The sequence below is a fragment of the Panicum virgatum genome, chromosome 9N (genome assembly GCF_016808335.1).
Source record: "Panicum virgatum strain AP13 chromosome 9N, P.virgatum_v5, whole genome shotgun sequence".
Lineage (NCBI taxonomy): Eukaryota > Viridiplantae > Streptophyta > Magnoliopsida > Poales > Poaceae > Panicum > Panicum virgatum.
This window is the reverse complement of record NC_053153.1, coordinates 3,403,816-3,470,669: the sequence shown is the minus strand read 5'-3', so window position 1 is coordinate 3,470,669 and position 66,854 is coordinate 3,403,816. Positions and strand designations below refer to the sequence as shown.

Sequence of the window (66,854 nt, the reverse complement as noted above, 5' to 3'; positions counted from 1 at the left end):
GTTTGAGATGGATCCAAGGACTGTGGTTGTTTGCATGAATCTCAAACAGTGGAAGGAGAGAAAGAAAAAAAATCTTCCGGAAGATATATAGAATCCACGGAGTTGGCGTCGTTGGAGATGTTGTAACTCGATGGTTATGAAATTCGGCCTTGGCCCAGCACAGGCAAAATAACATCAACTTCGGGCTGAGTGGAATTGGGCCTTTTCACAATCCGCGCCTCTTTCGGAGATGGACCTTTGATTCCCCGGAAAATAAGGGCCCGTTTAGTTCCCAAAAAAATTTTAGAATTTTTTTAAAACTTTTACAAGACTAATTAGGAGCATTAAATATAGACTAATTATAAAACTAATTACACGGATAGGTGGAAAATCATGAGATGAATCTATTAAGCCTAATAAATTTGTCATTAGAGGTTGTTTACTGTAGCACGACATTGTCTGATCATTGTATAATTAGATTCATTAGATTTGTCTCGTGATTTTGCCTAGGAATTATGGAATGAGTTTTGTCAGTTATCCATATTTAATACTCCTAATTAGTGATCAAATGTTCGAAGTTCCTGTAGCGCGTGAAAAATTTTGTGAACTAAAAATGGGAGACAAGACGATGAACACCGATCACTAGAAGTCTGAGACGCACGAGATAAACAGGAGAAAGTGCGGTACGGCGGTGTTCCTGTACAAGATGCGCGCAATGGAGCACTAGCCACTGGTCTCTCGCGTATCAGCCAGGCCAGCATACATATGAATCGGCTACACGGCTACAACAGTGTGAAAAAGAAAAACTCCTTTTACAACTTACACCGGAGCCCGAAGCTGCGAAGCAGTTTGCTGAGGCATCTCTGCGCCCGCGACGCACGGCTCCTCGCGGCCCCGCCGCGCCCACGCGTCTCCGAACCGCCGCCGGCGCCGGAGAAGATCGCTCGGAGGCGACCGAAGTGCGGGCTCCTCCCCTCGTACGCCACCGCCTCGGGGTTCTCCTGAAACCCCCCAAATTAAAAGAACCAAGATAAGAGGAACGTATCGTTTCCATTCAGAGTTCTAGAAAATCGTCTGTGTATCGCGAAGATCAGGTGGTGCATGAGCAGCAGCACCGACCAGCACGTAGCGCTTCCACTCGGCCTCCGTGGCGACGACGACCCGGCGGCGCGCGTCGTAGATGAACCCGTGGTGGTCCTTGATCCGGCTCACGGCCTCGAACTCGCGCCGGAACTCGGCCAGCCGCCGCTGCAGCTCCTCGACGGGGAACGCGGACCTCGTGGCCGCGTTCAGCTCGGCGCGGATGGCCCGCCAGTCGCCCGCGGTGAGGTCGTCCACGGTATGGCCGCCGCCGCCGCGCGTGTGCCGCAGCAGCAGGTCCAGGAACTTGGCGTCGTGCTGGGCCGTCCACACGTCCACGTGCAGCCGCGAGAGGATCTTCCGGAGCGAGCGCCGCGACACCGGCTTCCTCTTGATGATGGCCTCCTCGGCGGCGGCGCGGCCGTGGTCGTCGTCGAAAAGCATCAGCTGCTGCTGCTGCTCGTTGATCAGTTGCCTCACGGTCACAGCAGGCTGCTCTGGCTGCAGTTGCACGTCACGCGTCGTCTCCTGCCTTCGATGCCGGCGATCGATCGATCGATCAGTCAAACGTGCATGACAATCCAAATTGCAAGGTGGTTTGCCGGCTGTGTCTCGGAGCAATGGGCAATGACAACGAGTACGTACTGCGAGGCGCCGGCTTCTTCGCCGGCGCGGAGGCGGAGGCTGAGGAAGACGACGGAGCCGTGGCGCACGCCGTAGTGCGCGAGGGGCAGCGCGTCGTCGTCGAGGTGGCGGCCGGCGAAGAAGAGCCGCTGCGCGTCGGCCGCGACGCCCTCCCGGGCCATGACCATGCCCTTGAGCCGCGCCACCGTGGCGGCGCCGTCGACGTCCAGCGCCACCCGCTCCCCGCGCAGCGTCCGCACCATGACCCTCATCGTCGCCGCGGCGGCAGCTGGCGGTGCATTCAGCCCGCGGCGGCAGCCTGCAGCACGATCGCCGAACGGCGCGGCAGGTCTCATGGCGCAAGCTGGCAGCGCGCGCGCGCGCGCGTTCAACACGGATGCGAGGACCTACGCTGGCGGATCGGAGGTAATCAAGGCGGCGGCGTCGGGGAAGAAGAAGAAGTTTGGGCAGAAAAAAAAAATAATAGCGACAGGTCACTGATGGAGGGGACGCGCACGAAGGGCTCGGCTGGCACAAGGGCCAGGGCCAGGGCCAGGGCCAGGGCCAGGCATCGCGCGCATGATGGTGGCGGGGGAATAAAGCTGTTGGGGATGATGGCTTCAGGCGCCGACGTGAAGAAACGAATTTTTTTCTTTCCGCCGTCCTCAGCGTGCTGCGCCGACCTTGGGTTTTATCAATTCCGCCGGAGAAGGCGGGTGGAGAAGAGTCGTTGGATGGCTCATCTGCCAGCTCCGCGGGAAGATCTCGGCCGTCGATTGACTGGCTGTCTCATGAACAAACATGCCCGTGATAAGTTGGTCACGTTCCATCCACCACCAAGCGCGTCGCGTTCTCCGGCGCGACGGCTCTCGGTTCACCCCGACCATCGTCCAAGGGCGTCGTCTGAAACATACCACTATAGGGAGACCTTTTTTTTTTGAGTGGATAGGGAGACCTTCTTGGGTTCCCCTTTTCTGGCGGTGTATGGGCCTCCCAATTGTGGGCCATGCAAACCGGTCTGTCTTCGACTCCGGCCCACTCAAACGAGGCAGGTCCCCGATGCGGCCGAATTCGAGCGCCTGGGTCTGGTTTGCTGCCTGGCCTGGCAGGCATGGGGGTGGTCATGGAGATCCGATTTGAAGTCCGTGATCCACCGATCGATTTCGTGCACGGTTAATAAACACTAGCGTGAATCCTGGAAAATAGTATGTATGCCACTTGCAACTGCTGGTGTACTACGATGCTATCGTCCTTGAGATCGGATTGCTTGCCTGAAGATCTCACTGTATGCAGACTTGAAGGGAACAGTAGGAACCTAGTAGCAGAGAACACACAAGTTTCAGGCAAGATTACTTTCACCAGATACAAACCAAAAATACCGGAACCTTTAGATGATGTATATACATTGGAAATGTTCCATTTTATTACAGGAATTGGCTTATCGAATGGACCGACATGAATATACAGGATGTAGAGCTCCAGGATAGGTTCCTCAGCTCAACTGAACGAAGCATGAAATGTCTGAATAAAAAGGACATGAAGGCGTGACAGTTAAACCGACGGCACTGCATCTGGAATAGGACCTGGATCAGACATGTCTACATCGAATGCTCTGCTTTCTGTGCGATCGAGTTTCTCCGTTCTAGTAGATCAAGCACATGGCGGACCGGGACGTGTGCTAAGGACCCACCATCTGGACATTGGGCACACGCACGCACCGTCGTCGTCTCGTCTCATAAAATGTCTCGTCGACATCTTCAGTTGCGTCCATCTGGAAAGAAGAAAGGCGGCATCTGGAAAGGGGAAAACGGGGGAATATTACTAGAAGACAGACATGCGCAGGACCCGGAAAGCGAAGCTGCTATGCGAGTCCTGATATCTTTTTTCCGGAGTCTAAGATGTTCACAAACTCTGAAGGTCCAAACGGAACTTACATCCCTTCAGGCTCAACTGAAACTTACGCCTATCTGTTATTAGTTAGGTTTTCAGAGCCTACTGTACACCTCTGGGAAAAAGACCGAATCGAACTTTCTGCGTTTCCTTGCTTGCCGTCGTCCAGAGCAACAGGGAGGGAAGGATCTATTATCTTATTATTTGGTCAACAAACGGAGCCTCCACGTTCGCTCTCAAGGCCTTAGAAATTTCCATGTTAATTGGAGAAAAATAAAAAAAATAAAAATTACCCATCATTGCTATTATGATAAAAAAATTAGCCTAAAATATCCTTGTGCCTAATTAAAAATCACCCACCAATGTCATTATGAAAATTAAATATAAAATACCAATTAGCTATGTACAAGTTACAAATATATACTATTAGTAAAAAACTAAAACTAACAACAATCAATCAAAATAAAACGAAAATAAAAAAATATATGCATAATATTATTAAAGCTCAACAAATCAAATTGTTATTACAGATAGATCATATTTGAATTGTTTAAACTAACAATAAAACATAATTTACGATAATGAATATGATGATGTATGGTAAAAAATTAGTTTTGCAACAACATAGCTAATTTTTGAATTTTCAATACTAACCGCGCAAATGTGCGGGTTGTACGTCTAGTTCGGATACGATACGAGATACTGGCTCTAGATAGATAGATGACCAAATTTTTTATGTGCTATTGAAAAATATAGCTCATCCTCTACGTGTCATCGAAAATTAGCATATCTTTTCCATACCATCGTTTATAATTTCATCACATATATACCATAACGACGTCAATTTTTCAGGTTTACACGTTTTTACCCCCTCCTGGAGCAGCACCATACCGATAAAATAAAACGCGACCCCCACCCAAGATGTGAACTCCTGGCGCTTCCTTATTCTACGATCATGAGCTACCTGCCAACGCCTGATCGATCACCAACCACCACCTTGTCTTGTCTTGAGGCATGGCCACTGCTCGTGTGATCTGGTCCGTTTGGTTTGTGCTGTGCTAGTAAATAGTGATAGTTTGACTATTAATTATAGTGTCAAACAAAATCAGTTTATAAAACCAACTTCAGAACTCCAGCGCTAGTGACCCTGAAGAATCTAATGAGGCTTTTGACCGCACGATTTGAGAATGGTTACTGTAGCATCACTGTAGCAAATCATTAATTAATTACCGTCATTAGATTTATCGCGAAAAATTACACTCATCTCTGAAAAAATTTTACAAATAGATTTTATTTGATTTTTGATGCGAGGACAAGAAGAGGCGTGATAGAATGCTAGCGTGGGAACCAAAGCAGGCCCTCCTCGGCGGATGAGGGTGGGGGTCACGTCTTTTGACTGTACTCCCGTAACTACATGGTGCCTTCACTAGCACAAAATGCTGGTGCGCAATTTATGCAGAAAAAAGCGGGAACAGTGGATAATAAAACCTTGTCAAACCGCTGGCTGAACTGAACCTTCTGCTCATCTGTTTTCAGAGCCTACACCTCTAAAGAAGACCGAACAGAACCTTCTGCATTTCCTTTCTTGCTGACACATGCTACTACCATCCAGCGAAAATGCAAGCAACAAGGTTTCGCCCTTTTCTGGCGCCTGCTGATCTGCTTTTCCTCAGATGCAGGCTCCCCGTGGACTGGGACGCACGTATCCGATGCGCACGCTAGTACGCTACTCGGCTACTGTCTCCTCTACAAAGAGGGGCTCACACCAACTCGCCATCAGAAAAGGAACCCGAATCTGCAGCACCAGCACCCAGCACACAGTACGAAATGCACTCCCAGGAAGAACTCCCTCCCGGGTCACAAAGAAATGTGGCAAATCATTATTTCCCGAAACGAAAACGTGACCGGTATTCTCTGGTACGGAACGACAGCACTTTTTCGTGCTCTGAATTCAGAAATGCACAGCACGGCGCAGGATCTGAAAACCTGAAGCTCTGATGAAGATGAAGAAGGTGAGGCGAGCTCTGAATTCTGGACGGAACCTTCTGTTTCAATTGGGCGAACGTGACCGGTATTCTCTGGTACGGAACGACAGCACTTTTCCGTGTTCTGAATTCAGAAATGCACAGCACGGCGCAGGATCTGAAAACCTGAAGCTCTGATGAAGATGAAGAAGGTGAGGCGAGCTCTGAATTCTGGACGGAACCTTCTGTTTCAATTGGGCGTTGATCCTTGTCGGTATCTCTAGACTGGGGTACCACCTCTTGTTGTGTCAAGATCCGCATAGTTATCCGTAACTACGTCCTAAGACACTGAGCAGCCGGACCCCTGGGGACTGGCTCCGTCTCACCAGACCGACAGTCCCGGACCTGCCTCCCGCTCGGGATGGGTCCGGGGTCACCACATGTCCCGGAGAAGGAAGTGCTCAGCCAAACAGCCGGGGGCCCCGGACCTCCCACGAGACCCCGGACCCCATATACTATCCGGACCCCTCAGCGGGAAGGAACAGACACCCCGCCTAAGGGGATCAAGAGCCGTCATGTGTCCGCACGCGTGCGACCACCTAGCTTCCTCGGTAAGACTCGCCCACCTACCTCATTCAGTGTGGGAGATGTTAAGTGCGCTCTGCCACAGCAGAGCTCGAGGAGACTTTTGCCAGGCTGTACTGCTGGTCGCGCGTTACCAAGGCGCGATGTACAGCCGCTGGCACCGCCCACGCCACGCGCGTCAGTCTGCTACGCCAGCTAGACACGACAGCTCGGCAACGGAGTATCATAACGCCTACGCGGGACAAGTGAAGACTCCCTTCGGATAGAGAGTCTACAGTGCAATGAAACGTATCCACGAAGAGATTCTCAACCACTGTAGCACCATTAATGTCTTCTTGATAGTAAAATATACATCTTTGTTGGGCCCGCCTGTCGGGGTCCAACGCCTATGTGCGCGTCCTCCTTACACTATAAAAGGGGGACGCCCGTTAGAGAAGGACTCAGGTCCAGATAGAGCACTAAGAGGCAGAGCATAGACTAATCCATAGACACAAGAGAGTGGACATAGGGTATTACGCTCCGGCGGTCCGAACCACTCTAAATCCTCGTGTGTTCTTGTGTTGTTACTTCATGAGTAGATCTGAGGAATAGTTTGCATTTCCCCGGGTAACCACCCTCTAGGGTTATGCGGGTGCATTACGCCACCCGGCTGTGGTCCTCCTTCTAAAACCACGACAATGCTGTCTCTCTGTCAGGTGAAGTCTGAACTGGACTGGGCTGAGCAGAAGCTTCAGCTTCCCACGGGTGTTGAACGTTGATCTCGCCAAGCAATCTCGCTTGTCAACGAACGACTGGCGATTAGAATAATCGACGACTCCATCGCCGCGCGGACCAATCGCGAGACCACGGAAGCTCGAGGAAGTATTGATTTTTTCACCTTTTAGCCCGTTTAGTTTCCAAAATTTTTTGGATGCTACAGTAACTAACAATGTTTGACTATTAATTAGGAATATTAAATGTAAATAACTGATAAAATCCATTCCACAGTCCCGGTGAAATTGCGAGACGAATTTTTTAAGTCTAATTAGACCCTGATCGGACAACGTCGTGCTACAGTAACCAACTTCTAATGATGGATTAATTAGTCTTAATAGATTCGTCTCGTGATTTCCCGTCCATCAATGTAATTAGTTTTATAATTAGTCTATATTTAATACTTCTAATTAGTGGTCAAACATTGTCCAAAAATTTTCACTCAAAAAAATTTGGGAACTAAACTGCCTATTTCTTTCCCCTTCCTCTTCCTGTGTCGTAAATGGAGGCTGGGCTGGCTTAAGCAAACGTCGCTGTCTTGCTTACCTTCCGTTCCATCCTTCCAGGCCCGCTTGGCGACGTCTAATTCCACTCCCCCAAAGTCTCCCTGCCGAGCTTTCAAACTTCAGAGTCGTCTTCACACCCTTTCCAGCCTTTTTTTTCCCTTTCCTTTCTGCAGGATTCCAAGAGATCTCCTGCAAATCAAGTGAGGAAGCTTGAAAATAGTTGGAACTAATTCATTCAGAGTTCTGAAAATGACTATTGATGAAGGGGCATTATAGTCAGGTCCTAATATAAGGCCCTGTTTAGTTCCCACCCCGTAAACGCAAAAACGCAAAATTTTGTGAAAGAATTTTACTAATTTGAAGTACTAAATGAAGTCTATTTACAAAACTTTTTGTATGGGTGGGCTGTAAATCGCGAGGCGAATCTAATAAACCTACTTAATACATGATTTGCAACAGTAATGCTACAGTACCATCCGCTAATTATTAATTAATCGTAAATTAATTAGCATTATTAGATTCGTCTCGCGATTTTTACAACCCATCTGTACAAAAAATTTTGTAAATAGACTTCATTTAGTACTTCAAATTGATAAGATTCTTTTGCAAAATTTTTTTGCAAAAATAACTAAACACGTCCTAAACCGACAACTCTATGGACATGAGAAAATATGTTCTTGGACAGTACCTGACCAGGTTTATTCCCCTTGCTTTGCTGACTAGCATTTCCAGAAGCCAACACGCGCCGCCAACTGCTCCATTCCTCGCGGGTTATCCATGCTAATTCCGCTGAAACCTCCACCATCTCCACGAAATCCCGAAAAAGGTCGGATCTTTTGGGGGCGCGTTTAGTTAAAAAAAATTTCACCTCGAAATTTGTGCTTTTTTCCTTTGAATACGTGTATGGAGTACTAAATGTAATTAAACAATAAAACTAATTACACAGTTTGGATGTACACGGCGAGATAAATATTTTGAGCCTAATTAGTGCATGATTAACCATAAGTGATACAGTAAGCCACTTGTGCTAATGATGCGGTCAAAGGCTTCAAAAGATTCGTCTCGCGGTTTCCAGGTGAGTTCTGAAATTAGTTTTTTTAATTGGTATTCGAAAAATACTCCCGACATCTAGTCAAACTGTTGATTTGACAAAAAAAATTTAGTTTGAGAACTAAACACGCCCTAAACCCAGCAGTCTTGTCCCAAAAACCACGAGAAAGATTGGCCAGCCTCCTCCTGCGAGTCTGCGCTGGCTTCTAGTGCTGCCCGCTTCTAGAACGCGTCCAGAATTCGTGGACTCCCCCCCGCCCCCCGACCCAGCTCACACGCCAAGTCCCGGTACAAAGCCCACGGAGTTTCCCCCGATTCCAATTCGAGTTCTTCGCTTTCAGTTAGTCGCCGCCGCCGTTGAATTGAACCCACCTCGCCGGGTTCAGGTTCGCCCCCAATTTTTTTCTTTCTGCTAGGAGGCCGCGGCGACCATGGGCAACTGCTGCGGCACGCCGGCGACGCAGGAAGGCAGCAACCGCCGGAAGAAGCCGAAGGCGAACCCGTACAACGTCGCGTACAACCGCGGGGCGGCGCCGCTGCCGGCGCGCCCGGGGCTGGTGGTGCTGCGGGACCCGACGGGGCGGGACCTCGGCGCGCAGTACGAGCTCGGCGGCGAGCTGGGCCGGGGCGAGTTCGGGATCACGTACCTGTGCACGGAGCTGGCCACGGGGGATCGGTACGCGTGCAAGTCCATCTCCAAGCGGAAGCTGCAGACGCCCGTGGACGTGGAGGACGTGCGCCGGGAGGTGGACATCATGCGCCACATGCCGGCGCACCCAAACATCGTCAGCCTCCGCGGCGCCTACGAGGACGAGGACGCCGTGCACCTTGTCATGGAGCTCTGCGAGGGAGGGGAGCTCTTCGACAGGATCGTCGCCCAGGGGCACTACACCGAGCGCGCCGCCGCCGCCGTCACGCGCACCATCGTGGAGGTCGTCCAGGTGAGCGACGACTCCTTCTCTTTTGATGAGAAGCCTCTTTGGTTTTTGCTCAAGTTGTTCTAGTTGCTTGCGCTGTCTACTGTTTCGATGGAATTGGTGGTGATTGGGCATGAGCTAGAACTGATGAATTCCGCAATTTGGCGAACATGAAGCATGTTAGCTTTCAGCTAGCTTAGGATAAGCTTCCATGCGAAATTCAATGGTTGTTGAACCTTTTGGGATAGTTCATGATGTTAATAAATGTTTAATCATATTGATGAATAACAAATCGGCTTTGAGGAGATATATTAGTCAAATCTCAAATGCATTGTACTGCGAATGTGGGCCGTGGCAGTACCCTGATTCCTAATTGTAATACTCACGATGGGTCTAGGACACACATTAGCAATGCTCCATCGTTTATTCTAACTTTATTTCTTCTATTATTCCATATGTCTCATGTCATGAATCCTTGTTTTTTCTGTGGTGAAGATGTGCCACAGGCACGGCGTCATGCACCGAGACCTTAAACCAGAGAACTTCTTATTTGGAAACAAGAAGGAGAGTGCCCCTCTGAAAGCAATTGATTTTGGGCTGTCCGTGTTCTTCAGGCCTGGTAAGTTTCGCTGATAAATGAGCACTCACTTACTATTTGAACAAATGGCATTTGTTGTGCCTACATAAAATAAGAAAGTGAAGTGTCTTCAAGTATTTTTCCTTTGCAATTTGCTCCATTTCCCAGCAAATTTGAGCTAATTTCGCTGATCATTTTATGGAAATATGCTACACATTTCTTATACAAGAAAGCTCAATAGTCGCTTATGTCTTCTATTGGCTTCTCTGCTTCCATATGCAGGTGAACGATTTACTGAAATCGTAGGCAGTCCTTACTACATGGCTCCAGAGGTTTTAAAGCGAAACTATGGCCCTGAAGTTGATGTCTGGAGTGCTGGAGTGATACTTTACATACTTCTTTGTGGTGTACCACCATTCTGGGCAGGTATTTTCACCCTCTTATCTATAATGCATACATTTCTAATGGTAAGTTAGAACACCATTATAATCCCATAGTTGTGATGCTGTGCAGAAACTGAACAGGGAGTAGCACAAGCAATTATACGATCTGTGGTAGATTTCAAAAGAGAGCCATGGCCCAGAGTATCTGAGCCTGCTAAAGATCTTGTCAGGAGGATGCTAGACCCGAATCCACGCACTCGGTTTACTGCAGCACAAGTACTTGGTAAGCATCACCATCACCTGTTCCAATTGAATCTTAATTGGTGATGTGTCTGCATTATGTTTTGGCTGACATGAACCAAACATGCCCTAAAATTCTCATTCTGGGAGTTACACAGAAGGACTAGATGATTATCTTAGTTTGGTTGTCTGTTCAAAGGAGTTAATGTATGTCTATTAAATCGAAACATGATGCTAGAAATTGGCCATGAGTTTACTAACTGTATGTTTCAAATTATTCTGTCATTGCTTTTCTGGCAATGTCGATTGAATGGACAGAACATCCATGGTTACATGACTCTAAAAAGATGCCAGACATTTCTCTCGGTGATGCTGTCCGAGCAAGGCTGCAGCAATTTGCTGCAATGAACAAGTTAAAGAAGAAAGCACTAAGGGTAGGGTTTACTGCATGTTGGTAAAAAAAGTTACCAGCTTCCCTATTGGGCAGAAATTGGTATATATAATTTTTCTTGCATAGAAAGTGCATTCTAAAGTAACTTAATTTTATTCTTAAACATCTGCAGGTAATTGCTGAGCATCTGTCTGCGGAGGAAGCAGCTGACATAAAGCAAATGTTTGATAAAATGGATGTGAACAAGAATGGCAAGCTAACATTCGAGGAATTCAAGGCTGGGCTTCGTAAACTTGGAAACCAAATGCCTGATTCAGACCTTCGGATAATAATGGATGCTGTGAGTTGCTTATGAAAGATGCACTAACCTAGTGCAGAAATACCATGTTACAAACTGGTTAATGTTACTTTCAATGCTCTGCAGGCTGATGTTGATAACAATGGGACCCTGGACTATGCGGAATTTGTGACTGTGTCTGTTCATGTGAGGAAAATAGGAAATGACGAACACATTCAAAAGGCCTTCACATACTTCGACCGGGATAAGAGTGGGTACATTGAAATTGAAGAGCTTAGAGAGGCACTGGCCGACGAACTGGAGGCAAATGATGAAGACATTATCAATGGTATCATCCGAGATGTGGACACAGATAAGGTAAGCAAAATCTACCTTCTCCAGACCATGAAACTAATCCTTTCTCATCATCATGAATAAACAAGAAACTAATTTGTGGAGTATACTGGATGGTAAAATGCTTATGAGTGAAGGAGTATCATAAATGTGAACGAGACGAAAGCATCGTACTATGATAATAGCTTCGAATATTATAGCTTGTGGAGTAGAAGAGATGTGCCTTGCTTATGACTGCATGCATGGCGGTCAAAGTTCAGATGCTGCTACTTGCAAGCATGGATTCATTTATTTAACAGAAGGATTGTTTGACCGTTATCAACATGTGGGACCAAGATAGGATATGACAAGGCACATGATGTAATATGATTGGTAGTTTAGAGTAATTAATCTAAAGGAACTATGGTTTGACAAGTTCAAACCCCTCTATCTAGTTACAAGACCAATCTGCCCGGTCATCCTAACAAGCAGGCGTTATCTGTCGCTGTTTTCAGGACGGGAAAATAAGCTACGATGAGTTTGCGGCAATGATGAAGGCCGGCACTGACTGGAGGAAGGCGTCCCGGCAGTACTCGCGGCAGCGGTTCAGCAACCTCAGCCTGAAGCTCCAGAAGGACGGGTCCATCGGCGCCGAGACACGGTAGGGCACTGAGCAGAGGACAGCGAGAAATTAAACACCGCGCTGGTGTCTTGAGGCTGTGTTTGTGCGTAGCTAGTACATACTGGGTGTTTGTTCGTCCGTTCGTTGGTTTAATGTGATGTGACGGGTTTGGTCGTCAAGCTATTTCTCACTTTTTATGTTTCTCTGTTACACGGTAAAAGAAAAAAAAAATCTTCACTTGAGCTGTGATTCTTGGGTTTGTAAAGATGGTGTTGGGGTGTACGTTTTGTAGATGAAGCAGCATGTATTTAAAAAAATTGCTTGTGTGATGCAAGGCATGATTGCTTTGCGCCTTTGCCTGGAAAAGTGCGAATTCGAATGCTTGCTGATGTCCCCAATAGGCTTCACCTTTGCTGCGCCTCATGGCGAGTTTGCTCTGGCCCGACCTGTGGGACAAGAATAGCTGGCACGGCTCTGTCCGGCGGCAACAAAATAGTCTGTTTCGGCTGGTAGAAAAGCCGGCTGGTTCAATAGTGTTTTGTGAGAGAGAATAAACCGAAAGAAGCCGAAAACATATGATCACACCTCGCCGGCCGTGTATTGCTCTGCTCGGCCATCACGAACGATCTGTTGTTCCTGCTCGCGCGGTTCATTTTCACTGGCATGTCAGCTCGTGTTCAGGCAGTTCCAGATGAACCCGTTAAACAAGTAGTACAACGTCCTGGACCAGAAGCACAAATGTGTAACTTGTCATGCCGGAAGAAATTCCAGCAATCGGTGGGTAAGCCCCCGGCCAGGAGCGCGCTGCATTTTTTTTTTCAAAAAAAAAAGGAGCGCACTGCACACATCGTTCTTTGTATTTCAGTCAGGTTGCCTCCTGTACGTTGGCCCATTAGCTGTTTCGATCATGGGCCAAGTCGATGTCCCGCTAACATTTTGGGCTCCCTTTGTTCGGTGCTTGAACAGCCTGTTTGTCCTATTTTCTATGTCCTCACTCCTTCCTGTGCTTGGCAATTCGGCATACCGCATACTGTATCAGCTGCGTCGGCGGCCTCGCTCCTCTTCGTCTTCATCCGTAACTTGCTCTTTTCTGATGCGCAAGTTGGCATTGAATCTCTTGATTCTCTCCAATGAACATACACACGCAAATCTTACCCTTACGAGCGTTTTTAAAAATGAGCCGTCAAAGAACTCAGATGCTAACGAGCAGTGGCGGAACCAGGATTGAGTTGAACCCCGGGCCGAGTTTTAAATATAGTTGTGACAAAAACCAGCCGTCGACAAACTCATAGTTCAAAAGATACACGAGAACATAATGGAAGTTCAAAAGATACACGAGAACATAATGGAAATATAGAAAACATACAACAAGTGTCATCGCGAAGTAGTATATTTATTCTTCTTCAGCAATTTTTTGGACTTCTTTAGCAATTTTTTGGGCCGAACCCCGGGCCATGGCACGGGTGGCCCGAGGTGTACATCCGCCACTGCTAACGAGGCTCTTGTAAACACTAGGCTACAGACCCTATCGTATATTGGTAGTGCCTTGTGTTCAACCATTTGATCTTATGAATGTGTTTGTGGCTGTATGTGCTTGCATGGTGTTCAATGGTGTTTTATTATCAACAATAGCAAGTGGTGTTCGTCGAAAAAAACAATAGCAATTGATCCGCGAGACTGGCAAGCAATAAAAAGAACCGGAACTAACGATGCAGTTTACCTGGCCAGGCCCAGGAGGGTTTGGTTAACGGGTTGGTCTGGCCCAGTTGGCCCAACTAGGTCTCCGCTTTCCAACGGGCGGGCTCAGGGCTCTGCCGGTGTGGTGCTGAACGCATCCGCATCGATCAACGCTACGTGTGGGCGCCTTGATGGGAGGAGGGTCGGATCCGGCCGGGGTTAAGGAGAGTCCGAGCCGGCACCCTCCTGTTGCTGGGCCAGGAGTATATACAGTACAGCGACGACCAGGTCCTCTGGATCAACACAACCGCAGCCGCCGCAAGCCCGGAAAACATCGCAATCCAAATATAGGTTTAGAGAGAGAGAGTGTGTGTTAGGGTTCGTCGTAGGGAGGAGAGAGGGACCATGACGGCGGAGGCCAAGGGAAAGCCTGCGGGAGCCATGGAGAAACTGGAGATGAGAGCCAGCCTCGCTAGATTGGCAGCCCTGTGCAAGGCTGCGGATGACTGGGAGAGGGACATCATTCATCAGTACCAAACCAATGGTTTCGCCGAGTTGGCCGAGGATAGTGATGAGGAGGCATGATCTAGCTGGGGATCACTGGAGAAATGTTTTTATGTCATCGGGACCATTTGCAGTTTTCTATGTCATCTGAACCATTCATAGCAGCAGCTTAAGCTGTGTAGGGGCTATATGTAAGGGGATCGTTAAGATGTTATTATCACTATGCTATTTCTACTGCTATTGAATCTTGTCATTCTATTCTCTCTTCCTGTGTTGGCAATTTGATGGCATTTAGGATTACATAGGTTTCGGTAGAGATAACTGCACTTTGCAAGGCTCTAAAGCTAGGCTTACATCTTCTGGTGTTTGCACCACTTACCTTCTGGACTACACCCCTTCAACAGGCCGCATAGCTTTAATATGAAATTGATTGATGTGTGAGTTTGTGCATGCGTAGTTGTGCGTCTAGGTGGTTCCAATTTCCAATCCAGGGGTGCTGCTGGTGCTTGATGTGATTGTCCGGTCAAGGGAGACAACGAGGTATGAATCTAATGAAATTTGTCTTATGCTTTGTTGCACTTCTATGTACCAAATATGAAATGTGTGGGATAATTTTATATGGTAATGACTTCATTACGGATGGTCGTACGTTTGCGCTATTGTACGGCAGTCTAAATTGACCCTCCACCACCGCGGGACGGTGGCACATGCAAGCAATTTTAAAACTAAAAAAAGTTGTAGTTGTTAAACCATCCATCAAATACAAATTCCGATTGCACAATTGTATCTCTTTCGAGGACACCTTCAAACCAAGACTCCACTTGAATATATTTCGACAATACTTTTCAAAACACATAAATTGCTTTATGTACAATGAAAAATACAAAAATCAATTAGTTAAAATGCTCAATCGATCTGCTAAAGTTACCTATTATTGATCATGCGATCAACATTCACCTAGCTAACAAAGTTGTTTACCCTTATCTACTATTGACACTAAACATTCTATCTTCACAATATGAACACCAATATCCACTTAACTGAACTCGGGCATGCAAAAACAACATTATGTAAACGCATAAGCAATTTTTGCAAGCATCATAAGCAAATTAGAATACACGAAAAAGTATTCTCTCTCAAAAAAATTATATCATTAAAACATAGTGGTGTGAGATCTTGTTTTGAAGTTTTTATTGAAACAAACACACCTATGCAATCGGATTTTGATTTGCTCGGTGTTGAAACTATGATCTTTTCTATTTTGAAATTATGTGAATGCATGCGCTTTTCTTTCTCCCCTTGCCTCTCACATGCATGCGCTTTTTTTTCTCCTCTTGCCTCTCACATGCATGCACACACCACTCATAGGGGCGGCTGTACAATCGGTCCAATTTACGGCCGGCCGTAAATTAGCCGCGTCCATTTTATATATGGGCATATGGCACTGAGCATTCATGAACTTACCTTGACTGTTGCAATGAAGAGTTCATCAGCCACATTCATGAGATGAATGCTAAGATAAGGTATGGAATGTTTTGCTGTGATGGCTTTTATGTTATTGTTATGCGCGTGCGCACACACACAAACTAGGATTGAGTGCAGATCTAATGGGCCCCCCAACTTGGTACTTGCTTGGCGATGAAACTTGTTTGGGAAGCTTTGATTGGTGATATCATGTTTATTATGTCAAGGTATTATCTATAAAGAAAAATAAAATCCCTCTTCTGCTGCCAGTTTCAGCAGATCGTTTCTGCACAATTAGCAGAAGACAATCACTTTGGACTGCAGCCTGCAGTCTAGACAAGGTAACTAGGGAAAATCATTGCGGAACCTACCACTTCCAGTTTCTGAATAGTGTAAGTGGTTACTTTACACATGTGATTCTCTTTTCATTTCTATTTATTGCTTCTACATGAATTTTTTTAGGTTTGTTATATTTAAATTATGTCAAATGGTTTAAGCTGTTTCTCTATGTTATGATGTTAAGTAGCTGTGTGTTACATCACTGATAGTCTGGTAGCAAAAATATCTTTATTCAATAATAGTATAAGACAGGTTATTCAAGATACTCCAATACTCCAATTGGTTTTGTCTATGTAGTTATTAATCTAAATTCTTTCTGTCAAACTTCGTAGTATCAACATACCAGATGCCAAAAAATAACACGATGCTTATTTTTCTGTGACCATTTTGATTCGTAGTTGGCATGTTTCTGAAGTGTCTTTTCATAATTTGTCCAGATATCCTTTATCCTCTCCAATAGTTCTCTGTATTGAAGTTACACAATATTGAGTGGTAGTCATTTTCAATATTTTGGACATTTTGCAATTACCTATAGTATAGTAAGACGATATCCTCTCCAAATAGTCCACTGTATTGAAGTTACAAAATTTTGAGTGGTAGCCATTTTCAATAATTTTTTGACATTTTGCAATTATCTAGTATAGTAAGACGATCAGTAGTCAGATGCACCTTAATCTGTTCTTGTAGCTCGACAAGGTGATCCAATTTCCCCCTATTTATTTCTGCTTTGTGCTGAAGGACTATCCAGTGTACTCAAAAGAGGAGGTACAGTAGGTGGAGTTCAGGGATTCAAATCTCACAGGCTCCAAGGATCAACCATCTATTATATGCTGATGATAGCCTTGTGTTTTTTTAAAGCTATAGCTAACAATGCAAGAGCAGTACATGAGTCCCTGACTAATTATTGTGAAGCTTCTGGTCAAAAGGTAAATTTGGCAAAATCATCCATCTTTTTTAGTAAGGGCCATAGGCAGAGCATGAGAGATGAAATTAAATCAATCACACATGACGAGAATGAGTCGTTGAATGAAAAATATTTAGGGCTGCCTACAGAAGGTGGCAGAACCACCAATGGGACTTTCAAATATCTCAAAGAAAGGGTATGGAGCAAAGTTCAGGGGTGGATAGAAAAAACTTTATCTGCAGGAGGAAGATAATTCTAATAAAATATGTTTCTCAAGCTATACCTATTTATACCATGGGGTGTTTTAAACTACCAAGGGCATTATATCAGAATATTAATTCAATGATTCGAAAATTCTGGTGGGGCAGTAAGAAAGGTGAAAGGAAAGCAAATTTGGTAGCTTGGGAGAAGGTAGTCCAACCAAAGTATATGGGTGGGATGAGATTTAGAGATATACAGATATTTAATTTAGCTTTGCTTGCAAGGCAAGCATGGAGCCTGCTAACCAAGCCAGAGTCATTATGCTCAAAAATTCTAAAGGCAGTTTATTTTCCCTCAAGGGACCTCCTGAGCGTGCCAATTGGAAACGAACCATCCAAGACATGGAGGGCTATTTGGGAGGGGATAGATGTTTTGAAACAAGGCTGATCAGACGCATAGGTGATGGGGAAAAACACAAATTTGGGAATGAAACTGGATACCAAGAATTGGCATGAAAAAATCTCTATGCTCGAAGGAACCTGATCCTCCAACACAAGTCTGTGAACTGATTGACAACACTTTTAGGACATGGAAAATTGAGGTAGTCAGGCGTTTTTTCTATCCGATGGACAGTGAGGCAATCCTTCAGATACCACTAAGCCTGACAAAGCAAGATGATTGTTGGGCATGGCATTATGAGGAAAATGGTCTCTTTACAGTGTGTTCTGCATATAGGATGATGATTGAGACAAAGAAGAGTAGAGAGGATTATTTTGAAAGCCGAGATAGTTGCTCTAATATTCAAACAAGACAAAAAGAATGGGAACAACTTTGGAATATGAAGCTACCATAAAAAATAAAGTTATTTTGTTGGTGCCTTGCTCTAAATTCATTACCTACGGCTAGAGTGCTGAAAAGTAGAAATCTGGCAACTTCAACTGAATGCAAAATTTGTGGTGCAGATGAGGATACATGGGATCATTCTTTGCTGCATTGCACAATGTCAAGATGTATTTGGGCTTTGGTGGATGAGGAGGCAACAGAGTTGATTGCCTCCTTGCGTATTGCTGATCCGATGCATTGGGTGTTTTTTATATGTTGTAACATTCCAAAAACTGAGGGGAGTCGAATCCTTATTACATGTTGTGCTATATGGCATGCTAGGAGGAAAACTATTCATGAGGGTGTATTTAAAAGTCCTTTTTCCATAATATCAATGGTTAATCAATTGATACAAGAACTTGCTATTGTTCAGGAGTTTGAATCAAAGATGAGGATCCAGCATCAACCAAAGATAAGAACTCAGTGTCAGATAGCTATTGAACAAGGAACATACAAGACAAATACGGACGCTGCGGTTGATCCAGCAAACTCAAAAGGAGCTATTGCTGCTGTCTGCCGGGGGAGCAATGGAGAATTTGTTGCAGCAAGTGCAATGAATATAACCAATGTAACTGACCCTGAAACACTGGAAGCCATGGCTTGCTTGGAAGCACTCGCTCTAGCTGAAGATTGTGCCATAAAGAAAATGATAGTGGTATCGGATTGTTTGAATGTTATTAGGAACATTAAGAAGATGAATCGATGTGTTTATATGATGATTCTCCAAGATATTCAAGAGAGGTCGAAGTCTTTTGAATGTGCCAGATTTGCACATGAAGGTAGGGAGTTTAATAGAGAGGCTCATTCTCTTGCTAAACATGTATGTTCTCTTGGAGATGGCCGCCATGTATGGTTTTGCTCTTCTCCAGTGTTGGATGTAAACGCTTTGTAATGATTTAATAAAATCACTACCTTCCTCTAAAAAAGTTAGAGTTTGAGGATAGCGAGGTCGACGAGGGCATGAGCAGCATGGCAGCAGCCTTGTGTAAGGCCGTGGATGACAATGAAAAGGAGATCCTGGATCAATACCGAGCCAATGGATTCGTCGAGGTCGAGGATAGCGACGAGGAGGGTATGATTTAGATTATTAATTAGGCAATGCAGGAGGTCACTAGAGAAAGTAATGACTATTAATTTGACCACAATTTGCTACAGTAACCATTCGATAATCGTGCATTAATTATACTTAATAGATTTGTCTAGAGCCCTAATTGCAACTTATGCAATTAGTTTATATTAAGTTAGCATCCGAACATTCAAATTAACATACGAACATTCGATGTGACAGCTTTAAAAAACCAAATGAGACCTAAATCGCTCGGTTGAGCATCAACCCATTCCCTTTCCTTTCGTCCTTTGGATCCGATCCGAGCGGCTACAGTTAACCCAATCCATGCTCCGTCTCCATCCCAATCTGGGGTGCCAAATGACTCCAACTGCTATCCACTTTCTCCCTTTTCCTCCGTTGTCGCTCGCATCCAGAGAGTCCAACACAAACGCCAAAAAAGCCTCAAAATGGCTGCCAAGGCACACGAGTGCTAAGTAGAAGTATAGTAATACCTAGAGAGCAAGCTAAATAGATGTTCATGTCATCTAAATCCTAAGTGGAGGAGTGAGAAGAGAGGAAAGAGAATGGGGCGGGCGTCTGGTGAGTCGGTCGGCTAAATCACAGGCCCCGAGATGAAATCGCCCGTTCCCAGCCCGTTGCGGGTGACTTCAACATGCGCATCCTCCTCCTCGCGTCCCGTGCGCCATCCCTTCCTCTTCTTCCTCATCTGGTGAAATTCCCTTCCGACACCCACTAAATCAACTCCCCGCGCACAAAATCGCTCGCGCAGGCCAAACCGAGAGGATATCTGCACCGGCATCAAGTGAATCCGTTCAGTCCTCTTCAGCCCCGAAGGATTAGCCTGTTGTGTCACCGGGCATATCTGGATCCACCGCCTGGTCTTCCGCGTGCACGACATGGTCTGAGGAGCGCAACCTCCTCCGCAACAGCATGGGTCATTCTTCGGTGCCCCTATCTTCAGCCGCACAGGAACACTTGAGTCTACCTGTAAGAAAGGTAGGATGCGTATAATGTGATCGATGTATTGCTTGAGCCTCTTGGGCGGTATATATAGGAGCACATGGCTTGGAGGGCAAGTAGTCTCTCCTAGAGATAAGAAAGGTTATCTCGGGATTACAATCAATCCTAAACTAACCATATCCGGAGTTGCCTAATATACTCTAACATCCCCCCGCAGTCGTAGCGGTAGCAACACGAACGGTCAGACTGGAGAATAATGGAGACGTACCCCCTGCAGTCGGAACGCCGGTGCGAAAGCTTTGACTGGAGACTTATGCAGATGATAGCCCTTTAGTGCCGTAGTAGCCGAAGTCGAGGTGGACGTGGTCGAAGCCGTGGAGGGGGCGCGGGTCGAAGCGTCGTCGATGTGCTCGAGTACACAAACTCAACAGTTTCTTGTCAAAGACAGCAGCAGGACGGTGTGGCGGATGACGATGGTAGACGGTGCGGTTTGCGACTTAGGTCACGCTCAGGACAGGGGTGGCGATGGCGCAGGTTGCAGCAAGTGTCGCGCTCAGATCAGGGGTGGCGACAACGTCTTCCTTCAGGAACATCGGCGGCGATGTTCGTGTGAGAATGATTGGAGGCGCAGAGACGGATCGAGCGCCTGCTTGACGAAGACCGGCGGCGAGTGGCGCCACCGCCTGAAAAGGCGATGACACCGATAGGGTGGCTTGATCACGAACATCGTCGCTGCAGCCTGGAAGGGCGCAGCAACAACCTCGTCCTTCGGGGGCGTCGACGAAGACCGGCGACGAACGGTAGGGCGACGCAAAATGATCTTAGATTGGAAAAGAAAAACAACAACAGCAGCAAATGAACCTTGGGTACATTCTCGGGGTACCCCTAGCGGTGCCCCACCCCCTCCCTTATCCCTTCCTTTCCCCGTGGTCAACGCGGGTAGAAAAGAAAAGGAGATAGGGCAGAGGAGGGAGTGGGCCGCCGGTGCTGCCTCCTTTGATTCCGGCGCGGCGGCACGCCCTCCGCCGATGTGGGGAGCGGCCGGGGCCCGCGCGTGGGTCGGGAGGTGCCCGGCGGCGAGGTGCTCGGGATGCCGAGATGGGGTGGAGCCCCCACGATGGCGCGGCCCACCGGCGACGGCGGAGGAGCGACATGGTGGAGGAGAGTGGAGGCCGGGGCGGAGCAGGGTGGCCCCGCTGCAGCTCATCCCGGCGGCGGATCTCGTTGGGCAGCGCCGGAATCGACCGGCAGCGCGGTAACCCGCCCCCCAATCTAGCGGCTCCGATGGCGCAGCGGCCTGGCGCACCTCGTGCCTCCTCCGCAGCCTGCGCACAAGGCAGCGACGGCGCAGGAGGAGAGAGAGCCAGCACGGGGCCGTGCGCACGGGGGGAGTCGGCGTGGAAGGGGCGACAAGGGAGCCGACGAGATTGCATCACCACGGGAGGTAGGTCCTCCTATGCGTTGACGACGGCGGCGGCGCGGATCAGAGGGATCCGCGGCGCATCCTAGGAGGGCGCTGCCCCCAGCGGAGATCGATCTCCCCGGGGGCGGCGCGACGGCAGCGGAAGCAGCGGCGGCTAGGTCAAGATCTAAAACCTAGGTGTCTGATGCCATGTAAGAAATGTAGGATGCGTATAATGTGATCGATGTATTACTTGAGCCTCTTGGGCGGTATATATAAGAGTACATGACTTGGAGGGCAAGTAATCTCTCCTAGAGATAAGGAAGGTTATCTCGGGATTACAATTAATTCTAAACTAACCATATCCGGAGTTGCCTAATATATTCTAACACTACCAATAAATAAAAAGAGCAGTCGTCATTGTTCGGATCAATAACTAGTGTCTTGTGTTGACTAGTACGTATTGCTTAATTTTTATTTCTCAACACTTTTGTAATGCTTATTGTCTGTGTCATGGTGATATGTCTTCATGTTATCTACTAGTTAATATGAATTATGTTTTTGTTGATGTGTTTGGTATACCCCAATGGTCCCTGATGAGCATGTGTGGCTGTGTATTGTGTTGATTCATACATGGCCATAAAGATGTTGATCACATCAGATTGTATCTACATACATGATTAAGTGATTGTTCTTATATGCAATGACTTTTTTAGCCAACTCCATTATACGAACTGGCTGTGTTGAAGGCTCAATACGAAGTGGCTGTTGCATTCCGCCGGCAGCTAGCTAAACCATTAGTCATGCTCGTATGTGCTGGGAAACCACTAGACGATGCTGCTTCCATCTTTTGTTTGCAAGCCTCAAAATGCTGATTTTACTGACAGAGAGCTTAAGCACTCCATAACCTTTTGACGTTCTCGAGAAATCCGCACGAGACCGAATCGCTGGAAGTCCCTCCAAGGAAGGCTTTTGATTCATCGCCTAACGTGGTAGCTAGAGAGTTGAAGAAAGTTACTTAAGAAGCAAATCAGGCTGTAGATGATTAGAGCGGCCTGAAGAATGTTGTCACTCGGCCACATCCCACATGCTTTAAGCTTGACGGCGACGGGAGAAGCCGCCAGATGTGGCTCGATCGGGTGCAGAGTCCAGACACTTCGATCGGGCGCCATGCATCCAACTTGCCAGGGGCGTGCAGTGCACCCCGTCGTTTGCAAACGTCGTCAGAGGGTGCACACAAGACGCTAATTATAAATAGATCGAGGAGGCAACACATGTTCATCTTCTGATGTTCAGGCAAGGCAAGCAATTGCACTACACGCGTGTCCCCCCCCCCCCCCCCCCCCCCCCCCACTTGTCCTGTGAACGGAGTACGGAAGGAAAGCAACGGAACTGAAATTATTCCGGCCATCCGCCGCGGCTCTGGCGTGGCTCCGACTTTTACCGTTGGAGCCTTGCACACGAGAGCCCCGCTCGTCTTCCCAATCCCAAGATCGCCTAGGCCCCAACTGTACGGCTGCACGCTCGCTGGTAGGTGTAGGTGGTAGCGACGCGTCGCGGCTGTACTCTTCCAAATATCTCTCTCGCATCGGCGCCTGCCCAGGCCGATTATTCCCATGAATCCCATGCGTCCGTAACTGGAGCAGATACCGCCGGGAAGGAGGAGGAGGAAGCATGTAACGAGTGGCCAGGGGCACATGAGAGCTCAATGATGGAGATGAGGCGATGATGGAGGCCGCGGCGGCCGGTGTGCGGAAACGCCCGGCGGCCGATTGGTCCAGCACGGCCGCATCAATCGCAATCGTGCTCCGGTACGCCGCGCTGACGTGTCTCCGCCCATCTTTTGTTTGCGCACGCGCATAGCATCTTGGTTGCTGTACCCAATCTTAGGCCCTGTTTAGTTTCCAAATTCCTACTGTACCTGTTATATTGAATTTTCGGACACATGCATGCAATATTAAATGTAGTTGAAAAAATAACTAACTACACAGTTCAACTGGAAATGACGAGATGAATCTTTTAAGTCTAATTAGTCTATAATTAGACATTAATTATTAAATAACAACGAAAGTGCTACGGTACCCAAACCAAAAAAATTTCATGAACTAAACACAGCCCTTGTCGACATGATGCAGTATCAAACTACCAACTACTAGTACCAGTAGGTGTACTCCCTCTGTCCCTTATTATTTGTTGTTTTGGGTGTGCGTGCCACAACTTTGATTCGATTTGTAAAAAATACATGCAACATTTGTATCTCTAAATAAATTTATTAAAAACTAGATTAAAAGATATATCTAATGATATTAATTATGTATCATAAATATTAATATTTTTTTATATAAAATTCATCAAAATCATTTCTTGGAAAGCGAGAACGACAGTTATTTAGAGACGGAGAGAGTAGGTCTGGACCTCCAAGCCATCAGAGAGATTACACGCCTTGCACAATGCACCTGCATCTGTGTGGTACAAACAGGCTGCCTGCTTCTTGCCATCTTCTTGTTCCACGGAAACAAAGCAAAGCAATCACTGACAGATTCTGCTTGGAACAGGATAAGCAGGCACATTTCGGTCACTATGCTGATCGAACCACCCTTATTAACACGATACCCGATGTCCACAACGTGTCCTGTGCCATATGCATGGAATGTGATTCCCAACAGGCGTGAGGCCCGATTGGTTACTTAAAGGATTGGTTTGCGTTTAAAGCTGGCCCAAAACTGAGATTAACAACTAGTGAAAGCCCTGTCGTGTCAGACACTGCATGATCCATGCACAATCAGAGGAGCAGAGTCAAACGGAGATTGTTAAGAAGCATCATCAATCATCATATATTCCAATCATTTTGTCAGCAAAATTTTGCTACAGTTCCCGTCACATCGAATCTTCGGACACATGCATTGAGCATTGAATGCAGTTAAAAATAATTAATTATATAGTTTAATTGTAAATGACGAGACAAATATTTTAAACCTAATTATAGTTGGCCAGATGGGCCAGGCCTGCTGGGCCGTCACTTGCATGGTCCGGAAAAGCACGGCCCGGCCCGTGGCCATTCGGGCCAATGTTGTGCCCGTGCTAGGCCCAGTGCCGTGCATGGGCCGCATTCGCGGCACGCGGCCCGAGCACGGGCACGTTCCGCTTAATGGGCCGACACGAGAGCGGCCTGTTTAACACCCCAAGCAGCCCAAAGCCCATATAAAATTATAAACCCTAATCTCCACTCCCTCATCCCTTGCCTCACGTCACTCCCACCCCCCCGGCCGGTGCCGATCGAGCATCCTCTCTCCTGATCTCCTCCCTCCATCCCTTCCTCCCGTCCATGCTGCAGGCGGCCGCGTACTCGAACCTTGCCTCCGTCCTTCGCCGGCCGATTCCTCGCTCTCGGCCTTCCGCCGCCGCCTATATTTTTAAAGCGGTAAGGCGAGGCGAGGCGATCCACCACCGCCTTATCGCCTAGGCGACGCCTAGGCGGGCTAAGGCGAGACCTTAAGCAAGGCGAGCTGCCACCGCCTTGTCGCCTAGGCGACGCCTTGAAAACATAGCCCGCCGCCCCCGGCCACTGCCGTCGCCGGTCGTCCGCCTCCGCCCCCGCGCAGACCACCGCGCCGCTCGGGCCTGTCGCGCTGGTGTGCCCAGGGGCACGGCACGGCACGCCAGCGCCCTCGTAGGGCCGTGCCTGGGCCGGGATGCCGGCATGGCGGCACGGCACAACAGCGCCGCCGTGCCTTGACGTGTCGTGCCTCGCCGTGCCAGTGCCAGCCGTGCTAGGGCCGAGCACGGCCCGTTTGGCCATGTATAAACCTAATTAGTTCATGACTAGACATTAATTGTCAAATAACAATGAAAGTGTCATAGTACCAAAACCCAGAAAATTTAACAAACTAAACACCCAGTTATTAGGACCGAAACCGGTCGGTCCGACTGGTTGAACTGGAAACCGAGACTCTGCCGGTTCGGTCCATGTAAAAGATTGGCCTGCAAGTGAACTGGTGAATATCCGGTTGAACCAGCGGTTTTTATGGAAAACTGGAAAGGGGGCGGACAGGGGATTTGAACCATGCATGCTTGTTTCCACCAAAGGAAGTTACCACTGCACCACTTTGTGCCTTGTGTTGTATTCTTAAACTTAATCTATTTGAATCGTTTTGAACCGTTGGTTCAACCGGTCAGACCAGTGAACCAGTGAACCGAGCACGCTAGCGGTTCGATTGCCGGTCCGGTCCTAATAAATATGACCAAACATGACCTAAGACACACCAAAATCCGGGACATTCATTCTGATCTTTCACGATCACAGAGAGACGCCCAAAAGGAAGACAAAATCTCCCCCTAGCCCCACACACCAGCCACCCCACCTGCCCCCAAATAGAGCTAGCTTATATATTTTTTAAAAAATAGTACTAGTTTCATAATTTTCTAATTTAAAATGAATTAGATTTGAGTTTTTAGATCTAATTATAATTTTTTATTTTTTAAAAAAATACAAAACCACCTTGGAAACCATTCCAAGATCCAAATTTGTCTGATTTCAATAGTTGGATGGTCTATATTATTCGATTGTTGGTGTAAGATATTCTTCGGGACGAAGAGATCACAACAGCCCGGTTCAGCGAGGGCGAAGCCTCGAGGGAGAAGTAACAACCACAATAACAGCACGAAAATCAATGCACCAACATAATTGCTTAGTATTCAATGTCCTGTCACACAGTTATAGGGGGTATTTATAGCCCAACGGCTCACCTACTCGCTGGCCTAAAATCCCCTAATTGCCCTCTAACCGCCAGCATCTAGGAATATTCCAGGGGTATCCTAGTAATGATACAAGAACCAACAGAGTGTAGTGGATTTACAGCTGGACTCGACATTCCGTATAATCTCCTAACAGTGGACCCGCCTTGCTTCGCGCCACTTCGCGACAAGATCATTCGCTAGTCCTTCGGAGGAGGCTCTCGGGGCCGCTTCGCTGCACGCCTCATCGCCGAGACGTTCAGCTCTTCGCCGCCCTTCGGTGGGACTTGCCCGCGTTCCTCCCCCCTTCGACTTTGGGCCTTCGGAGGAGATCCCTTCGGCTTTGGTGATAGCTTCGCCACGCAGCTGTGCGTCATGTCGCGCGGCCGAGTACTTTCGGCGACGGGCGAAGGTGGCGTCCCTAACACCGATTTTGTAGGTGAAAGTTGAAAATTGGACTTCTGCGATAGTTGAAGAGTGTAATTCGAACTTTTTTTTCCTACCCCTCCTCTTAACTGAGTAGCGAGGAAAGCAACGGAACTGCAATTCTTCGGGCCACCCTCCGGGACTCTGGCGTCGCTCCGACTTGCCGTTGGAGCCTTGTACACGAAGCCCTGCTCGTCTTCCCAATCCCAAGATGGCCTGCCTATCGTGACAGGCCCCAACTGTACGGCTGCACGTTCGCTGGTAGCGACGCGTTGCGCGTGGCCTGGTTCCCAGACCGATCATTCCCATGAATCCCATGTGTCCGTAACTGCCATGGATGCCGGGAAGCGGGAAGTAGGAGGAGGAATGGGTTCTTCCAGGGCCACATGCGAGCAGCTCAATGATGGAGGTGAGGCGATGACGGAGGCCGGCGGCGGCAATGATTAGGCTCCGCCGGTGAGCGAGAACGCCCGGCCGGTTGGTCCAGCACGGCCGCATCAATCGTAATCGTGCTCCGGTACGCCGCGCTGACGTGTCTCCGCGCCCGTCTGTTGTTTGCACACGCGCCCAATATCTTCGCTTGCTGTACCAGATCTTAGTCCTTGTCCACACGATCGACAGTACAGTGCCAACCAAAGACGACACGGCATGCACAATGCACCTGCATCTGTGTGGTACAAACAGCCTGCTTCTTGCCCATCTTCTTGCTTGTTCCATGGAAACGGAGCAAAGCAAAGCTAGCACTGACAGATTCTGCTTTGAACAGGCAATGTTTTTTCTCTTTTTTGGAAATGTATTTCGATCATAATGTTGAACAAAGCACAATGCATGCATGGAATGTGATTCCCAACGGGTGTGCGGGGGAGGCCCGGTTACTTAAAGGATCGGTTGCGTTTAAAGCTGGCCCAAAACTGAGATTAACAACGAGTGAATGAAACCCCTGTCGTGTCAGACACTGCATGATCGATGCTCAATCAGAGGAGCAGAGTCAAATGGACACTGATAGGAAGCATCATCAATCATCATAGATTCCAATCATGACCGAGAATGGTGTTGCTTAGGCAGTTGACGCTTGGCGCCAACTCGACCGTGCGCTAAGAATGAATGAGGTAGAAAGTTTGACTTGTTTTTTTGGAGTGAAAGAAAAGATGATTACTGAGTGCTGTTGATTGCAGGGGAAGACATGATCAAGCGGAACCAGAGAACCATGCCAGACAAGGGAAAAAAGTACTACTACTCTCAATGATTGATTTTCTGACAAATGAATTTTTCAAGGGAAAAAAAACACTAGCTCCGTTCACTATGTGTGTACATGGCCTCGAGAGATGCAAATATTAACCAAATATTTGTCAATCGAGGAGGATATCGAGAGTGTAGCTATAATATTGAAATGTTCTCACTCCATGCAGACTCTTAATTAAATGGTCTGAGTCGGCGTGTTTGGATGGATGGAGGTTGTAAAATTTTTTAGGAAAACTTTTCGGCCCTTGACCACTAATTAGAGGTATTAAATGATGTATAATTACAAAACCAACTCCACAACTATAGTACTGTAGCAGCTACTGTAGCTAATGAGGCCTTTGACCGTACGATTAGGGGATGATTAAGCGCGGTTACTCTAGCATCCCTGTAGCCAATTATGGTGTAACTTGCCTCATTAGATTCGTCTCAAAAAGTTACACACATCCATAAAAAAATTCGCAAATAAACTTCGTTTAGTACTCCATGCATGCATTCGTCTTTTTATGCAAAATTTTACAAAACACGGTCATTGTTCTGTCATGCTATGCTAGTTAAAAGGGCAACAGATGGTCACTTTACATGGGTTTTCCTTAACCCGGCTATATTTACATGGTTAGTGAGTATGACATGCTAAGGACAAATGCTGTGAAACATAGAGAGTAATAGTAATACCATGATGTGGCACAAGTTTTCTTTGACATTATAAGATTCTCGAAGTAGAGTAACTTTGTCTAACATGCTAACAGCTACACAGTGACAAAACCGCTATGACTACTAAATTGTGGCTACAGATAAACACTGCTTAATTGCCTATGAACATGTGGGAGGTGCTGTGGCTTAGCTAGTTTGGCAAACTTGTCTTTCACTACCTGTGTTGTTCTTGTCGAAAAGTTTTTGGGAAGAAAAGGATTCCCAGACAACGTGACAAAAAGAAAAAGATTGAGTAAATAGGTGCCTGAAAATTACAAGGAAGCACACTCCAAAACTTCAGTAAAACGATTGGATATCTGTGGCTTATGTTAGAGTATATATGGATAACGATCCAAAGGATCCAGTTCTTTGCTCGATCCTTATCCATGTATACTTTTAACAGTTCAAATGCGCAACTTCTCTTGCACCATCATTTTTTTTTCACAGTGTGATGTTCTTCTACCATGGTTCTTCAGAAAACTAAGCGGGGTTTCATTTGCTGAAAAAAAGGGATCGAATAGTGCCTGAGTAATAAAGCAAAGCACACTCCAAATCTTCAGCAAAACGATTGGGTACAAATGTGGCTGACAGCTTCCACTTTCAGTGACTTCAGACTGCTGAGTTCTGTTCTTCTACCGAACTTCTTCAGAAAACTGATTCCTCTGTGTTTAATTTTGCAGAAAAATAACAAAAATACAGCAATTAGTGCCTGAAAAATCCAGCAAAGCACACTCCAAATCTTGAGCAAAACGATTCCAGCAGCGAGCTGACAAGACGTTAAGATACACAAAAATCCGGGACAGATCATAGCTGGAACCTGGAAGGCTGGAACATTCACTCTGGATCTTTCACGATCACGAGAGAGACGCCCAAAAGGAAGGCAACAAAATCTCCCCCTGGCCCCACACGCCAGCCACCCACACCTGCCCCCCCAAAAAAATACGCTATTGTGCATAAGCATAGCCTGTATATTCTCCAACCATCTCCGGAGATCCCCATCCTTCGTCACCAAATCCCCCCATGGCTGGCTGGCTGGCTGGAGCACGCGAGAGAGGGGAAGATATTTTCCGTCCAGAAGCTTGAAGTGCTTCCGGCCTCCGGCAATGGCGGCCGGGTTTTACTTTTACCCGAGCAGGGGTAGAAACGTCTCCGTTTTTACCATTTCCGGCGCGCCAGGTGTCACCTCCGCACAACTCCTGGCGCCACTGGCCCGGCTATATAAGCTCCGGCCCGGCGCCCTCCTTCTCCCCCGCAAACCTGATTGTGAGGGCAGCTAATTACTAGTGCTAAGCTCGCTAGTGTGATTAGCGACGACTGGTAGCTTGTTTGTCGCCGCGCTAATTAGTAATTAGCGTGTGACAGAGGAGGTAAATATTGTGCAATAATTCCGGTGGCGGTTCTCTGATCTCGACGGAGAGATGACGGTGACGCCGAAGATCACGGTGGGGGATGGGCGGCTGGTGGCGCACGGGCGGACCATCCTGACCGGCGTGCCGGAGAACATCGTGCTCACGCACGCCTCCGGGGCGGGGCTCGTCGATGGCGCCTTCGTCGGCGCCACGGCCGGCGAGGCCAGGAGCATGCACGTCTTCAGCTTCGGCACCCTCAGGTGAGCAGAGCACCACTGCCAGATGCTTTGAATTACACAAACTAGTTCAGAAGTAGTTGCTTGAGATTTGGATCAGTCAATTCAGACTAATGTGTGGAACAAAGGATTCAGACACCATGTATAGGATTCACAAAATTAGGACTTCTGTGAAATTAGGATTCACAAAATTAGGGCAAGAACGCAATTTTCTGCTTCTTGGGGACCCTGACGACCAGAGTCGCCACTTGTCCGGAAGGTTCGGGACACTTGGCGAAGCTCCATGTCTTCTTGCCCATGTTTTTTCTTCTTGTTCTTCATCTTCATCTAGAGCAAATTCTCGATGCAGCACTGCTGCCACTGTTATTTTATTTTATTTTATTTTTACCGCGCGGAGGTTATTAATAACTGACTGGTGAACCATGTGTGCATGCGCTTCCGCTGTAGGGACCTGCGGTTCATGTGCTGCTTCCGGTTCAAGCTGTGGTGGATGACCCAGCGCATGGGCACCTCCGGCCGCGACGTCCCGCTGGAGACGCAGTTCATGCTCCTGGAGAGCCGCCCGGGCGCCGGCGCCTGCGCCGACGACGACAGCGGCGAGCCGGTGTACCTGGTGATGCTGCCGCTGCTGGAGGGCCAGTTCCGCGCCGCGCTGCAGGGCAACGACCGCGACGAGCTGGAGATCACCCTCGAGAGCGGTAAGCATCCGGCCAAAGCCGCCGCCGTCCTCTTTTCTTTCCCGACGTGTTCCGCGTGACCGCGTCCAGATCATTACTGACCGGTGGTGCTCGCTCGCCGGCGCCGGCGATATTTTTGTTTTGCTTTGTGGCGCGTGGCCGAGCAGGGGACAAGGAGGTTCAGACGGCGCAGGGGACCTACATGGTGTACGTGCACGCCGGGACCAACCCCTTCGACACCATCACTCAGGCTGTCAAGTAAGTGCGTTTTTCTTCTTCCTCACTCTCATGTCTACTGAATGTCTGAATTGCCCATTGCATTTCCCACGAATTACGGCAGTAAAAGCTTGTAGCAGAAATGCTCGGTTCTGAAACTAACCGTGTGTGTTGTGTGAACTGTGAAATGGGCAGGGTTGTGGAGAGGCACCTGCAGACGTTCCACCACAGGGACAAGAAAAAGGTTGGTTGCCTGGTTGGGGGTTCCATTCCAACCCTTTTTCAGATTGGGATTGGGGTCGCTCATGTGACCCGCTCGCTAGGAGCATAGGATTAGGATTAGGATAGTGGCTGCTGCCTTGGCGTTCTTGGCTGGCTCTCCGTTGCGTGGGAACTAACTCTGACGGTTTGGTGTTGTGGTGGTGGCGCAGCTGCCGTCGTTCGTGGACTGGTTCGGCTGGTGCACATGGGACGCCTTCTACACCGACGTCACCGCCGAGGGCGTCAAGCAGGGCCTCCAGAGGTACAACAAAAAAAACTTTTATTTTGTATTTTGTATCAACGGGCCAACTCAGATTTTCTCCACTATTTTGACGACCGTGTTTGGATGCCTCCGTGAAATTTTTTTCACAAAAAGGCGAATGTATGCATGGAGTATTAAACGAAGTTTATTTATAAGATCTTTTTACGGATGGATATAATTTTTCGAGACGAATCTAATGGGCCAAGCTCCACTATAATTAGTTACATTGGTGCTACAGTAACCACATCTAATCGTCCCTTAATCATACGGTCAAAGACCTCATTAGCTACAATAACTGCTACAGTATCATAGTTATATAGGTAGTTTTATAATTAGACTTCATTTAATACCTCTAATTAGTTGTCAAAATGTCGAAAAGTTTTCATGAAAAATTTTCAGGAGCAAACCAAATACGGCGGTGTTGACAATTTTCAGTCACGTTCTGAAACTTTTTCGATGGCTGCTGCAGCTTGGCGGAGGGCGGCACGCCGCCGCGGTTCCTGATCATCGACGACGGGTGGCAGCAGATCGGCAGCGAGAACAAGAAGGAGGCCAACGCCGTCGTCCAGGAAGGCGCGCAGTACGTCGTCTTCGTTCGTCGCATATCACCATTTTTCTCAACTCCGGTGATCGATGGCACAAGTGAACCAAGCTCAACTAGTTGTTGATCGCATCGCAACAATGTCGATCGCATGCAGGTTCGCCAGCAGGCTGACGGGGATCAAGGAGAACGCCAAGTTCCAGAAGAAGAAGGAGGCAGAGCAGCAGCAGGAGGAGCAGGCCGAGCAGCAGGCCCCCGGGCTGAAGCTTCTGGTGGAGGAGGCGAAGCGCGAGCACGGCGTCAAGTACGTGTACGTGTGGCACGCCATGGCGGGGTACTGGGGCGGCGTGAAGCCGGCAGCGGAGGGGATGGAGCACTACGAGAGCGCGCTGGCGTTCCCCGTGCAGTCGCCGGGGGTGATGGGCAACCAGCCGGACATCGTCATGGACTCGCTCTCCGTGCTGGGGCTGGGCCTGGTGCACCCGCGCAAGGCCCTCCGCTTCTACGACGAGCTCCACTCGTACCTGGCCTCCTGCGGCGTCGACGGCGTCAAGGTGGACGTGCAGAACATCATCGAGACGCTGGGCGCCGGCCACGGCGGCCGGGTCTCGCTCACGCGCGCCTACCACCACGCGCTCGAGGCCTCCGTCGCGCGCAACTTCCCCGACAATGGCTGCATCTCCTGCATGTGCCACAACACCGACATGCTCTACAGCGCCCGCCAGACCGCCGTCGTGCGCGCCTCCGACGACTTCTACCCGCGCGACCCGGCGTCGCACACCATCCACATCTCCTCCGTCGCCTACAACACGCTCTTCCTCGGCGAGTTCATGCAGCCCGACTGGGACATGTTCCATGTATGTGCGCCGCCATTGTCGTCGTCGTCAACCTTTGATGTCGACCCGCAATGCCATCACTGACTGACTAGTCGGAATGCATGTGCCTGCTGCAGAGCCTGCACCCGGCGGCGGAGTACCACGGCGCGGCGCGGGCGATCGGCGGCTGCCCGATCTACGTCAGGTGAGCCACCGCTCGCTCTCCCTCTCTCGATCTGAATACGTCAGTCGTTGTCGCGGCGTCCGTCGAAGCCAGCCGGCAAAAGTGAGCGATCCCTCGAGGGAGGGGAAGCAAACCGGATGATTGGGTTGCCCTGGGTCCATGGCATGTCAGCGCCGGCGCGGGCGGGGCTCGTCGTGCTGATCCCTTGGGCACCGCCATGATTGGCCGTCGCCGTCAGCACATCGCCGGCGGCCTTGCCTGGCGCAGATGCTGCGGTAGCAATCTGGCACGGCTTGCGCGCACTGCGCCTTGACCAGTCAACTCAACAGTGACAAGCAAGGTGACTTGCGGTTACTGACGCTCTGCTCTCACGTCTCTGTCTCGCCAGCGACAAGCCGGGCAACCACAACTTCGAGCTGCTCAAGAAGCTCGTGCTCCCCGACGGCTCCGTGCTCCGCGCGCAGCTCCCCGGCCGCCCCACGCGCGACTGCCTCTTCGCCGACCCGGCGCGCGACGGCACCAGGTAATTAAAGAGATCATCATCACAGACCCATTCGCTTTCCCTTTCCAGAATCAGAACCAGCAGAGCACCTGATCTGATCTGACCCGTTGGATGGCGCGCGCAGCCTGCTCAAGATCTGGAACGTGAACAAGTGCACGGGCGTGGTGGGCGTGTTCAACTGCCAGGGCGCCGGCTGGTGCCGCGTCACCAAGAAGACCCGCGTCCACGACGCCGCGCCGGGGACGCTCACCGGCTCCGTCCGCGCCGAGGACGTGGACGCGATCGCCGACCTCGCCGGCCCGGGCTGGGGCGGCGAGGCTGTCGTGTACGCCTACCGATCGGGGGAGCTCATCCGGCTGCCCAGGGGCGCCACGCTGCCGGTGACGCTCAAGGTCCTGGAGTTCGAGCTGTTCCACGTCGCCCCCGTCAAGGAGGTGGCGCTGGGCGTGTCGTTCGCGCCCATCGGGCTGCTCGGCATGTTCAACGCCGGCGGCGCGGTGGAGCAGTGCGAGGCCGGCGCCGACGCGGACGCCGTCGTGCGGCTCAGGGTCCGCGGCTGCGGCCGGTTCGGCGCCTACTGCTCGCGGAGGCCGGCGCGGTGCACGCTGGACGCGGCCGAGGCGGAGTTCACCTACGACGCCGACACGGGGCTCGTCGCGCTCGACATCCCCGTGCCGGAGAAGGAGTTCTACAGATGGAACCTGGAGATCCATGTCTAGGAGGCTCTTCGATCTTCCCCGCCGACGTGTCCGTCATGGTGCTCGCCTCATTCTTTGGTGGATTGACCACTACGCGTCTGTGGTTGGTGTGCGACACGGGAGAGGCGTGTGCACGAAATGAAGGCGTCCGCTATTGATGCGCCCTCTCCCTAGAAGAATAAACTAGCGCTCTGTACTGCACAGAACTACTGTTGCATATGCAATAAACGACGACCACACCATGTATACATTTTAGGCGATCGAGCAAACTGAAAACAGAACCAGATCGAACAATACAAAATTTAGGAATCTAGCATTATTGTGCTGCGATGCAAACGTCAAATGTACGAGCTAGCAATTCAATGGTGATGGAGGGTGACGTTGTATTCTATGATGGCGTCGCCATTGTTGTTGTCCAAGTAATGCGTCCGGAGCAAGGCGTAGCCCCGGGCCATCCGGAACTTGCCGCGGCCGCCGACGATGGCGAGCTCCCTCCCGACCGGGTGCTCGACGACCGTGTTCCGCGAGTAGACGACGAATGCGCTGCCGTTGAAGGGGCCGTCGGTGAGCTCGAAGTCCATGCCGAGGACGAGCGACAGCTGCGCCCTCCCGGACGAGATGTACAGGCCCTGCGCGTTCCCGACCACCTTGGACTCCCGCTGGGGGCCCTCGGTGAGCACGTCGTCGGTGGCGTAGAGGGAGCCGAAGGGCACCGGGTCGTCGGGCTTGGGCGTGCGGCTGCCGCCGCGGGCGACGAGGACGGCGCTCGGGTCCTTCCCGCTCAGGGTGTCGTGGAGGAAGAAGTGCAGGTGGGTGGTCTTCGCCGGGCCGAGCAGCAGGTCGGTGGTGTCGGCGGCTGACTGGAGGGAGGCGGCGGCGCCGAGCAGGAGGGTGGCGAGGAGGAGGAGGGGCGATAGGGTCCTCATGGTGTTCTTCCTTTGGATCTTGGGAAGTGGAATTCACAACTGAATTTGGTACAGTGATTGCATTGCATTTTATAGCACAAGATTCGCGTACATTTATGGTTTTTTTTTAAATATGGACATAATTGCACTGGACTCCCAGCATGCATGGAAAATCTTTTGCACCCAACTAAGCATTTGTCCATTTCCATATATGATTGAAGAAATTTGAATTTCTGTACGGCAAGAGAACCAACTGGCCATAATTACCATTAATTAGCAGCCACAGATGAGACAAATATTTGCTGCATTAAAGGTATTCCAACTGTAGCCTAGGCACCTGGCTGATTGCATAAATTGGAGGGACATTAAAAAAATCAACATTTATTATCCAGCTTGTTTCAAATCATCTGTAGATTCTACAGCATAATCCTAGAAAAGCATATCCTAGGGCAAATGACATTGTCATGCTCTACAAGTACCAGGGTAAACTATATAACCAGTTCACCAAACAACCACGCAGTTAGTCTGCTAATGGTTTGGATTGAAATGGGTTTAATGGATTGAATTTTGATATGGATTGTGTTTGAGTGGATTTAAATGGGTTTTATTACCTAATGGGGTGTAGTGGAGCGGATTCTATGTAAATATGAATTGGACTGGATTGGGGTGGGCTGAAATGGATTCTTTATGCAAAACGGTATGACTATATATAAACGTCGGTCATGTAAGAGCCGGATCCTAGAAATAAAATATCACGTTCACATTATAAAATTTTATCAAAATTGACTGAAATTTGTTGGAGATGGCTCAGTATGACTAGCAGCTACTTTGTGCAAAGCAGTGTGGCTAGAATTACACGTGGGTCTCACGTCAAGAGCCGGACCCTAGAAATAAAACCTTGTGTTCACACTATAATTTTTTTCGAAATTGACTGAATTTTTTTGTAGAAGACTCAATATGACTAGGAGCTACTCTGTGCAAAGCAGCGTGGCTAGAGTTACACGTGGGTCCCACATCAAGAGCCGGACTCTAGAAATAAAATCTCGTGTTCACACTATAAAATTTTATCAAAATTGACTGAAATGTGTTGGAGATGACTCAGTATGACTAGCAGCTACTTTGTGCAAAACAGTGTGGCTGGAATCACACATGAGTCCCACATCAAGAGCCGGACCCTAGAAATCAAACCTAGCGTTCACACTATAAAATTTTATCGAAATTAACCGAATTTGTTGGAGATGGCTCAGTATAACTGACAGCTATTCTGTGCAAAACGGTATGACAAAATCTACACTATAATTTTTTTTTGGGAAATGGGTTCTTGTTGGATTGTAATCATAGTTTGGCTAATAGTTTATTACATCATGAGCTGAAATGTTTGGATTGAATTGGTTTGTGGTGGTGGTGGTTTGTGGTGGTGGTGGTAATATTAATTTCTCTAATGAGAATGGATTGGTGTGGGTATAGTTTAGTTTCCAACCCATTTGCAGGCTACACGCAGTTAGTTCTGCTCTTTCCAGCTTTTGCGGTGCTTGTGCTTGATACGGCCTGCCTTCCACACTGTCCTACAGTCCTTTTCATCTTCAACCCAGCAAAATACCTGGTACCTGCAAATAGAAGTATTACTAGAAAGACTGGCGCTGCGTTGCCGCGCCATAACCTGTAGCCCAGTGATTGGTACGAAGGCTGGGAATGTTTTTCACGAAATTTTAGGCTATGGATTAATTTATAGAAACTTTAGTGTATTATTACTTAGTTAGAATGTAGGGCCGCGGGTTGATCGTCATGATTTTGGGAGCCTTTTTTGCAAAGTTTTGGGTGCGAGTACATTTTTAGGAAGTTTAGGGCTTTTTTTTGTAAAAGTCTATGGAGCATGGGTTAATTGCTGTAGAGCTTGGTTTTGTAAAAAATGCATGGATCGTGGGTTGGTTGTCATAAAGTTATATGAGAGGTAGTTGGATCGAGAGAGTTCTCGTAAAATTGCTGAAGAGGTGGCTTGAATAAATGGTATTTATGAATTAACTGAGTGTGGGCTGAACTATATATTAATTTTGATAAAGTTCAAGGAGTTTTTTATAAAATGAAGTGTAGGCTGAAATTAACTGAGTGTGGGCTGGACTATATAAATGAGTTGAGTATAATTGACAATAAAGTTACTATGTTTTTTTCCAAAGGTAGGGATTATCTGGTATATTCTATTTATAGGCAGTGTTATAACCCATTATGCAGTGTGTAAATGTGTGAGGCGATTTAACCCGTCAACGATATACATTAAGCGGGTTGGTTCTGTAGAAGTCTTGGTGTGTTTTCTGTGGATTTGTTGTTCGTGGAGTGCAAATTGATTTCACCAAAGCTCATAGGGTTTTATGTGGAGCGACGTAGATAGAGTGCGAGTTGATTTTATTAGATTTCAGAGGTTTTTTTTTTAAAACCGTAGTAGGCCCCACATATAATTGGTTCCGTGGGTCCCACATACGGTGGGGCCCACTTTTGGGTCCCGTGAGTCCACAGTGGGGCCCACTAGGGGCCTACGGGGCCTACGGGGCCCACGGTGGGGCCCATATGTGGGACCCATATGTTGGATCAATCCGAGGCATTCACGCGCAATCCGACGGCCGAGATATTTCAGCCTATGTGGCGCAATGTGGGGGTAGAAATCCCCCACCCCCCTTAGTATATTCTATTATGGGCAGTGTTATAGCCCATTATGCAGTGTGTAAATGTGTGAGGCGATTTAACCCGTTAACGATATACATTAAGCGGGTTGGTTTTGCAGAAGTCTTGGGGTGTTTTATGTGGATTTGTTATTCGTGGAGTGTAAATTGATTTCACCAAAGCTCATAGAGTTTTATATGGAGCGACGTAGATAGAGTGCGAGTTGATTTTATCAGACTTCAGAGGTTTTTTTAAAAAATTGTAGTAGGCCCCACATATAATTAGTTCTGTGGGCCCCACATATGGTGGGACCCACTTGTGGGTCCCGTGAGTCCACAGTGGGGCCCACTTGTGGGTTCTATGGGTCCACAATGGGGCCCACTTGTGGGACCCACATTGTTGGGTCCTACGGGGCCCACAGTGGAGCCCATAACCCACTTGTGGGTCCCGTGAGTCCACAGCGGGGCCCACTTGTGGGACCCACATTGTTGGGTCCTACGGGGCCCACGGTGGGGCCCTTAACCCACTTGTGGGTCCCATGAGTCCACAGTGGGGCCCACTTGTGGGTCACGTGGGTCCACAGTGGGTCCCACTTGTGGGACCCACATTGTTGGGTCCTACGGGCCCACGGTGGGGCCCATATGTTGGATCAATCCGAGCCATTCACGCCCGATCCGACGGCCGATATATTTCAGCCTACGTGGCGCAATGTGGGGGCAGAAATCGCCCCCCATTTAGGTCTTTTAAAGATTATCGCTTATCAGGCTGCTTTTTACAATCAACTAATATCTATCCAATTCCTTGGAACAATATTGGAGCCTAAATACCATGCTTCTTTTATCAATAAACAAGCCACTACATGGCACATTTTTGGAACACAAATATTAAAATTAGATGAAACTGTTGCTACACATAATATTCCTAAGAATACCAAGTGATGTAAAAGCCAGCATTAAGGGGCATTCTAGCTTCTAAACACTAAAAAATTTCTCTATCCCATTACAAGCTTCATTCATAGGCCATCTTCCTGTTTCCACACTTCCCCTTGTGCCTGTAGTTTTCTTGCGTTCATAGGTCATCTGCTAGACTGCTGAAAGTCAGATGAGATCAGAGAAATAGAACGATTTACAGGAACTATAGGACTGTTGCGGAAAAATAATTCAGTCTTCAATGTGCTGGATACATGCACTGTCAAAAAGGTATGAATCTTCTTGTATTGATAAACTGAATCTGGTACAAGAGTTCTTGTAATGATATCAGCATCGGCCTGGCATCATGGTTCAGGCAATTCAATACAAGTTTACATACTGACTATAGTAACACAATGAGAATGCACTCTCCAGATAAGATCTACATGTACAATGAACTGACTACATTGAGAGTTATGATGCCATCCAATTAATCATTTGTATACAAAAACGTGTGCTCCTGTATGCCATCAGCCTGAAGGACATGAAAAGTGAATTTCCTAACCAACAACCAAAGTACTTCAATCAAAACTTCAAGGTTGGCAGCGTTGTAAATGTTAACAATCGAAACTAGCAATTGAAACCAACCAAATAAAAAACCACATCATTATTCCTCGTTAGAAACCTTTCATATGAGCTCCTGTTCTTTGATGCTGGCTAATCTAGCATTTTCTCGGTCACGCTTGAACACAGTGTACAATGGGGTGTAAAACATGAGACACAGAGCAAAAGGGACAATCATCATAGTCAATAGACCTCTCGATAGTGCATAAGCTCCTTCGACCGATCCGTGCGTTAGATCAATAGTCTTTGCATTGTAGCCATAAATCTTTTCAGTGACGATGCCAACAGCAGGTGCAGCCAGTGAGCCAAATGAGCCTTCAAATGCACGATCAAAGGCGTAGATCATTGTGCGGTGCTTGGGAGGAACGACCTCTGCAAACATAGGGTTGTTTGCACAAGTAGCACACCAGCTTATGGTAATGCCCATTAAGAAGAGTGTGACAGCATAGGCCAACCAGTAATCAACAGACTGGGGAATGACTGTAAGGAGGATCCATGAAAAAGGGATGCCCATGAAGGCGCTGAACTGAGCACACATGATTCGAGCAGAATCTGGATAGTATCTTGATAGGCGATCTGCTATTACGCCACCTCGAAATGATCCACTGGCGCACCCAATAGCAAAAAAGCTGTTTAGTGCTGCAGAGCTGCTGTTGTCGAAACCTAGGAGAGTTGAAGAGTGTAAATGTTCAGTTACAGAAAGGGTCACTTATCAGTCCAGGTATTGAAAGTTACAGAAAGGGTCACTTATCAGTTCAAGTATTGAAAAAAGTCCATTGCTTTCGTACCAATGAGTTCAAACCACATGGTGAAGAAAACTACAGCAGCCCATGGCAAAGAGCCAACAATGCCTTGCAATACAATGATTTGAAATGTCCGCACTTTCATTACTGATCTCGCCGTCATCCATGAATCCTTCCAGATGGAATGTGGGGGAAGGATACCATTGCTAACCAAATGTGACCTGCCATTTCCACAACATCATATTGTTATGCTAATATGCAAATATACAGTTCTAGTGGTCTTCAGGGTTTTGCATGAAAAAAACCAGTAGCGTACATGATTAAATGGTAACATGATATTTAGAGTCACCCTGCATCAGCTATGGAAGAGAAACAAGCTTTGATAAATTTTCAAATCAGATGAAAATTTTCCAGCATACAAGCATCAATACAGTAATGCTACTTATGCCTTCTTAATACAAATTGGTGTCATTCATCTTTTAAAATATGAATAGGCAAGTAGATAGTTTTTTTTTTCTCCTAAAATTGGAAGAAAACCATACCTCTCATTGTCCTCATCACCACCATAATGGCTTGGAGACGTTTTTCTAGGATCAACTGCGTAAAGGTATACAAGAAGTCCAATTATGAAGCTCACAAATGCAACCGATATAAATGCAAGCCGCCATCCTGGCAAACCATAATAATCCCCTCCAGCCACTATTGTTGCCAAAACACTGCCTCCTATACCACCTACTGAACCAATAAGTGCTAGCAAACCAAATCCTGCTCCACGTGTGCCATCTTTGTAACTATCAGCAATAAAGGATTGAAGCGCTGGTATTACAATGGCAAGTCCAAAACCATTTACAGCTCTCCAGAATGCAACCTGCCCAAAATACTGGCTGACACCAACAGCTCCTGTTGATAAAGCCCAGAAGGCAGTCCCTATTGCAAGAACTGCAGGGCGGTCATAGTGAAGAGCAAGGACACCTGCCAAGGGAGATGCTATGGACTTCAGAGAGTTCATCATGAATGTAAGGTACCCCAGATCAGTAGGACCAGCATTGAAAGCAGCACTGACTTCCTTGTAAACAGCTGGGAGGAGATTCTCATCTGCTCGTTCTAATATGGAAGCTAGGTTGATGAGGATAAGCGAAATGGAGAAACCAAACATCTTCTTTGACCTGAAACAAGGAGATGTTGTTAGGGTGTGATTAAAAAAAAGGAAAGAGAGACTGAGAGAGAGGATAGATTTCAGAATGCTACATGACGCTCCTAGAATCCTCTCAAGCCACAGCAAAGGCAATGTTTTGGGCAGAAATCTCATTTAAGTTTGACCTATAATACCTTCGTATGAATTTAGTTTTTTCTTTCTTTCTTGGGGGATGTGGCCATGTACAAATCATCACTTTTGTTACTAGAGGGAGTAACTAACAAGCAAATAGCCAGTCTTGTTGTGATAAGAGATTCACCTTCTAACATCCAAAAGCATCGTCTTCCACTGCCCAGTGGCGGCGGCCTTCTGGCGACAAGTTGGTTTCGAGCTAAATGCACATGCAACCGTCGAAACACTACAATCTCTCACAGCATCAAGCCCCGCCCCGAATCCCCACGGGTCGGTTTTCCTCTTCCTATGCTGCTGGAACATTTGGAAGCACCGCAACCGGGTCGTGTTCGACGGCGCCGAGCCTTGCCTACAACGACTCTTGCGCAACTGCAACGAAGATGCGCGCCTCTGGGCATGGCGCCTGCCTAGGGCGGACGCTGGAGTAATCGAGTCCTGGTGTAACCTGTTTTCCCCCATGTAACAATCTGTAACATATTTTCAACCCCCCCCCCCCCCCCGATACCCCCATTTCTGCTGTACAATCTGACTCATGAGTCAAATGAATGAAATATGAAAATCAGGTGGGGAAACTTTCCCCCCCGTTTGGCTGTCAAAAAAAAAACATCCAAAAGGAACACATGCCAATGGAATGATCGATTGATCAGTATATTCCTACTCCATGCATCAACTCCATACTTGGAAAATGCTTCTAGGAAAACAGATGGGGGCCTTGGAGGTGCTCCAGCATCGACATCATTTTCATTTGGTGAGGACTGTAAAGCATTACTTGTTGCTCTATAGGTACAGAGGATACATTCGATGGGATCTACCCTGAGGTCAGCACTGCTGGATCTGGATCGAAAGTTTGAACACTAATCCATGGCTGATTCCAACAGCCTTATGAATCAATGCAACGTTCAGAATCCAGAATCCGAAGATCAGAGTGGAGTTCCAGCAAAAACATTGGCACCCTTGCGATCTCAAGACTACTGTAAAAACAAAACCTTCAGTACTACCATTAAAACCAAATATATGTATAAAAAAGAACCCCCCCCCCCCAAAAAAAAAAAGGGTTTGATCTTCCAAATGCAAGTGCAATGAGCAAGAATATTCCCTGGATGCAGGGCAGTTAAAGACTGTTGCTAAGGAATCCTCCGATCCATCCGAGCCTAAAGAGTGGCAGGATATCCGACTCCATATCACCAAGAGCCAGCTCTTACGATTAGAGAACGCCTAAAACTAGATTAACCCATCTTTTGACCTATGATTAACACGACGAACTCAACGCCCCTACAAACATTAGATTCCGATCCCAAGCAAACGACGCAACACCGCGAGAAGAGTCGTTTAGCAAGAACTGGGCCGGGAACGGGGAACCCATATGAGACGAACGAATCGCCCAGAACGCCTGAAGAAACAACCCCTCTCTTTCTAGGAGAAAGAATCGTCAGCTCACCTCATGCTGGAGCAGGAAAAGTGCCTGCGTCGAGGAGCAGGAGCACTAGATCCCCAATAACCGCTGCTGACTCGCCGGCAGCGTTGTCCGGATCTTGGGAGCCTTTTCTTCTCCCCGGATGTGTCGCTGGTCCAGTGGCGCGGTTGGAGGAAGCAACGACCAACGACGAGGGGCAGGACTGGAAATCCGAGGAAATGCACGAGGATCCATGTGTTTGACTTGTGATTACTCCTTTCCTTGCTTGATCTGGGCCGGTGATTCTGGCATGGTTTCCCTTCGTGGCAGGGTGAAAATGGCCAGTAAGATCTTATCCAAACGTCTGGTTCTTATTCTTATCCCCTCTAATTTGCATGTCACCAATAACCGATTCACACTTGATCAAAATGCGCAAAGCCATTGTATGCCCCAAAAAAATAATAACAAATAGTCCTAAGCAAGGATACATCCAGATGTCTATTAGGGCCACGTGTCAATTCTGTTTACTTGAAAAAAAACAGTGTCAACTCTGCACGACCGTCGTCTCCCAAAGGAAGAAAAACCCAAATAAACACCTCAATTCCACAATATTTATCTGATAATCCATCCAATAAGAAAATGTTTGCTGCTGTTTTGCCAAATATTAATATTGTTTGTGGCGCCTAGTATACGAGAAACCGAAAACATAATGTGCTGTTTTTGTATGTCTTAAATGTACCCGTAGCATACACAATTTCTAATATAATTTAGATATCGCAGAAGGGCCGGACAACCACGGTCCGAATTACCAAACTGGAACAGGGCTGAAAACGTTGGTCACCTGTAGCTGTTGGTGGATCATCGGCCCAAGGTAAACTGGCCCACGCAAGATACTACCATGTCAGCCCATGCACCAGGTCAGCAGAGAGTCCCTGCGGGCTGCGGCATCCGACTCATCAGCACCGCTGCACCGGGGCACCGCGAACCCGGAACTCCCACTGACGAACGGGCCCCGCCGCCCGACCAATCCCCCGCGGGCACCCATGTTCTACCCGCTCGCCGGACGCGCCACCTACACGGACACCTGGACCCCTCGCCGCGCCCCGATCTACGTGTCGTCCCTCTGGCCTGCCCCCGGCAACCAAACGCCGCGCCGCCACCTCCCTCCCCCACGGCCTGCCCGAAGCCACCAGAACCCCCCCCCCCCCCCCCCCCCCCCCCCGCCTGACCGCGCGCCGCTCCTCCTCTTTGCAGCTCTGCTGCTGCAGCGCACCTCGGCCGCCTTCGTGCTGGTCCTGCTGCGTGTACTCGTCGTGCCCGCCGGCGCCTCTGCTCGCCTCTCACCTGCCTGTCCACCCACGGCGCAGCTGCAGATCGATCTCTCTGTCGCCGGCACTCACCTCAGCTTGCAACACTAAACTAGTAGTACAGGACAATTCAGGACGCGGCGCGCGCGGTGCGTGGCCGGCCACGGCGTCATCCGCCTCCACGACGTCGGGCGACGACGAGCGCCCGAGCGCCCCGCCCCGCGACCCGTCCGACGGGGTAGCGCCACCGCAGGCGCATGCGGAGTGGGCCGCGTCGATGCAGGCCTACTACGCCGCCGGCGGGCAGCCTTACGCCTGGCACGCCGCGCAGGTACGGACGACGAGGCCTCCTTTCCTTGTTTGCTTGTTCGTTCGAGTGGCGTGTGTGCGTTTGGATGGCGCGGTTCGGGATTGATTAGGGTTTCGTCCACGCTGGCGGGATGCAGCCGCACATGATGGCGGCGGCAGCGGCGGGCGCGCCGTACGGGACGCCCATGCCGTTCCACGTGTCGTTCCATCCCGCGGGCGTTCCAAAGTCGGTCGGTTCTAGTGCTGCAGCTGCAGATGGAATGTGAGATTGCTTTTTGGGTTTGGTTATGTGCAGAGTGTTCCCTACACGGCCGGCGAGCCCGTTGCGGTGGCTGAAGGGAAGAGCAAGAGGAAGAGCTCTGGTGCTCCCTCCGTTTGTAGTGCTTCTGCTTCTGGCAGGTACCATTTTAGTCTGTGCTTGGGCGGTGCAAAATGTATTTGCTGGTTGCTGATCTGTGCTGTTGGTTTGTTGAGTTGATCGTGAAACTATTCTTGTGGCGCATACAGCAGTGACGGCAGGAGCAAGGAGACATCAGAGAAAAGAGATGCTAGTGCCGAGCACAAGGTGCCGCCTCGGTCAATGGTCATTACCTAAATGCCATAGCTGTAGTGTAACTGTATTGGGACCGTGTTGGTTGATTGTGATTTCGCAATTTTTGTCTAGCTATTACCTTCAACAAAGAGGAGAAAGGCCACTAGTGCAAATGTGCAAGGTTGGTTCACATGATTCGTAACGCCTACTTATAAGATATAGTGTAGTAGCTTCCTGTTTTGGTGGGTATGTGCCTGACCGTTGGTACCTTTCAGGCGAGCCATCTCAGAATGCAACAATGCAAGATGCTGCAGCCGAGACCCGAAGCGCAGCAAAGAGGAGATCTGAAGGAAAGCTCTTGGTTTCGACAACTGAAATGACAACAATTTCCAATGCAAGACCGAACTTGAACATTGGAATAAATCTTTGGAGTAATTCTCCAGTTAAAGCAGAGACCTCTGGACAGGTTATAAATGCAGCAGCACCTTCCCATGATATCCCTTTGTCACATATGGTAAGTATGGGAAAGCGAAAGGGTGCCTAGCCGGATTGGTTAGGTGGCCTCAGTAGCACTCCTTGGGCCTTGAGTTCGACTTCCTGTGGGAGCGAATTTCAAACTGAGGTTAAAAAAATCCTCTCGCCTGCCTACACACCAAAACACATGAAAATAGGTCTCGGCTCACCCCGGCCCGCTCTCACACGGGTCACGGTATGGGTTACAGCGCCCCTGTGTAAGGGTGGTGGCAGGGGTTCGGGGGTTTTCTCGGCCTGCGTGAGAGGTCTTCTTCTTACATTAATGCCAGGGGGGAGGGGGGCTTGCCACTCGCAGGTCGAGTTTTTTTTTGTAAGTATGGGAAAAATACTATGGCAATTTGCATGAACAACTAGTATTACGTTCTCTGAGCATGGCATCTTTCCATCTTCCTCATGTGCTTTCTTTTAGCAGGATGAACGAGAACTGAAGAGGGAGAGAAGAAAGCAATCTAACAGAGAGTCAGCAAGGAGATCAAGACTACGCAAGCAGGTACTGTCATAGTGTCCTCAATTAGAATGTTGGGAAGATAATGGAGACGATTGTGTTCTAAAGGTCTCTTACCCTTTATTTTTGGGGTGATGCTTTGATCATAAATGGTGCTACCAGCTATACGGAAAACACTGGTTCTCAACTTTGTTAAGCATGTACAAAGGTCTACTGGTCCGTATGAAAAAAATGGTACATAGTTATGTCTAATTGGCGCACTGTTACAATGTCGTAACTCTTAATTTGAAAATGATGTGGCTGGCCTAGGAAGGACCTCAACTAATCTCTTATCCACCATATCACCATGCGGTTATACAAATACATGAATATGTATGAGGAGTCTTGGATGAGGTGGATAAAATCATACAATTTGAATTTGCAGATACTTTGCAGTTCTCTTGAACAATGTTGTAATCTTTCTGATGTACTGATTTAGGAAGTTAAGTGTGGCATTGACCCACCCTGGCCCTTGTCAATTATTTTTTGTGGGAGCGTATCAAATCTGAACTTCAGCAAACATCTAATTTGTGTAGGTTGTCACACCAATGAGATTTTCTTGGACAAACAAACAAAACATTATTTCATAATTGATGGAATTAATTGTCTTATACTTGGAGATAATTTAGTCAGAACATTCAGATGTACTATAATAATATAATTGAACTCAACATTGTACAACTTCTTTAGTAAAAATGTGTACTTGATTTCACTTCCTTATATATTGTGCAGCAAGAATGTGAGGAGCTAGCCCAGAAGGTAACTGACCTGACTGCCATTAATGGCACACTAAGGTCAGAACTCGACCAGCTTAAGAAGGCATGTGAAGACATGGAAGCAGAGAATTCACAACTAATGGTGAGCAACTAGTCCTCTTTAGGTAGGTTATCATTGTAAATACTTCAGATTCACATTTTCTATTTGTGCAGGGTGAATTGGAACAGGGCGAGGCGCCTAGTGTTGTAACAACTTTGAGCATGCATATTGACACGGCAAAGGTGCATCATGGGAAGAGTCATCAACATCGTGATAAAAATAACAATGATAACAAGGGATAGTATTGAGTAGCAACCATGTAGGTGTTGGCTCTAGATAAGGCTAAAAGATGAGATGAGGTGCTTAATATTAACTGCGCCATCGCCCATTATCATCCGTTTTTGCTTCCGTTATTACAGCTGCAACCATATCGAAAGCTACTGACAAGCTTTCTGATACGGACAGAGTCTATCGCTTTGTTCGGCTGGGAGATTCAGCCAGCCACAACAGTATTTTCCTCTCACGCCAAATCAGCCAGCCAGCCAACCAGCAGTATTTTCCTCTCACGCCAAATCAGCCAGCCAGCCAGCCGAACAAGGTTATGACTTGTATATAGTTGTCATGTATCAGGTCGAAATGTGAGTAAACTGCCTTTTTTTTAGAGAGAGAGAGAGAGAGAATCAGCTATGGCTGCCTGCTACGAGGAATACTGTAGATTCAAGGAAACTGTACTGAAGCAATAACATAGATCCAATGATGCAGAATGCATATTACGGAGAAACGCTATGCTATATCAGAGTTGCCTAATGCACAGGTTGAATTCTGAAGGAGTACACCTTGCGCCATAATTTGTATCAGAGTCATGGGTTTTCTCTTCCGGGGTCCGGGCAAACTGGGAGCATGAGAAGCATTACAAGATGCACACAAAGAGAAACAATATAACTATCACGCTGTTTACAACAAAATTTGTTTCCAGTAGGTTTGTTATCCTCCCTCCATGAGGAAAAGGAACCCATCCAGGTTTCAGAGAATTATCTTGGAGGAAAAGGAACCCATCCAGGTTTCAGAGAATTATCTTTTCCACGCAACAACAGAGAGTAAAATGGCATAATGGTTTTCTAACATCTTCCAGGGCTAAAGCGCAACCATGCTAAATCCAGCACAAGTGCTTCTCGGGATCAGGGGATTTCACACCTAATATGCTTCTACGCCCCAGTGCATACACGTGCCATAAGTTCGGGACAGGATTTATGTACATTACATCCAAAAGAAAGGCTCACATCATGCGGCTCAGGCACTCTTCACATATGAGACCACAACTGTGATATCATCAAGTTTCCCACCATAGTACCGGTACCCAGCTTCTTGAGCAGCTGCTGCGAATGGTGATTGCCTGTTCTTGTCTGTTGCTCTTTGTCGAGCAAGGGCAGCAATTTTCTGTGCTGCGACTTGGGGTTCAAGTCCAACCCTGAGAGCTTCAACAATAACACCACTAATCTCATTGTTGTATAAATTGTCAAAAAGACCGTCCGTGCCAGCAACAATAACATCACCAGGAGCAACCGGAAAGTGAAATACCTAAAGAAACATAAAATGTGGGGCATAATTATATACAAGTTTTTTGAAGATGTAGAACTTTAACAAAATCAACAGATACAGAAGTGTATGCTTCACAGGTGAGTTGTTCTCTACAAAATATGGAAAAAAAGGGGCTGAATTACTTGCCTGAGCAGAACTTGGAAGATCACTGCCACCCCCACTCTCAAGCTGATAAGTAAAATTGAAATCATGTTGCTGTGAAGGTGATCTGAGAACAGTGCGACCATCTCTGACTACTACGAAGCCACTGTCCCCAAGATTCACAGCGTGGATACCCTGAAAGTTTTAAGTGTTATGATGTCAGTTATGATGTCAATACAAGTCATCGACAAACTATCATGTCGCTTCTGACAGCAAAAGGGACCCAACACGTGGACTTTTTTTTCGGAAGTAGGGTTTTGGAGCCAACACAACTAAACAGATGAAGTATATATCTATTGTCAGTGGCACAATTTATTCACATGCTTAATAATTTGTTCAATATATTTAACTGCAGATATTCAAGTGAACAACCTCAAAGCAGTTTTTTGTGTGTTCACCAGGATACACCAAACAAGTAATGGAGCAGGAGGACACTAAGGGCCCGCCTGGTTCTCTAAGATAAATTCTGGAAGAAGTGAGTCAGGAGAAGCTGGTTCATTTCAAGGAACAACTCCCACAGAACCTGCAAACTACAATTTGGCAGAGCTACCCTGGAACTCTGCCAAACATGCCCTAAACATTATCAAACAAGGGAGAGCAGCTTAACCTGATTTTTAAGAGTGATGATACAAGCAGTAGATGATCCCCTTGATTTGGTGCTCGTATAAGCCTTTTCTAAAACTCTTGATGGATCAATGGTCCTTTCTGGCTCATCCTTGATAGCACTTACGGAATTTCTCATGAGCTCCTTAGCATACAGTCCAGCATCAACACCGAGATCTGCCCAACCACCAACACCATCTGCTACGCCAATCACATGCTCATCAGTGCTAATAAAATGAGCATCCTCACCGCCAGTTGCCTCTTTGGCAGGGTGAGGCAAGTAACAAGAGCCTGAGACCAGCTTCAAATTTTCAGAAGTAGGTGCCTTTCTGTAGAGGGAATGAACCAGTCAACCGCCAGCAGATACAAGCTAGTATCAGTGGATAGTACTAGATCTATCAAACAATAAACTTATATGTGGGAAATGCAAATAAAATCTTTGAAGAACGGATGCAATCCATTCTAATAGAACTCGAAAAAATCTTATATCGACATGTCAAAGCAGATTGTTAAGTAAATTCCAGTACAAACACACTGTAATTTTGTCCTATTTTAATTTTATGAAACTCTGCTGCGATGGACCATATCCAGTTCCCAGTACCTGAGTCCAATTTTCTATATGTTCATTTAGATACATGGATTTTAAATTTTAAGACATAATTGACATCACACGCAGAGTGGAAGAGGTTAACTACACCAAATGAAAGCTCAAGGAACCCTATAAACCCTTGTCATTAATGGACTTCAATTACTTATTTTTCACTTAGCTTTCTTGTTTGGCATGTTTATGTGTATGGACATAGACAATTGTAACTAACTATGTAGCAGCAAAAAATACATGAATCTTGGTGGTATTCAAGTACAGTGTAGACCCTTCTTGAGTAAATTGCTGCTCAATTTAACCAGCGATTGTAGGCATAGAAATTTGATACATACCCATCAGATGCGACGGTTGAGTTATCCATCTTCTCATCGAGTGACAATTGATGCTCTGTAGCTCCGGCAGAATATGGTGCCACACATGACGAGCTGAAGTCCCTAGCCCATGGCTCAACTGCAAAGCTCAATTTCCATCTTGGCCCAACTGCATTTGTCCAGAATGACCTATTCCCCCAGGGCTCACGGCACTTCAAGCTTGCACCAAACTTCTTACAAGACTCCACCCCTCTATACCTGAAAGTGACATCTGGCCGAGGTGCACTCCCCGCGGATCCCATGGCCGCAATACGCGAGGTGCGTGTCCCTGGAGATGGATCCTTGTCCGGTTGGCGCTTGGTGGCACCCAGCTCAGCTCGCCGAAGAGCATAGCCACAGGCGGCCATTACAATGCCACCTCTCTGCAGCAGGCCCTGCCCCGCGCAGTGCGAGCGGACGCAGGGGGCCCGGTTGATCGCGGCAAAGAAGGCGGCGGGCGCGCGGCGGTCCGTGGTGTGCAGGAGGCGCGCCGGGTAGGTGGAAAGGAGGAACCACGTGTTGCCGAAGAGGAAGCTCCGGCCGCCGCGGCCTAGGAGGAGGTCCTTGTGGGAGGAGAGATGGACGCCGCGGCCACCACCGCCGTAGCCAGCCAGCATCTTAGGACCGGGCGAGGCGCGCTCCGCAAGATCTCATCACCTACACCTGCTACCACCGGAGAAAACCAAGGGGGAAAGTCCATGAGACGAAATTGTTACTCAGGCCATTCCAATATCAAATCCAGAACTCTCCTGAGACAAAAGAGAAAGGGAAGGAATTCCTATCCTATTATTAAGAAGGAAAGGTCGGAGCCTTCCGCGCCGATTCGGCTACAAAATTTTGACGAATTCGTACAGGTACAGGGCTGAATCTTACCGCAGCAACAACAGCGAGGTTTCAGGTGTGGGGGTTGAGATCACGAGCACCACCGATTCCCGCGCAGCCTCGATTGAATCCCCAACCTATTCGAGGGAAGGAGCTTGCGGCGGGTCCGTGGCCCCGGATTAGGGTTGCTTGTTGGGGAGAGCGAGGAGGTGGAAGAGGAATAGAGGATAGGACGGCGGCGAGTACACACGGGGCGCAGCGAGGCGGTTTTGATTTGGGCCCTGCAAAGTTTCTTCTAGCTTCTTGTGTGAGCGCACAGTAGTGGGCCTTAAAGCCGGAGCAACTCGTCTCGTGGATTAATAAATGCGAGCGAGGCCCATCAGGTGCCGGTGCCAGACTGCTCTGCTAGTGGGGCCGGGGCGGGGTGAGCCCCTCTTGCTTTCTTCTTCTTGCATTATTTTTTTCCATGGGACTCACATTAATTCCCGCCCGGCCCTTTACCATTGTGACAGTAGACATTAAACTATGGACAGTTGTTGTAGGACTCACCCTTAAAGACTGCATGGTCCTTTAACATTGCTGGTGCCCTGAAACGAATGGAATACAGCATACAGATACGCATACGCAATGGGAAATAATTCAACCAATCAACCGACGAGCTTACAATGTAGACAACCTTCCCTTTCGCTGCACATCCATTTTATGGAAGTGAAAGCTATCAAAGTCCGGATTGCAATGAATCCTATAAAAATAATTTGCATGCGTAGAAACATATTCACTGTGTTCGTTTGGCTGTGACTGATGGCTAATGCTGATTTATTATGAAAAAATAGTACTGCTGACTAGCTGGTACTGATTTAATATGAGAAAACAGTACTGCGGGCTGGTTAGCTGACAAACCTTTGTGCCTCAAAAACTATACGTCTCCCAACAGAACAGATAGGCTTGCTCATTGAATTACCACATCCATTTCAAATTGTAGGTTGTTTTGAATTTTTTAATATATAATTTTTATTTTTCATTTAGATATAACATATATCTAGGTGCATAATAAAAATTAAATATTTAGAAAAATCAAAACAACCTATAATTCAGAACAGGGGAGTAGTACATTGCTCAATACAAGCAACACGAGCAAAGCATGTGCCATACACTTCCCAACTAGCAAGATTGCACACAGTTAACTTTGCAAGTGTTTTTGATAAACTTGGCAAGTCTCCATATACATAATCTTTGCTTCAACGATCATAAGTTACAACTATTGTTGAGTCCCAACTCCCAGGTCCATACATTTGGTAACAGACTAACATCATCTGTTTGACTTTGAAGAACCAATGGACTGAAATAAGGAAACATGATACTCCATCCAATGTACGTTCTCAAGCGCATGCATGCTGATGAAACAGGATTAAGAACTCAAAAACGGCCACAGGAAACAAGCTGCTATGATGAAACACACAGGAAAGTATATTCATTTCTGAAATTCTGTTTGATGATGGCCGCAAGTATTAGCTGGGAGGGAGGCTGTCAGTTTCTTGCTCCCACCCTAGAAAACCTCCTTGACAACTTAAATGCAGAAAACTGATGCACAGCTTGACTTTCAGTGATCATGCTACAGCTTTCCTGACTGCTGAGCTCTTGTCTATCAGAAGTAACTGAAGAAGTCCTACGCAGGATCTCAAATAATGAAACACCCGAATTCGTATCACTCTTTGAATTTGCCCGTGGCCCCACTGGCTTTGGCTGTGAACTGCTAAACTTCGCCTTCTTAGGTTGGCTTGAATTTGTCTGATCCTATAGGATGGAAAGAGGAATCACATGAGAATGCTCTAAAACATAAGAAATGGACACCATGTTTCAAAGTAGATTCAAACCCATGAACATAGCAGACTCAAGTTTCTCAAGAAACTTACCATATCTGAAATACTCTCTGAAGTAGACATGCAGCTCCTGGTACTACTATTGCTGTCATCACGGCCGAATACATAAGATCTATGAACTGATCTATGGGAAGACACCAATGAACCACTGGCAGTTCGACCAAGGAAAGATGACTACAAGGAATACATAGTGATGTCATTAGATGGTCAAATATGCCGAAACAAAACTATGCAAAATCTCAGATAATTGGTGCAATGCAAGAAGACTGCGACATAGTTGACATGACAGTGTTGGAAACATTATGAGCAGTCATACCCATACAGTAATATTCAACAGAACCTGAAGTTGCAAACACGAAAGGAAATCAAGATTATTCAAGTCCAAACTTGTCCTTGCGGTGGTAGAAGTTACAGGAGCTAATGCTCAGTAATTTGCCACAGGAAAGAGCATTGCACATTAGGGACACAAGCTACTAAGCATTCATCCGTGACAAGTATAACCATTGACAGGTATCAATAATCACTAACCTTTAAAGCGCTGCTGTTCCTTCCAGCCATAAGCATTTGATGATTTGCTGGAGAAATGTTTAACAATCGTTAGTAAATCAATTAGGAGGCTCATTTAAAATATCAATTAGGGGACAAAAATGCTCAGGAGGACACCCTTACATGTTGATTGCTTTCCTCTCTTCTTAGGCTGAGGAGCAATATTGAGCTTCTTTATTAGACCAAATACTTCCCTTGAGCTGTCATCTTCCAGCGGAGATATCAATGTGTTACTATCAACCTATGTGTGGAAAATATGTGTCATTTAGTCATTCTCAAATTACTGAGTACATAAAATGAGCAGATAGTTCAGTACTATTTTCATTGCAAGAAAAGAACTAGCTATATTGGTATTTATTTCATTTCTTACATCATATCAAGCATATATTAGGCATTGAGCATGAGTATATCAGTATCTAGGCAGCCATCAAGAGTGGTACAATAATGTATACATGGATGAATCATTCATAATAACAATGCTCAATACTTACTTCTCGCTTTGAAATACGTTGACGGGCCAAATGTTCTTCTATCTCCTCATCATCCGAGTGTTCATAAGTATCATTATCATCTGTGAACATCTTTGCAATCATTTGTTTTGCCTTTTCAGAATTCTGCCGCACAACATTTGCTGGAGTCAAATCGTATGGCATTTCCTTATCCGATTCAACCTCACAGTCGTCTATATCTTCATCTTCATCTTCATGCACTGATTCTTTCTGCTCCTGATGGCCAAACTTCAGCCTTTGCATGACATTATTTGTTTCAGCGGCATCCTGTTGCTTAAGCCACTTTTGGTGGAGTTCATTACGCTTCTCATGATCTACTTCTTTTTCTTCATAGCCAGCCGCTATCAGGTCATTAAAAACTTCATTCTCATCACTCCCATCTTCTTCTTCATCGTCCTTAAATCTCATCATGTCATTATCACTATCATCCTCTTCCTCAGCTTCATCATCTAGAAAATCCTTCATGATGGCATTATCTGGACATGAATCTCCAATAGCTCGTTGGAGGTGTTCACGAGTATTTACATCATTATTTTGAGTGCTCGGCTCTATATTCTCTTTATCATTATCTTCTTCGTCTTCGGATGAACTGAGGCATAAAATGTATGACAGCATCAATATTGCATCTGAATGACCGTATACAGGTCAGAAATAGAGCTAACAATATTAATAATGTTATGTATCTATTCTCTGCATAATTGTGCAACTTTTCGTCAAATTTCAAAACATAGGAAGAAGTCACTCCATGTTTTATGAATGGAGCTAACAAGGGCTCCAAACTGTTTTCTTTAGCAAACTATAATTGGTAAAATTAACATAATGCTTTTATTTAACCACTCAAATTCAATGCTTCTAACAGGGATGCCAATGACCCTACTTCCTATCAATGAAAATCACTCAAGTGAGAATTCTGCCAGCCATGAAAAAATTAATCCAAGGCCGCAAATGGAAAACAATGGGTTCTCTGCAGCTGCAGCTAAGAGACATGCAATAATTACAATGCTTGTGAAAAATTGAGAATGCATGGTGGAAGGCAAAATTATGCAGGAATGGTGTTGCACTTACGATTCATCTGCAATCTCAGCAGGGCTCAAAGAAGGGAGCAGTTGAGTTTGATCTTCTGAATTGTTATGGTTACCACTTGATTGGGTATTCTCATGATTGTCTTCCAATCCATCAGAAATTTCCTGGTTGAATCAAACAATCTAAAGTAAAACAAGCCGTTCACCGCAGATAACTATTATGAGCTGAATGTATACTGTAATTGTGTATTTATATCGTGTATAGAAATCGGTGTTCTAATCAATAAGACTTGTCAACCATGAAATTTGCAACATCTCAGATCCTTGTTCACAATTTACAGCAGCACAACTTTACTGAGTACCAGCCTTTTAACACGTGTGACTATAATTTTTTGATGTGGCAAAATAAAATAGAAGACTTGCTTGTAGCTAAAGTATCCTCCTACTATGCTATGTTACAGAATCAGATAGGTGGAAACTCATACCTCATCTGGAGCTTTGGTATCATGATTATGGTGATCTTTCTCCTTGCAATTCAAATCATTCTGCAAGCCGTACCACTGTTCAGCAACATATGGGCACCACTGACATAAATTAAGCGAAAGCAATGCTCACCTCATCCTCTGCAACATTACACTGATCGAGATCTCCAAACTCCTTGTCAACATCATCCTGCAATTATAGCACCGCTTTGAGTTTTATAGACGCTACATAATAATGAAATCAAACTGTCTTAACGAAGACTCAATCCTCAAATCCTTATCATCTGTTGTCACTTCTTTAACCTGGGGCACATCCAAACGCACAACAGAATCACTCGCTGGCTCGGAAGCAGCAGCATTGTCATCATCGTCTTCAACAGTAGTATTTGACCTGAAATCCAGAGTAACGAAAAGTAAACATTATCAATTATCCCTGAAGGCATGTGTGAGAAAGGAGGGCTGGAATCAAATCCTTATGATTTAGTTGAAATTCCTGAAAACCTCAAAGAAACAACTAAATTCCTTACTTCTTTAGAACCTCCAGCTTACGGAGGCGGATCTTCTCCAGGACAGATGAGATGGGCTTGCAAACTGGCTGCACAATTGGCCTAAACGAAGCACTCCTCGTTTCTGCAGTGAACAAACGTGAGAACGCAGATCAGACCTCGACATCTAAATTCTAATGAGACATGCAGTTGACATGTATACCTCGCAGCAACCTCTGTGACTCAACGTGGATCGAATCAAGCTGCACCCTCCTCTCCTGTGAGCACGAACCAACACCATCCATCATCAAAGTTGACAAGCAATTCAACCAAATAATGCCACGATCCAGAACTCTTCAAGATAATGCCACGATCTAGATCATAGGAGAGAATGGTTACCTTTTCCGACCGTTTCTTCTCCCGGGCTGACTCCTTGGGCGCCTCCACCTTCCTCTTCCTCTTGCTCCTCTTCCCTTTGGCCTCTGCCCCCGCAGCAGCCACTCCCCCCTCGGCTTCTTCCATGTCGAGCCGCTTCTTGGCGGAATTCTCCCTCCGCAGCTCCTCGATGAGCCCGCCCCGCAGCATCTCCTCCTCGTCGTCGCCGTCGTCCCCTTCCGCTGGCGCGCCGAGCGGGTCCCACCCCCCGGCGGCGACGATCTCCGAAATCAGCGGGTCGAGCCCGTCATCCTCCTCGTCGTCGTCGGGGGTGTCGGTCAGCGGCAGCGGCGAGGAGACGGGGGCAGGAGAGGAATCGGGTAGCGGGGTCGGCGCATCCGCATCTGGCGGCGTCGGCGGCCGCGGGGTGGGGTTCGCGGGAGGAGACGGGCTCGGAGCTAAGGTTTCCCCGCCCGGTGACGCCTGTCCCTTCGGCGGCGGCGGGGGGGAGCCGGCAGGAGGGCTGGTAGCGGTAGCGACGGTGGTGGTGATTTGGGAGGAGAATTTCTTGAGCCGCTTGAGGCGGCGAGGCGGGGAGACGGAGGGGGACGCGGGGAGGGCGAGGAGCTCCACCTCGTCGAAAGGCTCCGTGTCCATGGCGGCGCGTCTCGGCCTCCTCTTCCCGGCGGGATCGGTGAACTGATGGTGAGAACTGGGGAGCCGAGGAGGGGAGGCTGGAATGGAACGGTGGATCTCAGATGGGGAGAAGAGAGGGAGAAGGGGGGGAGGAGAGGGAGAGGGGTGTGGCCGTGTGGGAGGGAAGGGGCGGGAGCAGGTTCGAGTTTCGCGCCCGTTTTTCCCCCCATTTTCTGATATCCCCCGCCTGCGGGCTGGGGGTTGCGGCCTCTGCGCGCGTTCGGCGAGGAAGAAGACGAGAGAACTGAAACCCAAATGGGCTCTGGTGGGCTTCTAGAATTGCGGGCCGGTTGGGCTTTAAGCGAACCGAGAATACTGCATGTTGTAGGTGCCTGAATGTTTTCCTAAAAAAAAAAGGTGCCTGAATGTTGTTTCTTTAAATTGTGTCGCTAATTACTAATTAGTTCATGTGTAACCTTTGTTCTGCCGCAGTCTGGTTCGTTGCAGTCTGGGTGCTGGCGATCAGGTGCAGTGCAGCGAGGGGACGGTGTGGAGTGTCGTCATGGGTAAAATCCTGTTGAAATGCGGTTTAAACTCTGAACTTTGTAATTCCGTTGCTTATCTGAGTAAAGAAATTCGGGCAGCCCATAATGGGGAAAAATTGATGTACCATGTAGTGTTATTCCGAGTGTAATATGCGTACCCTGTAATGTTTTGATGTTTTTCAGAAGTTTGAAATCTGAATTTCTGCCTTCAGATTTTTTTTTCTTTCTTTTTTGAATAAGCAGGAGAGCTGCATATCTTTGTATTAAGAAGAGGAAAAAGTCCAAATACAAAGAAACTTAATCCATGCTCTGTATTTCAGAAGTCTGCCTTCAGATTTTAGAATTCATTCACAAGTCCCAATCGTCAGCTTACTTAATCCATGCTCTGTATCTCATCAGCATCAAGTTGTACTAAACTGGTAATTGGGGCTAGACCAAAATTGCAGCTGTCTAAGAGACGATGTACAAGGGAACAAGGACACTTTGTGACGAGATTTGTTGATTGCTACATCTCATCACAATCCGTATCATTACATACAAAGTACAAGTAGTGCTCCTCAAGAGACCAGTCGTGAGGCAGTGCGTCTTGCTCTCTCCTTAGATGGGAGCTGGACCATAGTCACATGATTCGGGGTCGATGCCTCATCCCTCGACCCGGGAACGTCGTTCCGATTCGAGGGTCGGGGTCGAAGAGGGTCAGTGTCCCCATTCAAGGTTGGATCGTGTCCCGGTTTGAAAGGGTTCGCAGCCCCATTGCTAGCAGATTTAATTGGGATAAAGAGGTTAAGGACAGTGGATTGGTGTGGTTTTTGTTAGACAATGAGCTGAGTACGTGTAGCATGGTCTAAATGTACTCTTTTATATGTTTCTTATATGCTTGTGCAGATTAGTTTCTTCATTAGTAGCATATATATAGTTTTTGTCTTTATCGACCAGAAGATATCGACCCCGATGAATCAGGGTCGCGTCCCACATAATAATTTATCGTTCCATAGATGTATACCCTCTTCGTACCATAATTTTATAAAGTGACGACCCTCGACCCTCGACCCCGTTCGTCGACCCGGTCGACCCAGGAACTTTGTGACTATGAGCTGGACTCTCTAAATCTTTGAACGCGCAACTTGTTGTAAGCTTCCATGTTGAGATTCGAGACCAGGAAGAGCTCCACCTCGGTGACGAATCGCCCCGTTCGGCTGAGGAGGAATGGCCTAGCAGCATCAGAGAGCAATGCCCTGAACTCTTCCCTCCTCTTCTCAGGTGAAATCCTCCTTGACGTGTGTTCCTTTTCAAGCCTCTTCATGAAGGATCCGATGACACCGTGAATGTGGTAGACTATGGCCTCAACATTTTCATCCTGCAAAAGTCAACATTACTATACATTAGTAGTCAATCATCATGGCTGTAATTCTATATGCATTGCATTAAGCAGAATCATGTTAATTCTCCTTTATTTAAAAAAAAGAAAGAAACTATCCTCCAGCACTGGAGAATAATATCAACATTACATAATTACTGAAACATACAACATGCATCATGCCCCAACTGCTTCTTTGCGGTGCAAACCAACAAAGATTTTGCCAACAAATAAAGCACTAGCATCACAGTGTCTCCTTTGACCAATTGATAACTATTTCTTAGGAGACCAAATTAGTATCCAATTGTCAAGCTGATCCACTCACAACCTTATAAATACAAGAAGGAAGGATCACATTAACAAAGAACCAATCGGATGCTCAAATTGTATCTCCTTTCAAAAATCTAGGAGGGCTACTCCCAATAGCTAAACTCGCACATGATTCTCTGCAATGCAAGCTATGGATAATTAGATTGTTAACATGCACAGTCAGAGCATCATACCCGAGTAAGAGCCTGAATTTCCCGCCTTATCCAGGTTTCAAGCCAATCTTTCTTCCGGAGATATCCTTTTTGCTCCCAGAACCACTGCACTCCGGAAATGTTGCTTGTGATCTCTGCTTAACTTCAGCAAACTTCAGTCATACATAACAAGTGACATAAATCCCAATGTAGAAAACCAAAGTGTGAACAGAAAGCAAAAACATATTTAAATAATACCTTCCATGTTATAGAACTGTGATACCAACTCATGTGCATCTGAAAGACGCCTGTACCATGAGAAAAGGGGTGATTAGTACACTTTTTCACATATGCAAGAATAAGTTTAGCTTACAATCAGACAAACAACATGTAGACAGCTTCATTGCAGAAATCCAAATAAATGGTTGCTTGTGAATATGGGCTCAAGAGTGGAGACTAATCACTGGAAACACCCGGTTCTCTCTGCACTTGGCTGGCATACCAAACTTAGGTTGGAACTTCTGGTACTGTCTAGTTAAAATCTTCTATTTGTTTGATTAGTACAGGATATCTATAGTATATATTTCTGTTCAAGTTAAAGGTACATGTCAATTCTTTCTTTTTCTTAAGAACATTGAATTAGAGTTAGTTCAGATTAAAATAGGAAGGGCAGCCTTTGTCTTGTTCATTTACTGAATACTCACACTTGTGCACAAATAGAGGGATGAAACAAGAGAGGAGGGATACCTCTTCCTAGGTTCCTGATTTATGTACCACCGCTCAAATGATTCACCATCAAAAGCATGTATGATAGATAGATTTTCAGTCTGCAAAACGGTACAAGGTTACATCTGGTCAAGACTTCAGGGTTAAGTCTCAGGCAAACAATGGATGGTAAGATTTGTATATTCACTCAGCCAACTACAACCAAGGATTAAGGGTATCAAAGACTTATGCAACAAATAACAAGGTGAAGCTAACACATCCCAAATATGTTCATAATGGTTCACAACCCAGAATGCTCATAGCCTCATCATAGTCAGTCCCTCCAAGCCAATTAAAGTATTAAACCACAATAAATTTTTCAGGAGGGTACTGAATCAACTGTGCCTCTCAACAAGCTCTTTAATACAAAACCTTTGTGCCGCTCACTTCAAGATAAGTTACTCAAATGTGTTGTTCCTGCGTGTGGAGTCATTGATAAGCAGAATTGAGCTCACCTTGCAAAGTGGGCACCTAACTGAAGACAAAGGTTCATCATGCTTGCTCGCTACTATCCTTATCCACTGACATATGCATTTGTAGCAAAAAGAATCTGCATAAACAAATAGGAGTTTCAGAAAGTAACTTAAACGGCGTAGTGGCAAATCATTGTTCTGAATCCGAACTACAGTTTCTACACGTCACTAAGAAGCTTGGAGCAGAGACCAACAATCAGACCAAAATTCCATTCCATACTAAAACACTAGAGCTCACGCTCAGGTAATAGGCGGGTACCGAACGGAAGCAAGCTTAATACCGGAAATCATGGGGAAATCCGTGAGAATTTTGTGAGAGGATGAGGACGACTTACGGAAGCAGGTGTCGAGGTAGGCCTCGTCTTTGAAGGATTCGAGGCATATGGGGCAAGGGCAAGCAGAAGCGCCAGCCGTCGGCGCCGCCGCTGCCTCTAGGGGTGGGTCACTACCACCACTACCGGTGGAGGAGGCGGATGCGGCGGGGGAGGAGGCGAACGCCGCCATGGAGTCAGAATCGAGACGGTTCCGAAGTTCTTTGGACACGGGAGGTAGCCCGTGTCGGCTCCCCAAGTACCATCCGAGCCATCCGTTTCAGATCCAACGGTTAGGCGAGGGACCGGCCTGATCTGATGATTTGCTTTACATCAATGAATTTTTAAAGGATCTTTATGCAAATGTATCTGTGCTAATCACGCTTATAGCTCGTAATTACCGCCATTATAAGAGACCCTCACGTTGCCAGTTGCCACCCACTACACACTCGCTTCGCTTCCCCATTCTCTCGCTCTCCAATCATGGTGGCGGTGGCGGCGATGGGGCGAGCGGTGGCAGCGGACGAGGAAGAGGACGTGGAGTTCGTCGACTACGACCAGGATGACGAGGACGCCATGGAGGAGGACGGCCCTGCCGCCCGCGCACTCCCCGTGCCCCACATCGTCTCCCCCGCCGTGGTGCGCACCCGCGGGCGCTTCGCCGGCCGCAGCCCATCCATCCTCGCCTCCAGCCGCGACCGCTTCGACTCCCTCACCAACGACGGCGACCAGGGACATGGCCCGCAGCGCTGTGAGAACCCCTTAGCAACCACTTTTTGGCATGATCTCTAGGCTTCGAGTTTTGGTTGGGGTTTTGGCTTTCCAAGTTTGCGAGATTTTGTTGGGGTTCACGTGTTGGTGCTGCTTTGGAGTTCGTTTGTGGAAATTTGCTAGCAAGGTTTGTGATGTTTTGCTAGGGCGTGGTTGGTGATATTTCGTCGGGGTTTAGGTTTTTGGGCTCGTGTGTGATTGGTCAGAAGGTGCAGTTCGATCTCATTCGTACTCCGGTTTGTGGTTGTTAGAGTCCGAAGTTACTACAGGAATCAGCTCCTGTGAACTTTGATGTTTCAGGATAACGATCCGAACTAAGGATTGCAAGTGGATACCCAATAGTGTTTTTTGGGTCAACTAATTAATTACGATGGCATGCCATCTAGTTCATTTCCCTCTCAAATTATTAACACATAATGCCACTCTAGTTCATGTTATCAACTTTTTGGGTCGATCTAATAACTTAAAATTTATCTAACTTGCATCCCTAATCCAAACGAAAACGAGGTGCCTGGTTAGTGGTTTCTTAGTTCTTATGAACTTACAGAACGATGCAACAGAAAAAAAAAATCACAAGTATGAACGGTATAGCACAACTCGGAGGCAGGGAAACGTTTAGGTCATCCTGCTGTACGTTTGGTGGGTGTAGGGGTTTGCAGTACGTGTTTCCATCCCAGTGTGCACTGATGGTTTATTGATGAACTTATATTGTAGGACTACCTTGGATTTAATATGGGAGAACAGTGATTGTACCATGTAAACTAATTTATTCAGCAGCATCTGTTGTTAGTCAGAGTGAGGGAAACCGTGGTATGATGCATCTATCCTTTTTATGGTCTGATGGATAATTCGAATTCAGCAAATTCAGAGTGACTTCATTGTGTTTGCTCTTTGCTGGAATGATTGTTCAATGACAGTAGCTTGCTGCGACGAGTAACTTCATGATCACTTGTATCAGTCATTAATGTTTACATGGAGTTCCAATTGTTCTAAAAAGGGTTCCAATTGTCCGGACATGTGATGGCGACACCACTAACTTTCCTATTAACATAGGCCTACACCAGGGATCAGCATTGAGCCCTTATTTATTTGCTTTAGTGATGGATGAGGTCACAAGGGATATACAAGGTGAGATCCCTTGGTGTATACTCTTTGCTGATGATGTGGTGCTAGTTGACGAGAGTAGGGCATGGGTTAATAGGAAGTTAGAGCTGTGGAGACGCACGTTAGAGTCGAAAGGGTTCAGACTTAGTAGGACCAAGACCGAGTACATGATGTGTGATTTTAGCGCGACTAGGCATGAGGTGGGAGATGTTAGTCTAGATGGGCAAGTGGTGGTCCAGAAGGATACTTTTCGGTATTTAGGATCGGTGCTACAAAAGGATGGCGACATTGATGAAGATGTTAGGCATATAATTTCAGATGGCTGGTTGAAATGGCGTCAAGCTTCTGGCATCCTTTGTGACAAAAGGGTGCCACAAAAACTAAAAGGCAAGTTCTATAGGACAGCAATTCGCCCGGCGATGTTATACGTTGCTGAATGTTGGCCTACAAAAAGGCGACATGTCCAGCAACTGAGTGTAGCAGAGATGCGGATGTTGCGGTGGTTTTGCGGGCACACAATGAGGGATAGAGTCCGAAACGAAGCTATTCGGGATAGGGTCGGGGTGGCACCAATTGAGGAGGAACTTACCCAACATTGGCTGAGATGGTTTGGACATGTCCAACGGAGGCCTCCTGAGGCGCCGGTGCGTAGTGGGGTTCTTGAGCGGGTCGATAATGTAAAGAGGGGTAGAGGTAGACCTAAACTGACTTGGAATAAGTCGGTTAAGAGAGACCTTAAGGATTGGAATATCTCTAAAGAGATAACTTTGAATAGGAGCGCTTGAAGACTAGCTATCAATGTGCCTGAACCATGACCTTTATTTCTTTTGGGTTTCATCTCTAGCCTACCCAACTTGCTTGGGAAAAAGGCTATGTTGTTGTTGTTGTAGTATACCCTAAAATGCTGCAATTGGGATATGATACTTCGGGATCACATAAAAAAATACGTTGGTTCTGAACTAACCACACATTTTATTTACGTGCTAGCACTTGTTTTGCTAGGAGTGAACATGATAGCCCTAGCCCCTTTTATATGTGTCTCTGATTTATCAGGTATAAGAGAATGTTTTAGCAGGATAATACAGGACTACAGGGTAAAATTTGGAACAATCTAGTGAACAATTAACGCTATGAAATGTGAACTATCACTATCAGAGAGGGTAGTCTCATTTGCTTGCATGAGGCAGAGTAATTCATCTCCCCTTTTTTTTGTTGTGATTTGTGTCTAATAAATACAGCTAGGTATTGTCCTATTTTAAAGAACTGGGTTTTCTTTCCCAGGTTTACTCGTTTATACTACTTGGTAATTGAAGGTTTGTTACTGATTCCTTACAGACTTTATGTGTTGTAGAAAGAAACAAATGCATGCACTTAATATTTAGCTCAAACACATCTTATTACGATAATCAGTACGAGTTCAGAACAGGGATTGTTTTTCCGTAGGTATTATTAGGCTGGGCAGTATAGTTGCATGAATAGCATGGCATTATGCTTCCTTTATTTCTGCATTCTGCTGCTTGTCCACTATCCCTTAGCAACATCAGCTAGTGTTTACTACAGGTTGTGTTTTGCAAAACCATGCAAAACCAGTTGATATCATGTATATGTAGCCTGGTGGTGTGCATATTAAGATTACTCATACTTGACAAACATGGGTGAATACCATATAACTGAGGGTCTGTTTGTCCCATACTCCCATTGTATTGGATTCTTTTATATTCAAATCTATGTGGTTGTGCTGCATTTGTTTCTGGCCTTATACTTATAGTCGTTGTCTCTTTGTTGGTACAGTAACAATGCATTTCTCATGTGCTAATTGAGGATTTTTATTAATTCTTAGCTATTGAAGGATGGACAATTCTTGTCTGTGGAGTTAAAGAAGATGTAGAAGAAGGAGATCTGCATGACATTTTCAGTGAATTTGGTCGTGTCAAGGACTTGCATTTGAATCTAGAACGCCGCACTGGATATGCCAAGGTATATTTGGTAGCTTTACTCTGAGAGGCTAAAACTAACTCGCTCATTCTTTTTTGTAATACCAGCTTCTAACACACAAAACACTGTACTAATAATGCTAGACATGATGGCAGAATTGTTTGTTTTAGGGAGCTTTAACAGAGTAGAAGAACAACTGGAACCAGAGTTATGTTGTTTTGTCCTTCAGGATCTTGGTTTTACTTTTGAGATATTCATATGGAACAGTGCTCATTAAGTATAAGTGGCCATTGGTGGCCTTCAGCCATAGTTTAGGTTTTGTTAACTTGTCAGGGTTGGCTTTTTTTCTTGTTTCACTTGGATCTGAAGACATGATTTACATTCAAGGTAAGTTGAGTCACTTGGATCCGCCTCAAAATACTATTATTGCCTTGCATACTTCTGAAAAGCCATTTGCTTAGTAGACTCCTATTGATTTTGGCAAATTTTAAGCAGAACCCATGTAAGTTGAGTTATGCGCATTCATTTGGTTAAATGATATGATATTTCCTCTTCTGACCACCTTGCCAAAATAATCTAGCGCTGGTAACATGTACCATACAAATTACAGTTTTGGGAGCCAATAGTTGATATCAAGTAAATAGGCATATTGCTATGTGCAAGCCTACCCCCCCCCCCCCCCCCCTGAGATAACTTCTTACCCTTCCAAGACTGCAGCCATTTTCCCTCATTATCAGAGGGAATTGACATTCGGCCACTAGAGTCCTCTAGCTGAAATAACAAACAAGAAGCCCCACATATTGGAACAGCAAGTGACCAATTTACTTTTATATATCACTTAATACATCTTTGTTCCTAACAAATTGCTACGTCCATGTGGAAGCATTCTTACGAGTCACTGATGGATAAGTGGTTTGGCTGTTCAAATTTGGCAATTTGTTTTTCATAATTTATTTAGATGGAAGCCAATAGGAGAGTAACCATTTAGTCTGAAGTACTTTTTCTGGAGAACGGTATGCGTTGTACTGCGCATGTAGTTGTGGTGTATGAGAAATAACTCACCATCAGACATATATAACAACACAATTCTAGTTAAAGAGAAACATTAGACATATGAAATAATCTCTGGTAGTAGTAACTTCCAGTCCGGCTTCTCATATTCCCTTTTATTTACTCCTCTGTCCTCACCTGGATTCTGCTGTGACAGGGATATGCGCTGATTGAGTATGAAAGCTTTGAGGAAGCACAGGCTGCGATCAGAGCAATGAATGGGAGTCAGCTGTTGACAAAGACTGTCTATGTTGATTGGGCATTCAGCAGAGGTCCTATAAAGAATGTCATGTGTACAAGGTACAGTGTTAGCTTTCCTAACGTGTTTTTTCATTTGCTCCATTAGCTCATTTGTAAATCATGTCCAAAATACTTGCCAAAATAATGTTGTGCCCAGAATTTGTTGTGCAATTCTGGAAACGTTTTTAAATTTGTACCTACTTTTGAAGTTCCTTTATTTTGTAAGTGCAAATCCATTATGTTGTCATTGTTCACTTGAAGTGTGAATAAAAATACGGTTATGTGGTTCAACCTACTGATCAGTTTCTTATTTTTCACAGGCCACCACGCCCAAGATCAAGGACTCCACCGCGCAGGCTTGCTGCCTTGACACCTTATTGAGGGGGAGTGCCTAGGTTATTTGTCAGTTCTAACTGATCATGTTTGGGCGATGAGCAGCAGCTAAACAATGTGGAAGTATCGTTTAGAACTTGAACCTCGATTCAGCTAGACTTGTATCTGCGCTTTAGCTTGTTCATCAGCTTTAACTCTGAACTTGGGGAGGCTGATGCCGTCCGCTGGTTTAACTGTGCGTGAGTATGCCAAAGGTAGTCTACTGTGTAAAATCAGTGTCATGCGGGAAGGAAGTTTATTCACCCTGTTCGCATGAGCTAGAGTGGCTGGGCTGGCTGGGCTGATCAGCCCAGCCATTCGGCAGCCGCAGCCCAGCCGAACGGCTGGTGAACCAGCTGTTTGAAGCCCTACCGCACGGCCGCCGCACTCCAACCGTCACGGGCGCCGCTAGGGTTGGGGGCACCTACATCGCCGCCGTCGGGGCCGCCACGAGGAGCCGTTGCTCGCCTCGCCGTCCCCTCCCCCCACCGCACCCGTCTCCGGCCCGATGCCCACTCGCGCTCACCCTCGCC

General features: G+C 47.0%; 10 protein-coding genes and 1 long non-coding RNA gene across 18 annotated transcripts; 5 read left to right on the top strand and 6 right to left on the bottom strand.

Annotated features, from left to right (window-relative positions):
• Positions 1-599: 599 nt before the first annotated feature.
• Positions 600-2,328, bottom strand: LOC120691862. The gene is made up of 3 exons (XM_039975062.1): positions 1,705-2,328; positions 1,099-1,591; positions 600-980 (listed from the first exon to the last, which is right to left on the bottom strand). Exons 1-3 carry the CDS (start codon positions 2,037-2,039, stop codon positions 792-794), a joined length of 1,017 nt encoding a protein of 338 aa, XP_039830996.1. The 5' UTR covers positions 2,040-2,328; the 3' UTR covers positions 600-791.
• Positions 2,329-8,572: 6,244 nt separating this feature from the next.
• Positions 8,573-12,537, top strand: LOC120691457 (calcium-dependent protein kinase 8). Its single transcript, XM_039974531.1, has 8 exons — positions 8,573-9,372; positions 9,844-9,967; positions 10,208-10,351; positions 10,439-10,591; positions 10,867-10,982; positions 11,112-11,279; positions 11,364-11,594; positions 12,065-12,537. The coding sequence occupies exons 1-8, from the start codon at positions 8,863-8,865 to the stop codon at positions 12,212-12,214; spliced, it is 1,596 nt and encodes a 531-aa protein (XP_039830465.1). The 5' UTR covers positions 8,573-8,862; the 3' UTR covers positions 12,215-12,537.
• A 17,114-nt stretch (positions 12,538-29,651) lies between these two features.
• LOC120688037 (probable galactinol--sucrose galactosyltransferase 2) lies at positions 29,652-34,742 on the top strand. The gene is made up of 10 exons (XM_039970160.1): positions 29,652-30,274; positions 30,698-30,948; positions 31,095-31,185; positions 31,339-31,387; positions 31,575-31,666; positions 32,136-32,246; positions 32,365-33,064; positions 33,160-33,227; positions 33,595-33,729; positions 33,833-34,742. The coding sequence occupies exons 1-10, from the start codon at positions 30,084-30,086 to the stop codon at positions 34,425-34,427; spliced, it is 2,283 nt and encodes a 760-aa protein (XP_039826094.1). The 5' UTR covers positions 29,652-30,083; the 3' UTR covers positions 34,428-34,742.
• Positions 34,743-34,765: 23 nt separating this feature from the next.
• Positions 34,766-36,968, bottom strand: LOC120687505 (dirigent protein 4-like). The gene is made up of 2 exons (XM_039969520.1): positions 36,912-36,968; positions 34,766-35,266 (listed from the first exon to the last, which is right to left on the bottom strand). The coding sequence occupies exons 1-2, from the start codon at positions 36,966-36,968 to the stop codon at positions 34,766-34,768; spliced, it is 558 nt and encodes a 185-aa protein (XP_039825454.1).
• A 2,187-nt stretch (positions 36,969-39,155) lies between these two features.
• On the bottom strand, positions 39,156-43,371 carry LOC120688038 (protein spinster-like). 6 transcript variants are annotated; one of them, XM_039970166.1, is made up of 7 exons: positions 43,007-43,323; positions 42,174-42,539; positions 41,696-41,703; positions 41,309-41,407; positions 40,784-41,213; positions 40,287-40,462; positions 39,528-40,161 (listed from the first exon to the last, which is right to left on the bottom strand). In XM_039970166.1, the coding sequence occupies exons 4-7, from the start codon at positions 41,334-41,336 to the stop codon at positions 39,563-39,565; spliced, it is 1,233 nt and encodes a 410-aa protein (XP_039826100.1). In that variant the 5' UTR covers positions 41,337-41,407; positions 41,696-41,703; positions 42,174-42,539; positions 43,007-43,323; the 3' UTR covers positions 39,528-39,562. The 6 variants fall into 6 exon arrangements, with proteins under 6 accessions (XP_039826095.1, XP_039826097.1, XP_039826100.1 ...); XM_039970164.1 differs by having other exon boundaries at positions 40,784-41,407; XM_039970165.1 differs by lacking the exons at positions 41,696-41,703; positions 42,174-42,539 and having other exon boundaries at positions 43,007-43,322.
• A 1,471-nt stretch (positions 43,372-44,842) lies between these two features.
• LOC120687497 (DNA-binding protein EMBP-1-like) lies at positions 44,843-47,476 on the top strand (the record flags this gene model as incomplete). Its single annotated transcript, XM_039969512.1, has 7 exons — positions 44,843-44,976; positions 45,088-45,142; positions 45,242-45,290; positions 45,385-45,623; positions 46,053-46,133; positions 46,860-46,985; positions 47,057-47,476. Coding segments are annotated over 7 exons (813 nt in total), but the record flags the coding sequence as incomplete, so codon positions are not given.
• A 13-nt stretch (positions 47,477-47,489) lies between these two features.
• On the top strand, positions 47,490-48,028 carry LOC120688509. Its single transcript, XR_005681151.1, has 2 exons — positions 47,490-47,903; positions 47,944-48,028. It is a non-coding gene; the product is annotated as an uncharacterized LOC120688509 (long non-coding RNA).
• On the bottom strand, positions 47,816-51,262 carry LOC120688507 (probable protein phosphatase 2C 80). 3 transcript variants are annotated; one of them, XM_039970853.1, is made up of 5 exons: positions 51,054-51,262; positions 50,163-50,843; positions 49,231-49,555; positions 48,609-48,758; positions 47,816-48,461 (listed from the first exon to the last, which is right to left on the bottom strand). In XM_039970853.1, the coding sequence occupies exons 2-5, from the start codon at positions 50,795-50,797 to the stop codon at positions 48,174-48,176; spliced, it is 1,398 nt and encodes a 465-aa protein (XP_039826787.1). In that variant the 5' UTR covers positions 50,798-50,843; positions 51,054-51,262; the 3' UTR covers positions 47,816-48,173. The 3 variants fall into 3 exon arrangements, with proteins under 3 accessions (XP_039826787.1, XP_039826788.1, XP_039826789.1); XM_039970854.1 differs by having other exon boundaries at positions 50,163-50,846; positions 51,054-51,249; XM_039970855.1 differs by having other exon boundaries at positions 51,033-51,247.
• Positions 51,263-52,132: 870 nt separating this feature from the next.
• LOC120691934 (dentin sialophosphoprotein-like) lies at positions 52,133-57,133 on the bottom strand. Its single transcript, XM_039975137.1, has 12 exons — positions 56,326-57,133; positions 56,150-56,204; positions 55,969-56,071; positions 55,745-55,832; positions 55,575-55,631; positions 55,445-55,504; positions 55,003-55,124; positions 53,920-54,526; positions 53,552-53,669; positions 53,411-53,457; positions 52,916-53,056; positions 52,133-52,796 (listed from the first exon to the last, which is right to left on the bottom strand). Exons 1-12 carry the CDS (start codon positions 56,956-56,958, stop codon positions 52,530-52,532), a joined length of 2,298 nt encoding a protein of 765 aa, XP_039831071.1. The 5' UTR covers positions 56,959-57,133; the 3' UTR covers positions 52,133-52,529.
• Positions 57,134-57,794: 661 nt separating this feature from the next.
• LOC120692712 lies at positions 57,795-61,104 on the bottom strand. Its single transcript, XM_039976088.1, has 7 exons — positions 60,874-61,104; positions 60,521-60,615; positions 60,048-60,127; positions 59,559-59,608; positions 59,343-59,455; positions 58,583-58,839; positions 57,795-58,096 (listed from the first exon to the last, which is right to left on the bottom strand). Exons 1-7 carry the CDS (start codon positions 61,040-61,042, stop codon positions 57,988-57,990), a joined length of 873 nt encoding a protein of 290 aa, XP_039832022.1. The 5' UTR covers positions 61,043-61,104; the 3' UTR covers positions 57,795-57,987.
• Positions 61,105-61,269: 165 nt separating this feature from the next.
• Positions 61,270-66,588, top strand: LOC120692755 (RNA-binding protein Y14B-like). Its single transcript, XM_039976137.1, has 4 exons — positions 61,270-61,600; positions 64,565-64,701; positions 65,867-66,009; positions 66,270-66,588. Exons 1-4 carry the CDS (start codon positions 61,333-61,335, stop codon positions 66,328-66,330), a joined length of 609 nt encoding a protein of 202 aa, XP_039832071.1. The 5' UTR covers positions 61,270-61,332; the 3' UTR covers positions 66,331-66,588.
• The last annotated feature ends 266 nt before the right edge of the window (positions 66,589-66,854 follow it).

Bases quoted from the DNA above. Each gene is read 5' to 3' on its own strand.
- LOC120692712 (XM_039976088.1), bottom strand. From the start codon at position 61,042: ATGGCGGCGTTCGCCTCCTCCCCCGCCGCATCCGCCTCCTCCACCGGT. The intron at 59,456-59,558 runs GTATTATTTAAA...GAAGTTAAGCAG, and splicing joins ACAGTTCTATAACATGGAAG to AGATCACAAGCAACATTTCC. The intron at 58,840-59,342 runs GTATGATGCTCT...TGACTTTTGCAG, and splicing joins AAATTCAGGCTCTTACTCGG to GATGAAAATGTTGAGGCCAT.
- LOC120688038 (XM_039970161.1), bottom strand. From the start codon at position 42,027: ATGGGGGAAAACAGGTTACACCAGGACTCGATTACTCCAGCGTCCGCC. The intron at 40,463-40,783 runs GTATGGTTTTCT...TGGAAATGGCAG, and splicing joins GGTGATGAGGACAATGAGAG to GTCACATTTGGTTAGCAATG. The intron at 40,162-40,286 runs GTACGAAAGCAA...CAACTCTCCTAG, and splicing joins CATGTGGTTTGAACTCATTG to GTTTCGACAACAGCAGCTCT.
- LOC120691457 (XM_039974531.1), top strand. From the start codon at position 8,863: ATGGGCAACTGCTGCGGCACGCCGGCGACGCAGGAAGGCAGCAACCGC. The intron at 10,592-10,866 runs GTAAGCATCACC...TTGAATGGACAG, and splicing joins TACTGCAGCACAAGTACTTG to AACATCCATGGTTACATGAC. The intron at 10,983-11,111 runs GTAGGGTTTACT...AAACATCTGCAG, and splicing joins TAAAGAAGAAAGCACTAAGG to GTAATTGCTGAGCATCTGTC.
- LOC120692755 (XM_039976137.1), top strand. From the start codon at position 61,333: ATGGTGGCGGTGGCGGCGATGGGGCGAGCGGTGGCAGCGGACGAGGAA. The intron at 61,601-64,564 runs GTGAGAACCCCT...ATTAATTCTTAG, and splicing joins GGGACATGGCCCGCAGCGCT to CTATTGAAGGATGGACAATT. The intron at 66,010-66,269 runs GTACAGTGTTAG...TATTTTTCACAG, and splicing joins AAGAATGTCATGTGTACAAG to GCCACCACGCCCAAGATCAA.
- LOC120691934 (XM_039975137.1), bottom strand. From the start codon at position 56,958: ATGGACACGGAGCCTTTCGACGAGGTGGAGCTCCTCGCCCTCCCCGCG. The intron at 55,833-55,968 runs GTAAGGAATTTA...TCTGGATTTCAG, and splicing joins AAGCTGGAGGTTCTAAAGAA to GTCAAATACTACTGTTGAAG. The intron at 53,057-53,410 runs GTTAGTGATTAT...TATTCCTTGTAG, and splicing joins GGAACAGCAGCGCTTTAAAG to TCATCTTTCCTTGGTCGAAC.
- LOC120688507 (XM_039970853.1), bottom strand. From the start codon at position 50,797: ATGCTGGCTGGCTACGGCGGTGGTGGCCGCGGCGTCCATCTCTCCTCC. The intron at 48,759-49,230 runs GTTAAGCTGCTC...TAAAACTTTCAG, and splicing joins TCATCACTCTTAAAAATCAG to GGTATCCACGCTGTGAATCT. The intron at 48,462-48,608 runs GCAAGTAATTCA...ATGTTTCTTTAG, and splicing joins ATCTTCCAAGTTCTGCTCAG to GTATTTCACTTTCCGGTTGC.
- LOC120687505 (XM_039969520.1), bottom strand. From the start codon at position 36,968: ATGGCGCGGCAACGCAGCGCCAGTCTTTCTAGTAATACTTCTATTTGC. The intron at 35,267-36,911 runs GTATTTTGCTGG...GCCTCCCTCCAG, and splicing joins CTTCTATTTGCAGGTACCAG to TCAGCCGCCGACACCACCGA.
- LOC120691862 (XM_039975062.1), bottom strand. From the start codon at position 2,039: ATGAGACCTGCCGCGCCGTTCGGCGATCGTGCTGCAGGCTGCCGCCGC. The intron at 1,592-1,704 runs GTACGTACTCGT...CCGGCATCGAAG, and splicing joins GAAGAAGCCGGCGCCTCGCA to GCAGGAGACGACGCGTGACG. The intron at 981-1,098 runs GTCGGTGCTGCT...GGGGGGTTTCAG, and splicing joins AGTGGAAGCGCTACGTGCTG to GAGAACCCCGAGGCGGTGGC.
- LOC120688037 (XM_039970160.1), top strand. From the start codon at position 30,084: ATGACGGTGACGCCGAAGATCACGGTGGGGGATGGGCGGCTGGTGGCG. The intron at 31,667-32,135 runs GTACAACAAAAA...TGGCTGCTGCAG, and splicing joins GTCAAGCAGGGCCTCCAGAG to CTTGGCGGAGGGCGGCACGC. The intron at 33,228-33,594 runs GTGAGCCACCGC...CTGTCTCGCCAG, and splicing joins GGCTGCCCGATCTACGTCAG to CGACAAGCCGGGCAACCACA.